The sequence below is a fragment of the Calypte anna genome, chromosome W (assembly GCF_003957555.1).
Source record: "Calypte anna isolate BGI_N300 chromosome W, bCalAnn1_v1.p, whole genome shotgun sequence".
In the NCBI taxonomy this organism is placed as follows: domain Eukaryota; kingdom Metazoa; phylum Chordata; class Aves; order Apodiformes; family Trochilidae; genus Calypte; species Calypte anna.
In genome coordinates, this window is record NC_044276.1 from 24,958,347 (window position 1) to 25,013,754 (window position 55,408).

At 45.6% G+C, this 55,408-nt stretch overlaps 2 protein-coding genes across 3 annotated transcripts; both read right to left on the reverse strand.

Annotated features, from left to right (window-relative positions):
* Window positions 1–2,406: 2,406 nt before the first annotated feature.
* Window positions 2,407–7,572, reverse strand: ELAC1 (elaC ribonuclease Z 1). Of its 2 annotated transcripts, XM_030468315.1 has the most exons (5): window positions 7,390–7,572; window positions 7,209–7,271; window positions 6,059–6,237; window positions 4,243–4,713; window positions 2,407–3,396 (listed from the first exon to the last, which is right to left on the reverse strand). In XM_030468315.1, exons 3-5 carry the CDS (start codon window positions 6,213–6,215, stop codon window positions 2,918–2,920), a joined length of 1,107 nt encoding a protein of 368 aa, XP_030324175.1. In that variant the 5' UTR covers window positions 6,216–6,237; window positions 7,209–7,271; window positions 7,390–7,572; the 3' UTR covers window positions 2,407–2,917. The 2 variants fall into 2 exon arrangements, with proteins under 2 accessions (XP_030324175.1, XP_008488600.2); XM_008490378.2 differs by lacking the exons at window positions 7,209–7,271; window positions 7,390–7,572 and adding an exon at window positions 7,317–7,375.
* A 3,592-nt stretch (window positions 7,573–11,164) lies between these two features.
* Window positions 11,165–46,494, reverse strand: ME2 (malic enzyme 2). The gene is made up of 16 exons (XM_030468309.1): window positions 46,326–46,494; window positions 38,899–39,030; window positions 29,121–29,254; window positions 27,614–27,763; window positions 26,051–26,126; window positions 24,234–24,395; window positions 23,540–23,643; window positions 23,117–23,226; window positions 22,924–23,021; window positions 22,114–22,227; window positions 21,915–22,029; window positions 20,170–20,312; window positions 15,367–15,469; window positions 14,694–14,764; window positions 13,898–13,996; window positions 11,165–13,251 (listed from the first exon to the last, which is right to left on the reverse strand). Exons 2-16 carry the CDS (start codon window positions 39,004–39,006, stop codon window positions 13,102–13,104), a joined length of 1,737 nt encoding a protein of 578 aa, XP_030324169.1. The 5' UTR covers window positions 39,007–39,030; window positions 46,326–46,494; the 3' UTR covers window positions 11,165–13,101.
* Window positions 46,495–55,408: the final 8,914 nt, after the last annotated feature.

A 55,408-nucleotide genomic window follows, 5' to 3' on the forward strand; every position in this document is an offset into this window, starting at 1 on the left:
TGGGACAGGCCACCAGCTGTCACCATCACTCTCCAGTGTCCCAAGCTCAGCTCAGTGCCCAGGAGCCTCCCTGCATGGTGGCTGCTGGGGACACGTGGTGAATCTTGAGGAAAAGATGACCTGGAGATGAAAGAGATTGTGGTGCTTCACCAGGGAAATGCTGAGCTTCTTGCTGCCTCATATTAATCCAACAAAAACAGCTCCAACAAGAATTATTCTTGGGAAGGGACTTCACCAGCCATTAAGTCAGACTTTAAAAGGCTGCAGGGTGTCCAGAAAAAAAGGAAATTTTCCAACCACCTCAACTCCTTTAACTCCATTTTTCAAGTATTGAATGCTGGTATGTGCAGCATCCATTTCAGCTGTTGTGTTTTAGCATCTGTCCCCCTTCCCCTTCTCCAAAATGTTCATTTCATCACATTTCTGCAGCTCGTTCTACTTCAAGATCCTGATCAATATGTTTTTATTATTAATAAAAAATACATTAAGCTGTTGGAGTCACTTTGTGCCAAACCACCCACATCAGTGAGACCTGCAGCAGCCCCACCACCTTGCCAGAAATGAGATTCCTAGAATCAAGCCACCCATGGTAAATAATTAATCACCTTTTCCTTATAAATGAACATAATTCAGGAGGAGGAAATGATTTTAAAAGTCTGTTTAAAAAAAATCAAAATGCTCCCAAATGAAGATCATGTTTCTCCTGCTTTGACAGACACAAAATCCCATCATGGACCACAGGGAATGGTTGATACCAAGAGCAGAACCACCTCTAGCATCAGGCACAATGTGACCAGAATCTCGCCACCTCTGTGAAGGATAACAAAAAGTCCTTCTACAGATACATCAGCAGCAAAAGAAGGGGCAAGAAAAACATCCATTCTTTACTGGACATGGGTGGGAATATAGTTGTCAAAGATGAAGAAAAGGCTGAGGTATTTAACACCTTCTTTACCTTAGTTTTCAACAGAAAGACAGGTTACCCTGAGGACAGATGGCTTCTGGAGCTTATAGAAGGTGACAAGAATCTAAACAGCCCCCCTGTAATCCTGAAGGACACAGTCAGTGACCTACTGAGATGCTTGGATCCCCACAAGTCTATGGGACCGGATGGGATCCACCCAAGGGTGATGAGGGAGCTGGCAGAAGAGCTCGCCAAGCCTCTCTCTGTCATCTACCAACAGTCCTGGCTCACTGGGGACATCCCAGATGATTGGAAGTTGGGAAATGTCACGCCAATCCACAAAAAGGGCTGGAAGGAGGACCCGGGAAACTCCAGGCCCGTCAGCCTGACCTCAGTGCCTGGCAGGGTCATGGAACAGCTCATCCTGGGGGCAATCCCACAGCACCTGCAGGATGGGCAAGGGATCAGACCCAGCCAGCACGGGGTTAGGAAGGGCAGGTCCTGTCTGACCAACCTGAGCTCCTTTTATCATCGGGTGACTGTCTGGGGGATGAGGGGAAAGCTGTGGATGTGGTCTGCCTGGACTTCAGCAAGGCCTTTGACACCGTCTCCCATCGGATTCTCCTGGAAAAGCTGTCAGGCCATGGATCAGCCAGGAGCATTCTGTGCTGGGTTAGGACTCTGTGCTCGAGTCTCTTCACCAGCCTGGTTGCCCTCCTTTGGACCTGCTCCAGGACCTCGATATCCTTCCTAAACTGAGGGGCCCAGAACTGGACACAGGACTCAAGCTGTGGCCTCCCCAGGGCTGAGCACAGGGGCAGAATCCCTTCCCTGGACCTGCTGGCCACGCTCTTCCTCAGCCAGCCCAGGATGCCATTGGCCTTCTTGGCCACCTGGCCACACTGCTGCCTCCTCTTCAGCTTCCTGGCAAGCCAGACTCCCAGCTCCCTTGCTGCAACCACTCCCTGCCCAGCCTGGAGCTCCCCAGGGGCTTCTTGTGGCCAAAGTGCAGGACCTGGCCCTTGGAATCTTCAACCTCATCCCCTTGGGATCAGCCCAACTCTCCAGTCTCTCCAGGTCCCTCTGCAGAGCCCTCCTGCCTTCCAGCTGATCCACACTTCCCCCCAGCTTAGTGTCAGCTGGGAATTTGCTGAGGATGGACTCAATCCCCTCCTCTAAATCCTCCCTCAAGATATTAAACAGCACTGGGCCCAACACTCATCCCTGGGGGACACCACTAGTGACCGGCCGCCATTTTGATGCAGCCCCGTTCAGCACCAAAAGATGGCCAAGAACATATTCCCAAAACTTTCCTGCTGTGGGGAACAGGGATGCAAATTCAGGGCTCCCACTGGAAAGCTTTAAATGAATCAAATTAAGAGAAGATTCACTTTTGAAAGAAAGCCTAAACTATTTTTATTTATGACTTCATAAGCAAAAGGAGAATAATAGGAACTCCTCAGCTTGATCAGAGCAACACCCCCAGCCACAAACACTTGGCAGAGCTAGAAATAACTTTATTAGTTGCAGTGTAATGGTCCTCTTACATAGCAATCAGATAACAGTTAGAAAACCCTGTGTATAAGCTGGAAATAGATGTTTTTCAAAAGCTTGCATCTGGCAAGGTACCTCAGAACCTGGTGCACAACCCAAGATTTGCCCCACAAACCTTCCTGAGGGCTGCATTAAGGCAGAAGATCCAGTGCTCTGCTCTAGGAATCCAGGAATGGATTGCAGTGGGAATCCAGGAAGCAGAGGAAAAACCCCTGGGCCAGCTGGTTGGCTTCTGGGGAGGTTGGGTGTCCGAAACCACCACTGAAGAATTGATTCCAACTTTCAGAGGTCTGAGTATCCTTTCTTCTTGCTTTGCTGACTGTACCTGCTACTCTCTCTGGTTTGCAACAATTCCCTGCCTGCCAAAGAGGAGAACTGAGTGGATCCCCAAAACCCCACCATTATTTTTCCCTGCTCTCCAACACCCTCCTCCTTTTTCTGTCTTCACACAAGCACTTGCTAAGGCTGCTGCTTTTCTTTCTTCATGGGGATCTCCATGGTCATGAAATCCTCAGCCAGCACAACCTCTTGAGCACCCAACACTGCCTCTGCCTGTCTCTTCAGCTGGGTGATGTCCAGATCCCCCTCCCCTCTCTGTGCAGCTGGTTTGTACCTTTGGCAGAAATGAGTCAGAACCAGTTGCTTCACTTCACACAACCTTGCAAAACCTGAGGCCATTCTGGGAGTGCTGTGTCCATGTTCTCTGGCCTTCTCCTCTTGGGAATCATCCAAGGTGGCTTCATGTATCAGGACATCTGCTCTCCAGCAAAGCTTTAGAGCTGCATCTCCAACCACCCCTGAACAATCCCCCAAAATGCAGATTTTTCTCCCAGGTATTGGGTCTTCCAAGACATCTGAAGGAGAAACTGTGACTCCATTTTCTAGAACAACTGCAGTTCCATTTTTCAGCTTCCCATATAAAGGACCTGGTTGAAGTCCTGATAAATAAAAGCCAAAGACCCCATAAGTATTATGATGCTAGGTTAAAAAACAAACAACAAACCCAAACCTCAACATAAGCAGCAATTGCTGTTTCACATCCTTCATACAAATAAAGAGCTTGCAATGATAGCAGGAAGTGTGTTGGAAGAAAATCTATATTCTTCAGATTAAAGTCAGGCACATCCACTGGGCCTACATTTCCCCCAAAAGCCACACCATGCTTTTTAAACTTCAAAATCTGAGTTTTTTGGCTCTTCCCAGGATGAGAATGCTCTGCCCCAGTGTCATACACCAACTCAATGCTGCAGTGGGATGAAGTATTAAAATGTCTTCCCTAAAGTCACATTTAAAAGTCATCTACAAGTTTAAAGTCATTCACAAGGAGTCCCAAGCCAAGGGGCAATGGGCACAAGTTGCTCCTGGGAGGTTTTGATTCACAAGAGGAAGATTTTTTTTCCCCATGAGGACAGTCAGACATTGGAATGGTCTCCCAAGAGAAGTGGTGGATTCCCCCACTTGGGAAAGTTTGAAGTCTCAGCTCAATGAGGTGCTGAGACATCTCACATAAATAATAATATTATGGACCAGATGGTCCTTGAGGTCTATTCCAGCCTGAGATTCTATGATTTTAGGAAAAGGAGACTCAAATTCAAATGGATTGCAGAGAGAAACAGCAGCTCTAATTTGCTGAACACCTAGAAGGGTGGTGCTGAGATCTCAGCTGCTTGTGAACCCCAATTTGTTACGTTTGCCAAGCACCAGAGTCACAGCTCAGCTTGAACCCATGCATTTAGACATTAAAAAAAAATTAAAAAGAGGAAAAAAGAAGTCAAAATAGTTACCAAGGTCTTTCAGTTTCTGTACATTGAGTTTACCAGGCCTGGGCTTCTCTTCCACCACAAAGCCAAAGGAAGGAATTCTGTGAAACAGGCGGAAACCTTTCACAACCAGCTGCTCATCCTCAACCAGCAGGTAAGAGTTCTCTGCTGGATCCAGGTGGAGAATTCTCCTTTGTGCTCCTTGGGGAGATCCCTCATCTCTTTCCAAGTCAGAAAACTCTTTAAATTCCTCAGCAGGGCATTGGTCTCGTGTAGGTACCAGCTCGTGAACGCAGTAGGGAAAGAGGAGTTGGGAGTGGGAGAGCTCCATGCTCCTCCAGATGAAATTCCCCAGTCCCAAGGGGCCATAAATCTCAATTTTTGGTGGTTTGGTTGGGTCAGGGTTGCTTTGGAGGCTGAGGGTACACAGCAGGCCAGGGAGGCCAAAAAAGTGGTCACCGTGCAGATGTGTTATGAAAATCTTGGTAATTCTGCCTATTGATTAGAAAGCCAGGAAAAGGAAAACAAAGCAGAACAAGACAAATAAATGAACACCCAAACAACTGGGAAATCAAAAGCAGAGAATAAAGGAGGAGGGAAATTCAACTCAAAACAGTGTTTAAGGAATAAATCCCAAACCACAAAGCATTATTATTTTTCCACCGTAGTGATAGGTTTGCTCACAGGGATTATTTTGGCTTAAATCATCAAGAAAAGCCTGAAAGAGAGGGAAGTTTTAGGTGCTGCTAAGCAAAACATGCTACAAGGATGAAACTGAATTGACTGGTGGTGTCTGCCACATTAAAATGCAAAGAAGTGCTGGAAAGTGCTTGTGCTTTCATACATGGAAACTGTAAACTAATAAGAAAAATAAAATTCATGTTGCTCCTTGGTTTGGATCTAGAACATGAAATGAACATAATTATTAAAACAAAAAGCACCCAGTTTTGATTTCAAGGCTTTTTAAAAGAACCCCACAGCTCCTGACTAGTTTGTTCTGAATGGATAAAAAGCTGAACTAAAAAGATCTGGTCTTTTTTTTTTTTTTTTTTGCATCTCAGTTTGTCTCACTCCAGCTCTCACTCAGCCCTGCCCTTGCTGGATTTAAAAAGCCCAGAATTTTCTCTCACTACAGACAGATGGACTTTAACCAGGCTGCCTCAGTCTCCTAGCTCAGTGAACTGAGTCCTCAGATCCTTGTGGGAGAGCATTTTCTCCAGCATCTGTTAGTCCAAATAGGAAACACAGAATCTCTTTGTTTTGACTGAAGAACAGTTTAGTAAAAATCACTAAATTTCATCTGATCATTTGGTGATTAAATCCCCCAAGAGTTTCAGGTTTATGGAGGAGCAGGAGGTTGGCTTTCTGTTTATAATTCCATCTTTGCAACTTGAGACTCAGCAGCAGATTGCAAAAGCACAGCAACTGAAGGCAAACCTGGTTTCTCCTTTATTTGCCAAAATATTACCCCTGATACACACAACTTTACATGAAAACAAAAGCACATTATTTATTGGCAGGGAGACTCACAGCAGGTACTGTCTGAGAAGAGCTTTCTTCAGGCAAACACAACCCCCCCCCAGCTGAAAATGCTGGTTTGTGGTGCCTGTTTGAAATCCCAAAGCCCAAGAAATCAAACCTGGAGAGTTTGGTTCCCAAATGCAATTCTTTTCTCAAAGGGCAACCAAGGATTACTGCTCAGCAGGTTCAGCAGCTGCCACCCTCAGACACTCGCGGCTGTTTAGCGTGTATTCAAATACCACCAGGACAAGGGATTTGGTTTAGATCTCATGAAACCTCTCCCCTTTCCCTCTCCACAACACCTCCCAGCAGCACAAACCTGCTCTGAGGTGGCTCCTCGTGAGCTGGGTCTGGGTTCCCTCTCCACAGTCAAAGAGCCAGCACTCCCCTTCCCTGCGGAGCACCAGCGCCGAGGCTCCTCTGCTTGGAGAGGGATAGGCTGAGCCTGTGCCAAGGAAAGTGATGTCCATTGACATCTTAAATATGTTGCTGGCCCACCTGAAAGAGAGATTTTTCAGCTGTTGAACTTCTCTATGTATGGGAAACAGAGTTTTTTGCTTGAAGGCAGCCTGTGTGCTTCAGCGTGAAGTCAAGTGTCCCTTCTCTTAAAAAAAATACCAATAAAAACCTCCCAGAGTAGGATATGACTTTCAGACAATCTAATATATATATTTATTTCCTTTTGAAGCCACTGGAAGGCTGCAAACATACAGCCCAAATGTTAAGATCTTTGTTTTCATTTCCTACAGAAACAGGCCTATTCAGCTGGAGATGTTCTCATCTTTAAACCCACTTCAATTTTCTTCTTCCCTTGATTTAAACTTTAAAATTTCCTACATGTTTTTTTGTCTCTAAAAGCCTTTTCAGGATGACTAACACCAAACAGCCACTGCTGACACTTGAAGCACCATTCCTGGCCATCAGGAGCAGAATTTGCTTCCCTCTAAACAACTTCAGAGAGCTGCAAGAGGCAGAAGTGACTGGATTTAAAACCAGTGAATCATTAAGGTTGGAAAGCACTTTAAGATCATCAACCCAACACCAGCAGGCAACTAAACTCAAGTGCTACATCCACAGATTTGGGACAGCAGCCAAGTTTCTTTGACTTTGTGATAGCATCCTTGAAAGTGACTGATGTTTGCTGCCTTCTGGTGCCTGGTGACAAATTAAACACCAGCAAACCTTCAGGAGGCCTGGAAGCTGTGTGACAGAGGAGGGGACACTTATAGCAGCAGAAGGAACTATACCACCAGCTGCCATACCTTAACTGTTCATGGACCAAACATATCCAGACAAGGAGCCTGGACAGCCTGCAGGAGCAGGACAATTTTTGGGAAGCTGGTGAGGTGCAGGACAACCTTTGGGAAGCTGGTGAGGAGCAGAACTCCGACCTGCACCCCTCGGATGCTGTCCCACCCTAGGGTTTGGGTGCTTCCTCCAGCCTCAGTCTTCCCAGACTTGGTTCCTACCTCGTTTTCAGCTGGATTCCCCCCTCCTGTCACTACTCCAGGTGATTCAACAGCTTCAGATACCTTTTGAGAGAGAAAAAAAAAGAAAAAAAAAAGAAAAAAAGTTACCATTTTTCTCTGTTGTGCTTGTGGAGGAGCCAACAGAGCTCTCCTGAGGTAAGCAGCCCGGGCGCAAGATCACCTCAGGCAGAGGGGTGGGGGGGAGGATCGGTGCCCATCACGCCCCCCAAAAAAGCAGAAATAAACATTTCTCTCTCCCTTATCCTCAGCCTACAAGCAAATTAACCACCCCCTGCCTTTGTGCCGGGGCACAGAAGGGGCTGTGGGGCGGTCCGGAGCCTTCCCGCCGCGGGCAGGGGATGGCGGAGCTGTCAGGAAACGCGCAACGCGCAGGCTCGGACCAGACACAACCTCCGCCTCCTTTTCCTCCTCCGCCTCTGCCTTCTCCCCTTCCTCCTCCCCCGGGAAGCGGTGCCGGTACCCCGGCCCAGTTCCCTGCCCGATGGGAAGGGCGGTTCCGATAGCTGTGGGGCAGCCCCAAGAGGGCTCCGTCCGCTATAGGAAGGCAGAAGCCGCCGTCAGCTCCCGGTGTTTTGTCGCTGGGACAGGAGATCCCCAAGGCTCTTCCTAAAGAATCCCTGATAGGTTTGGGTTGGGACCTTAAAATCCATCCAGTCCCATGGGCAGGGACACCTCCCACCCGCCCAGGTTGCTCCAAGCCCCATCCAACCTTCATCTTTAAGGGATGGGGCAGCCACAGCTTTTCTGGGCACCCTGGTGCTCAGCACCCTCACCCCAAAGAATTTCTGCTTAATATCTCCTCTCAATCCCCCCTTTTCCAGTTTAAAGCCATCACCCTACCTCCTATCACTCCATCCCCTTATAAAAAGTCCCTCTCCAGGGACTTCATTTAAAAATGCTGCCAAGCAGCCAGGTATGCTAGAAAATTAGCTTGGAGATGGAGTTGTAATTGCTTCACCTGCAGCCCAAGAGCTTGTTCAGTTTGCTGATCACCTGTAAGGGGCTAAAGGGAAACAGGGAAAAAACCATCAGTGGTTTAGGCAGCTCCAGATCAATTCCATATGATTTTTCCCCACCCCCCAAATACACAAAACCAAATGTAATTTAGGCAAAGGGAATGCATTTTACTAAGAAAATAGAAGACCAGAATACACATTTTCAATAGAGTTACAACATTATAAAGGAGGGAAAAAAACCCCAAACTAAACCAACCAACCCAATCAGTTCACATTTAAATACAATTTCAGCTTCAGCTGAGCAAAGACCCTCCCAGGGAAAGTCAACCTCAGGCAGCTGAGGGTAGAACTGTTCTCACTCCAGTAGACCTATGTTTGTGTAAGGTAGATATGTTTAAGTTCCAAATCAACACAGATGATGGTGACATCTTGATAAATTGGCCATCTTATTATGTCTGTGTAGACCTAAAAGGATTTTTAGTCCCATTTGCATTAGAATCACTTCAAGAATAGGTAAGTCCAAGTCAAATCCACTCGGAGAGCTGAGTTCAACCCAGAGCCCACTTCGTGTGCAGGGAATAAAAATGAAGGGCACAGGGTTCCTGCAGATGCTGGAAGCTTTTCCCATGGGTTGTAGCCATGGTTCACCATGCCACCAGGTACCAGATTCCCCATGTTCACCTCACTGTTAGGACATTCCTCTGGAGAAGGGAGGAACAAGCTGCATCCTCAGGCAGTGCTGCGACTCAGGAAGCAGAAATCTGAAGTCTGCTGAATTTTCCTCCTCATGGTTCACCCAGAACATCTGCAGAACATTCCAATCCCACAGTCAGGTGTATTTTGGGAGTAGGTAGGTAGGTCAAGGTAGATCCACACAGAATTAGATGGCCCTTTGCAAACTGAAATAGTTGGCTCAAATTCAGCTGTCGAGTGGGCGCAATTAGAGCTTTGCTCTAAATTTTCTCCTTGCTCCAGTATCCAGTGTAACACCCAGCCCTGCCTCTTAGGTATGGCTGTTATGAAACAGGACAGCAGTACACATCATCTTCAAGAGTCCAAAAAAATGACAGTGGTTTTCTTAAACTGAGGAACAGCACTTAGAGCTGAGACAGGACTCCAAACTGTACAGTCGGATCTGAGAGTCTTGTACTTCAGGAGTAACCACTAAGTAGGGCTGCTAGTGAAAAACTAAAAGGTGTTATCATTTATCTTTACAGCAATTACCACAGGAGTGTGACAAAGGGTTACTTTACCCCCTTCCACATTTTTTTATGGAAAAAAAAACCCAAACAGTACAGAGGAACAGACCCTACCACAGGAAACCTGTTCAACACCCATCTGCGTGGGAAGTGGCACTGTGGTTTAGGCTTGGAAACCAAACACCAGCTCATGAAACATCACTGTTCACAAACAGAACCAAAACCTGACACCAGGAGTCACATTTTGGGGTTTTGACTCTATCAGATACAGCATTTTAATAGTCTCCCCTCTACATGTCAAGTGTGGCATGAGCATAAAAACCTTTGTGACATCTTTGAACAAGGATAAAAATATTTAATTAAAAAAAACCCCAAAACTGTGCTCCCTTTGCTACCTTTCTTCTCCTTTCCTTTACAGTGCTACATGAGGCTCAGTCCTGCTCGTTTTAAGGAACCAAATCTTGGACAAAGCATGGAAAAAGTCTGACTGACCTCAGCAGGAGCTTCTGATCCTTTCAGAAGTATTCTGTAAATCCAGGATTGTATCCTTCCAGAAGAGACACTAAAGACAGACTTGGAGGGCAAAAGTCACCAGGGCTGTGTGAAGAGCTAGAATATTATTCATCCTTTAGGTGATATATTGTTTTTAAAAGTTTGATTTACACTACATAGCATTAGAAAATGCAATCTGCTGACAACTTTTTCCCTTTGCATACTGTGTAAGAGAATTTTCTGTATAGAAGAAGATTGGTAAATGCTTTTGAATAAGCCAGCAAATAGAAAAAAAAAAATCCAGTTAAGCAGAATAAGAAACAGGCTGCTGTGGTTCCTTAAGTAATATTAACAGTTGTAATCATTCAAAGATGAAACAGATCTGAAGAATACAGAAACCTGAAGATGTATTTAAAATAAATCTTTGATTTAAAAAACACAGGGAGACTGAAATGCAGTTAACACTCTGGGAGCTGGCATGTTACCTGGTGCTAGAGGAAAACAAGAGCTACACATTAAAGGTAAAATTCTACAAGCTAGACATGATCCACAGAACCCAATTAAACCAAGTCCACAGGTGAAGTCTTAACTGGTACCACTGAGCTGCTGTAACTGGGATGGGTTAGAGACAAACTGAGTCCTTTTCTACTCTAGAGCTCTGACAAATCTGCAGCCAGGGAAGGGCTGGATTAGAACTGCAGCCTCAGAGTTCAAGATTTGGGTTTTTCCTCACCTGGGCACTGGGATTTTTCCAGGAAATCCTGCACAGGAGCTTCCTTGAGGCACCAAAGCCCTCTCCTCCCTAAAACATGACTCCTGCTGAGTGCAGGTAATGCTCTTTTCCAAGTGCCAGGTTTTCCTGAGTGCTACTGATGCCCTCATTGCCTAAAATAATAATCAACAGATGGATGCAGAACTTTATTTTGTAAGATGGAGTCGTTATTTAAGGAGTCATTGCCCTGCCTCTCTGATCATTCTCAGCCAGGACACAAGATCAGTGCACATGGGGTATTTTTATTACTCATCTGCCTAATTAGCAGAAGGGAAGGAGTGTGAATTCCCAAGAAACTTGAATCCAATGCTGCAGGAACCCCACTGGCACACTGCAACAGGCTTCAGCTGGAGTTGAATTTTTCAGAAGGTAAAAAGAATTGGTACACTAAATAAATAATTTCTCAGGAAGATCACAAATTTAAATACAATAAAAACAGGCAAAAAACATAGCAAAAATAGATGAAAAAAAAAAAAAAAACATTCTTTGTAAAAACATCTCATGTGTGTCTTGGTCTTTTTTTTTTTTTTTTTTCTACATATACTTACACATACAAGTTCCAAACCACATATGTCACCCAACTTGGAACTCAGCATTTTGAGTCCTACCAGACAGCACTTTACCACAGTTTGAACATGCAGCCTATTCCCCACATCACTATTTTCTGTGTTTAAATAATCAGTCTTCTTTCCTCACACAGGTAAAGCCTTCCCAAAGTTGATTCATCTTTTTCTCTAATACAGAAACCTAATTTTTAAATCAAATATTAGGCAGTAAGTGACACAGAACATGCCTAAGGAGGTAGAGAGACTATTTTGCCTGTTGTATTTTGGGCTTATTCTTCATTTTCCAATATAAATGAGGATAGGAACTGAGGTGCTTGTCAGGGATAAATCCTGAGCAAGCTTTATTTCATCTCTTTGGATTCTGGCTTCAAGTTTGCTAATATAGCCCTTTTACAATCTATTCTCATCCTTTTTCACCCTGCTGCAGCAATTACCTTTATTTCTGTTCCTGCCACATCATTCTCACCACAGAGATGAGATGCAGAGAAGCCTTAAACAGCCTCATGTCCCTGCCTGCTCACCCAAAGTCTGAGCTTAGGGGACTCAAACCTTCTGTGAATGAAAGGAAATGCACATCATGGTGTCTGTAGCAAATGTGCATTGCAAGGAAAAAAAAATCAACTTGCATTTTTTGTTTTCACAAAGAAAACCCCCCCAAGAAATTAAACCTGTAAACAGAGTGAGGAAAATGAAGTGATCACCTTCAAGCTTGTGATCCTTCAAGCCCTGTGTTCACTGGGCACCAAGTGAACTGGATGGATTGGGCTGAGAGCACAAGAAACTCTGTCAAACCTCTAAAAATGTGCCTGTCCATAGCTGTCTTTAACACTCTCTGTTCCAGCTGCCTGGGAGGGTTTGTTCAAGGTGGCACATGAGCCCACTGAGGAGTTTCCTTGTCAGCTGTGTCACAAAAACATCACACCCAAGCCTCTTTTTTTATAAGAAGGGTATGCAAGGGAGAAAATTGAAGCTTAGGAGCCTTGAAAAAAAATTAACAAATGAAACAAAACCCCTTTGGTACATCACTTTGGAGCCTTTGCAGATAATCTTGTAAAATCTTCAAAAGATTTCCATAGATTATTTCAAATCCTGCCTTTAGGTGATAGAATTTATTCTCCAACAGCCTCCCTTTGTTTTTAAAAGCTATTAAGTGATTAATCTTCTTTTCAGGCTTCCTAAGGATAACTTTAACTAGTTAACTGCTTCCTTTTTTTATTTTTTTTTTTTATAAGACCACTCAGTGACATAAATGTGAGATGCTGCAGATCCCACAGCTCCACCCCACACTGCTCCTCAGACCAAACTGAGGGAAACAGAGCAGCCAGTGCCACCAGGAAGCCTGGACATTGGCATCTTGAAACACCAGACAAAACAGAAAGCCCACTAGAGTGTTAAATAGGTTTTAAACTGCCTTCTTTTTTGTGTTCTTTGGGTTGTGGGTTGGTTGTTTTTTTTTGGACAAAAGCTCTCTGGTGATGTCACCCTGTGAGAACATCAGGGCAATTAGAAGACTGATTATTAAAAGCAGAAATAAATCATTCTGGAAATCAGCAGTGATGAGAGAGCTGTAGTTCATCAAACGCACAGAGCTAAAAGATCATTAATGGAATTCTTCAGCAGCTCTAAGCTAGAAGTGCAATGGCATTATTTAAAGTCATCTTGGAGAGCTCTCTCATTCCTGTGATCCAGAGAGTTTAGCAGGTACTTGGGAGAAAGGGAGGAGAAATCCATGGCAAGTGAAAAAACAGGGGAAAAAAAAAAAAAAAGAGACAACAAAACGAGCGAAAAATAAATTACAGGACTCAAAGATGATGATTTAAATTGGTCTGGAAAAGGGATCCCTGCAGAGTAGAAGGTACTGCCTGAGGAGTGTGATCTTCTGAGGCATCAGTGGACCTTAGATTCAGGCCAGTCATAGACATCTGGCATGAAGGATTCATACTCATAGGACCAAACCTTTGATTGGATGTACCGGTTCTTGTCGGCGGGCTCAGGGTAGTGGAAAGCCATGTTGTTGGCATACAAAAATTCCATAACCTGGGAAAAAATTCCAGAACCAGGCAGGTTTGTGCCTGTTACCACATTCACACAATACCCAACGCTCCCCCTAAGCTATATTTAGGACACAGAGGTAAAGACAAACACCAAAATCCTCATTGTTACAGCTCCCGAATGCTTCATGAAAACTGAGGTTGAGAAATCAAAGAAGGAAGAGTTTGAAGCATCCAACAAACCCAAGATATTTCTAAGTGTTTCCAGTGAAAGGCACAAGGAACTGGGTATTTGATACCATACTGTGCAGTTCAGCAGGTCGATCACAGAATGGTTTGGGCTGGAAGGGACCTTAAAGATCACCTAGGTCCAACCCCCTCTATGTGCAGGGTCACCTCCCACCAAGACCAGGGTGGTCCAAGCCCCAGCTGACTCCTTGTTAAAGCACCTTTCAAACACTCACAAGGTCCTGTGGATGGAGCTCTTATCTCTCATCAGAGAGAAAAGCCTGAGCAAAGATTAGAAGCCAGAAATTCTTTTGGTTCTTCTCAGATACTTCCTACATGGCCCCAGACATCCTCCCCCTTTGTATACAGTGAAACTAAAATGACTTATCACTTTTTCAAGGGGTAGGAGGACCAGTTGAAACATTTTGCACAGAGGACAATGTAAACTTATGCTTCATACTCACCTTGACAGCAATATAAATAGAAACTTCCCTGATATTGGACAGTGGAGGATAAAGTCTTCCTTGTGCAAGTTCCTCATCGGTCAACTGTTCTGCCAGTGCCTGAGTTAGAAAAACAAACAAGTTCTATTTACTGCAGCCAGAAGGAGATCAATAACATGCTAAAACACCTGAGAGGAAACAAGTTCCAGTGTTCTTACACCTGCCAAAGCACTAGAGTAAGGCAGTCAAATCCCAAAATCCTCTGCAATCTGTGCCCATGCCAGCAAATTGCTTGCAAGCATTCAGCAAAATAAGATCCTATTTTTTTTGGAGGCTGAACTCTTTCTAATCATGGAAGTTCCAGAAGCACAACATCCCTGCAGGACTGCCTGTGTCTTTGGCCAGTTTATTCAGTGGTTACTTGGATGTGGGAAGTGCTCCTGCTCCAGAGGGGAAAGGCAGGAGAGGATGGGAGCCTGGGGACCACGTGCAACCCTGACCACACCACGAGCTATGGAAGTCAGAGTGGGGCAGAAGGAGGAGAGGCCTGCCTGCTGTCAGATCTATGAGCTGGGAGGCAGCTTACACCTGGATAAATTTCCTATTTGGGTGTTTAGTTTCTGGATGAAAAAAATAAATTAAATTGCAGTGCACGCTGGTATTTTTCACACTTTTGTTTGATCAAAATACAGGGTTTTTTCCATTGGGAAATGATAAAACCAACAGAAAACAAAGAGAAGAACCACAGAGAGTTAAGAAATTGCCCATCATGTCAACCCCCATCAGAAGCCACAGCCTACTCTGCTTCCACACTTACCTTAGCAGCCTCTAGGAAAACCTTATCACTAATATGTCGAACACTGCTGAGGATCACAGCCAGAGCCACTCCTACAATAAAATCATTGCCAATTAGGGCCACATCATTTTAAAATCTGCTGCTGAGAAGCTGCCAATCAACCCAGAACAAGATTTATTTTTTTTTAATCTCCCCACAGCACTCTACACACATTCATGTAACTGTTACCATGTGTGCTCATCGTGGCTTTTGACAAGGGGGTTGGAGCTTTTCAGCTCAGGGAGGAAAGGGAGAGAAAGGGGAAAGCAGCGAAATATCCCTACTGCTTCTTTTGTATGCTCACTTGCAAAGATATAGCTTCAAGAGGAGCATGCTGACATTTATTTTCTCCTTCCCCCCCAAAACAAGCAGAAGAATCCTTAATGCAGCAGCTTTCAAAGCCTTTAATAACACCCTTTTGTTTTCTTAGGAATATCCAGCTGGGTGAGCTCACTGCATGCACACACCTAAGCTCCATCCTCAACTGATTTTCTTGCATTCTTCCTTTTGGTTGAATTCTCAGCTTTTAAATGCTGGTGTCACCTCTTCATTCTGCTTCACTAACTCTGCCTTGTATAAGCCAGGGAACCCCCCAAAAAAAGGGGGCAAAAAGCCTAGGTTTAAAAGATTAAAAGATGACAATTTGATTTGTTACCTGGAAATATGTAAGCATTGTTTCCTTGGCCTGGTTTGAAGGTTCTTCCATCTGACAGAGTCACCAGCTCAAAGGGACTGCCACTGGCAAACAAGCAACGGCCCTGTTAAAAAGAGGAAAAATCCCAATCAGTCCCATGGAATGATAAGGTCAGAATGAAATACTGGGAAACCAGGGTGCTAGGGAGACCTGAGAGCACCTTCCAGTGCCCAAACGGGCTCCAGGAAAGCTGGGGAGGGACTTGGGACAAGGGCAGGGAGTGACAGAATAAGAGGGAATGGTTACAAACCAAAAGAGGGGAGATTAAGATGAGATTTTAGGAGGAAATTCTTTGTTGTGAGGGTGCTGAGCCCCTGTGCCAGGTTTCCCAGAGAAGCTGTGGCTGCCCCATCCCTGGCAGTGTCTCAGGAAAGGTTGGATGGGGCTTGGAGCAACCTGGGCTGGTGGGAGGTGTCCCTGCCCATGGATAAAAGTTGGAATGAGATGATCTTTAAGGTCCTTTCCAACCCAAACCAGTCTGTGTTTCTATAGGGTCCCACAGAGGCTTTAAACTGGAAGAGGGAAGGTTTAAGCAAGTTATTAGGAAGAAGTTGACAGTGACCTCCCTGCCACCTTGGACTTGTTTTCAGAAGAACCCCCAGCAGGTCTGAGCTCTGCAAAGCTGCAGCCTCAACCATGAGATGGACAAAGTGGGTTGGGAGGGAGACAGCCAGGCACCCCAACTCCATCCCAGTTAATCCCAGCTGAGCAGCAACCCCACTGGGAACATGAGTGGGCACAAGGTGCAGACAAGGGACAGGCTGGGGCTAAATACTATTTACATTTGACACAGAGGAGGGAACAAAAGAAAAAAAACAACAGTTTCTGCAGTCCATAAATGCAAGAGATTTGACCCACTCTGACCTTCCAGTAGGTCCAGTTTGGGTTCAGCCACAACATGCCAAAAAGTTGGTTTTTTACCTGCTTAGTGGCTCTAGTGTTAAGTCAAGTGCAAAAAGGCAAATGTCAAGAACCTCTTATTGACTTAACTCCTAAAATGACACCAACCAAACCCAGCAAGGCCTGAGAGGGACACAAGCACCACCTGTACATTTCTCCAGCTACAGAGCATGATGGTTCTGCAGCCAACACCTGTGCAGCTTTCAGGGGAGCACAACCTATTGATTTTATCATTTATCCTTCTTCAAGTCAGCAATGACTTCAAGCAGCTACTCAGACACAGCAAATAAAGTACTCGCTGTGGTAACCGTTAGTATAACCATAACCAGCTCTCAAAAACCATGGCCAGGAGCCACCACTGTGGGGACTGAACAAAGGGAGACTGAAGCTGTCAGGCCATGGCTCAGCCAGGAGCACTCTGTGCTGGGTTAGGAACTGGCTGGAGGGCCGGGCCCAGAGAGTGGTGCTGAACGGGGCTGCATCAAAATGGCGGCCGGTCACTAGTGGTGTCCCCCAGGGATGAGTGTTGGGCCCAGTGCTGTTTAATATCTTGAGGGAGGATTTAGAGGAGGGGATTGAGTCCATCCTCAGCAAATTCCCAGCTGACACTAAGCTGGGGGGAAGTGTGGATCAGCTGGAAGGCAGGAGGGCTCTGCAGAGGGACCTGGAGAGACTGGAGAGTTGGGCTGATCCCAAGGGGATGAGGTTTAACACGGCCAAGTGCCGGGTCCTGCACTTTGGCCACAAGAAGCCCCTGGGGAGCTCCAGGCTGGGCAGGGAGTGGTTGCAGCAAGGGAGCTGGGAGTCTGGCTTGCCAGGAAGCTGAAGAGGAGGCAGCAGTGTGGCCAGGTAGCCAAGAAGGCCAATGGCATCCTGGGCTGGCTGAGGAAGAGCGTGGCCAGCAGGTCCAGGGAAGGGATTCTGCCCCTGTGCTCAGCCCTGGGGAGGCCACAGCTTGAGTCCTGTGTCCAGTTCTGGGACCCTCAGGAAGTCCCTCATCAAGGAGCTTGAGGTGCTGGAGCAGGTGCAGAGAAGAGCAAGGAGGCTGGGAAGGGATCCAGCAGAATTCCTGGGAGGAAGGAAGGGCTGAGGGAGCTGGGGGTGTTGAGGCTGGAGAAGAGGAGGCTCAGGGGAGACCTCATCACTCTCTCCAAGTCCCTGAAAGGAGGTTGGAGCCAGGGGGGGGTTAGGCTCTTTTCCCAGGCAACTCTCAGCAAGACAAGAGGGCACAAAGGGTCTCAAGTTGTGCCAGGGGAGGTTTAGGTTGGAGATGAGAAAGAATTTCTTTCTGGAGAGGGTGATCAGACCTTGGAATGGGCTGCCCAGGGAAGTAGTGGATTCTCTGTGTCTGGAGCTATTTCAAAAGAGCCTGGATGTGGCACTCAGTGCCATGGGCTGGGAACCACGGGGGGAGTGGATCAAGGGTTGGACTTGATGAGCTCTGAGGTCCCTTCCAACCTAGCCCATTCTATGATTCTGTGATTCTATGATTTGTTTCCTGCTGGGTGGGAGGGTGAAGGAGGGACTGCTCTATCATTCTTGTATTGCTGAGGGCTCTGAGAAGAGTGATGAAGGCAGTTTGCTCTTTTTTCCTTGGAAAATGATTTTAATCGACACAAAATCTGAAAAAAAATGCAGAGTTTGGAGGGTGAAATGCACCCTCCATGTGAAAAAACCCTTTAAGTAAAAACCCCTTGATTTTCTTTTGAGTTACAGGTTTAATAACATGACTTTAAAATCCTTAATGCCCCCCAGGATGAGAAAAAATTACCAAAGAAGCTGAAGACTGTGTTTAAGGTGTACTCATGCCAACAGCTATTTTGTGTAGGGACCAAAGCCCATGGATGCATGGAAGGAGAGGACCAAATAACAATAAAAAGGAAAGCCCAGAAAATCCCACACAATACACAAGCACTACAGCTTTTCCAAGTGCCATCTAGTGGAAAAAATACCTAAGGGCAGTCAGAGAGGATTTTCTAAGCAACTATCCTTATGTTGAAGAGGGAAATATTAAATGTTTTGAAGGGGAAGCAGTGGATAAACTGGGGATGTTTCAGAGAACTACTCTGAGACCAAGCATGAGATACTGAGAAAAGTCTAAAGAGCCAGAAACATTACTAAAATTTACTAATGGACTGGAAAAAAAAAAGATTTCTGTTCATCTACTGACCAAGAAGATTTAATTGTCCAAATAACCCATATCTATAGATAGTAACTTATGGAAAATCATGAATAAGAGGATATATCCATCCAATAAAGAGAAAAAAAAACCCCAAAAATTCTCTCACTGTTTGGCACAAACCTTTTAAAGAGGTTTTGCTCAGGAATACTTCAGTGAAGACATGCACCAAACCCCAATCTAACCAGCACTGCATCTTCTGCAACAACTGCCCTGAGGTCCATGGCACTCAGTACACAGCCATGGAAAACTCTTCCATGAAAATATTTATTGCTCTCTTGATATTCTGTAGAAAGTGCAAGGAAAAATTATGCTGAATCTCCTTTTAGCAGTGCTGATGATCTCCTTTAGCCACCAGAGATGCTGGTTTGTTTGTGCCAGCTAAAAGCTTGGCTGTGTAACTAATTTGTGTTTATAGAAATCCAAGATACTGGAATTTTATATATTGAAACACTCCCCAACTCACTGCTCTGGCTAATGCAGAGTATCCAGGAGATATTAAACCATCTTCACTCTCATCTACTGGTAAAAGAAAAGGTCCAGATCTTGTCCAGAGGCTCTGTGAGGCTTACTATGGACCTGAACATTTCTGCAGCAGGAATTCTCTCCAAGCTGATGGGCTCAGTAACAGGGAAGAAAACCTGGGTGCCTACTGGAGAAGAAATTTTACCCTCCACAGCTGGAAACCAACCCCACTGAGGTCATGTGGGAGTTAGCAGGAGTTTGTAGTACTGCCTCAAGAAAGGAGGAGAGATCTCCACCCACTCCTTTTCAGTCACTGGATTTGGGACTGTATTTAGGAAAAAAGGAAAAGAAAATAAAACTAAAGACAAGTGTTTTGATGAGCTCCACCCCTGCAGTCCGCAGGAGAGGCCACAGGGAGCTGGAGGAAAGGCATCACCAGCCAGCTCAGCCTGCCTGGTGCTCCCTCAGCCTCACCTCCTTCCCTTCAGGCTCTCCTCAAAAATGATAATTTTTTTTTATATAAAAAGTTGTGCAGAAAGATAAAAGATTTGGATGAGCTGGGGAGAGTGTTTTAAAAAGAAAACACCACCCCAAAACCTCAAAAGTGTAATGGCTTGGAGGTAAGAGGGCAGAATGAGGTGTTTTTATCCTCATCTCAAGGTTTGGGGGGCCCAGTCCCCCAGGCACAGGCACTGTGACAAGGGACATGAGGACAAAGAGCCACCACCCTCTGCTGCACTTGAGAGGTGACTGTCACTGAGGTGACCTGCAGAGACTGGGAAATGACAGAGTGCAAAGCAGAATTCCTTGACTGGCACAAGGACTTTGCTCAGCCATTAACTTTGTGAAGGTTGCACTTAAAGGTTTGGAGGTTAACATGTTTCTTTAGAACCCAAAATCATTTAAAAAGCCTGGTGGGGAACAAGTCAGTTGATTAAAACTGTAAAACAACACCTCATGGTCATTCTCTTAAACAGTAGTAACAAGATTTAGGCTGCTTTCAGCTTTGCAAAATGCTTAAAAACCAAGCTTTTTTTTTTTTTCCCCAAATCTCCATTTCCTTCTGCCAGAAGACAAGAAAAATCTGTGTTATTATGTCAGTAAGTCCAAATATTAATAAAATAATTAGAGTGCTGGCCTTCTCACAGTAAATAGCTCCTTTTAAGATGGTTCTATGATCATTCTTTCACCAAGTAGCAACATCTTTAAAGGTTTCATACCTCTGTTAATGTGTATGCTTCCTCTGCTGTGCATTCAGCTTTGACTGTGGGGTTACTTAGTGCAAATATGATGGGTCTCTCATTGATAGAGGCCATTGCTTTGATCACATCCTGAGAAAAGAGCCTCCCAGCTCCTGCAACTCCTGGAGTGAGCAGAAACACAGAAAAAACAGTGCTTGGGCAGATGACAGAGACTGCAGATGAAGTTCATGGAATCCCTGAAGTCTACCACTCTGAGCAAAGCTTTTCCAGCAGCAGGAGGTGGAAACCAGGCACTGGCTGCTAAACATTTCTCATTCACATCTAATTTATCTGCCCCAAAATCCTATTTTACATCACTTTTTTGTGTTTGTTATATTGATCTGTGTAAAGAACATTTATTACTGTCCTGGATATGCAAGTGGGAAGTCCAGGTTCTCCACCAATGATGTGTGAACAATAAACAGACCCTTGATATTGGTATTTCTAACCATACCCAGGCAGAAATCCATAAAAAATGCTGTGCATTTCTACACTGGCTACAAACTTCAGGGTGGCTCCTCAGCCAAAACACTTGTCCAAATAAATCCTGGGCAAAAGAAACTGCAGGGTTGTATCAGGAAATACCTGGAATCCCATCTCTGTAGACAGTATGTCAGTGACTTAATAGGTATTGGTGACCTGCAGGATGAAGGAGCTCCTGCTGCTGGAAAGGTCTGGTGAATGGGGAAAGGAAGGTCAGAAAAAAAAGTTTACTCCATTTAGGCAATTGCTGTAAAGCAGAAAACAGGGTATTTGTGACTGCTCTTTCCCTTTCTGCTGGAAAGTGTTGTATTTTTGTCTTCATGACAGTTTGGGATCATTGTCCAGGTTGGATGGGCCTTGGAACAACCTGGGCTGGTGGGAGGTGTCCCTGCCCATGGAAAAGGGTTGGAATTAGATCATCTTCCAGATCCCTTCCAACCCAAACCATGATTCTGGGATTCCATCAGTTGTTTGTGAGGGAGCTGCCAGCATCTTGAGGGGAGGTGGAACCCCTCAGGCATGGTTTTGGGGACAGGAAAACCACTCTCCCAGCTCTCCCTGGCCACCTTTGTGCTTTCTTTGAAGATGCCAACTGGGAAAGAGAAGAGGAGAGGGTAAATTTAGTCCCACTTCTCACCCAGCACCCCATTTTATCACAGAAATGTCTTTACTCACTTCAAGTGGTGCAAAAGTCATATGGGAGGTGCTTTCATTTAATTAGGAAATAAGGAGCATTGGGTTTTAATTGCCTCTCTGTTTTCCAGAGCCAACCAAGGGTTGAAGCAACCTGGGCTGGTGGGAGGTGTCCTTGCCCATGGAAAAGGGTTGGGAATGGATGAGCTTTAAGGTCCCTTCCAACCCAAACCATTCCATGGTTGTGGCCATGAGAGTTTTCTCTTGGAGTTTTGTGGCTCAGTTTTCTCTTGGAGTTTTGTGGCTCAGAGTTTTCTGTTGGAGTTTTGAGGCTCAGAGTTTTCTCTTGGAGTTTTGAGGCTCAGAGTTTTCTAAGAAAGGTCCAACACCAGGTGGACAAGGACTGGAAGAAGCAGTTAGCAAAGACACCAAGATCCAACCTGCAGCCCAGCACATCCCCAAGCAGCAAACAGACTTCAGATTTTCATCTTATTCACACCAGCAGGAGGCACTTCACTGGCACCAACCTTCTGGAGGCCACATTAGGAAATTAAATGTAGCAAATAACCAAAGGGTGGAAACACAGGAAGAAAAATAACCTTTCTTACCAATGATAGCTGAAGGCTGAAGTATATTCACTGCCTCCACAAAGGTCTTTGGTACCTTGTCTGGAGCCTTATGAGTAAATGGTTCTTGATTGGAATCCACCTTTTGCTCTCGACCCTGTGGATAAAAAGTGAATTATTTTGGGGGGAGGACACAAAGTATTGGCTACTGTGGTAGTTCAAAGCATTGTGAATCCCTTACCTGAACCAGCAAGCCAAATTTGTCAAACATCCATATTCTCCTGTAAGCTTCTTCAGCAGAAACACCACTTTCCATCATAGCCATAACAATGAGGTTTGCAATGCCCAGGGCAGCCTTGGGGGATGAAAGGATTTGGGGTTTTTAACAAGTCATAAAAAAGGGTCTGTCATCACAACAGCCACCCTTTATTCAAGATTCCCCACACAAATCAGTCAGGAAGTCAGTTCTGAAACTGTGTCCCTTCTCTTGGCTCCTTGCACATGCTGCTACATCTGGCAGGAGAAGTGAGAGAGGGAAGCACAGAGCAGATATCTCAGTGCTCAGGCAACATCAACCAATTATTGCAATCTGGACTTTCCCTTGCTGGAGAAATTGGCAGCTAATTAAGTTTATTTTGTCAGCACCAGAGAAGCAATTTTGCTGATCCACTAAGAAGCAGAGTGCTGGTCCTGCTGCTGCTGCCCCAGTGACTGTTTTCTGCTGCCAACAGGCACTCATTTAACTGCACTTCTCTCCAATGCTGTAAAATCCACAGATGTCTCTCTCCCCTTCCTTATTAAAGCTTGATTTCATGAGAAATTCTCCTTCAATGACACCCTAGTGCTTATTTCAAGGCCATGGAAGCAAAGTGGAAAGCTTAAGTCCTTGCAAATGTTAAAACACCTCTCAAGTAATCATCTTAAAAGCAAGTTAATATCTGTTAATATATTCCAGCTGGCTTCTGTAAAAAGTTCTGCAACATTCAGAGAATGTGGCTCTCCTCAAGTCCTACAAAAAATTAAATGTTTTGTTCTCCTGCAAAGAACTCACCTCTCCTGCCCCTAGGAACAGCACTTTCTGCTCTGCAAGTGGTTTCCCAGTGGCTTTTTGTGCTGCCAGCAGTCCTGCCAAGGCCACTGATGCTGTCCCTGTAAAAAGCAGCACAGGTAGAGGTTGAGGCAAGTTGTTGTTTGGGTTTTTTTTTCTGCCTGAACATTTAGGGGATATAAAACAAAACGTCTACCTTGAATATCATCATTGAAAGTACAATATTTCTCTCTGTATTTTCTTAAGAAGCGAAAAGCATTGTGGTTTCCAAAGTCTTCAAACTGGATAAGTGTGTTCTGGCCATACCTACAGAAGATGGCAAATATTCCTATCACTAGACACAACAAAGAAAGAAAACCAGTTCAAAACAAATCCTGTATACAGTCAATTATCCATGGCAAGAAGATGTCCTCAGGGTTTTCACTGTTCATACCAGTTCCACCTCTGTTCTGGGAGCATTTCACAGCTGCCAGCATGTTCCAGGTCACAGTGAAAAACCACTAGAGAGCCAGAAATGCAGCCACATCACTTCTAGTCCTTTTTCCTCAAATGACTGCTTCAAGGACAGAGTGTTCTGGAGGGTTTTTTTTCTTTCCCTGGGGAATATTCAGTGTCCTACCTGTCTGTTATGGCTTCCATAAACTCATCAATGAGGTCATCATAGACCTGTGAACGATCCCTTTTTTGGTAGAGGCCCATATAAAATGGATCTTTTAAAAGTGTCTGCAAAAAAAATAATAATAAAGGAATAAATCAAAGACAGCAGCAGGATGAATCACTTCCTCAATAGTGAGTTCACAGTCACACATTTCACACCAGATATCCTGCACTGACAGAGCCACTGCCCCCAAGCTCTATCAGTGCTCAGGAATTTCAGCTGGCCACTCAGGGTGCTTTTAAAATGGAACAAATCAATACTGTAAACAAGAAACTGCTTTAATAAATCTGATTCCCATTCCCAGCTTCTTAAAATCAAGTCAATCTGTCTTTTTTTTTTCTTCTTTTTAGTGTCCCAGCATTGAAACTACTCCCAAATGAGCCATTTCACTGGCTTTTTTTCCATCATAGAATCATAGAATCCTTGGGGTTGGAAGGGACCTCGAAAGATCATCTAGTCCAACCCCCCCTGCCAGAGCAGGGCCACTGATATGTATCCATCCAGTGAATTCCAAATTATTGACCCTTAAATAAAATTTCCTTTAAACAGAAGTGCTCAAATCAAAATCTACTCTTATGGTACCAAATACTTTTAAATAAATATTTTTCATAGGGGTATTTTCACAGGGAGATGTATTTCATCCAGTCAGACTCACTGTGTTATCAGTCCCAACATCGATGCAGACAGGCAAACATTTGTCTGGATGGATTCCTGCACAGGCTGTATACAAACACAGTTTTCCAACTGGAATTCCCATCCCATACACACCCAGGTCTCCAAGACCCAATATTCTTTCCCCATCAGTGACAACAACAGCCTGAAAACAAAAGCAGAGTTAAAAATGTCACTAAAATTGAACAAGTTTAGAGCAATACCATTTGTGGGGGGTTTTTTTCCAAGCAAAAATCAAGTAGCTTTGCTGAATCCACAAAGGAATAGATTCCAAGGATTATTTTTTGCTTCATCTTAGAATCTGCTGTGTTCCTTTTGCTCTGCTGAAAATCCCCTGCCCAAATCCCTGAAAACCAATTGGGAAGGATCCAAGCTGCCATGTGAAGCAGCAGCTTGACACTTGGGTTTAGAATTTCCCTTTGCAAATCCCAACCTAAAATGTTTGGATAATTATCATTCCCCTCATCTCCCTTTGTGCTTCTTGACTCAGCTGGGTCAAATAAAGGCTTTAATTTCAAAATCTGGGCTTTCCAGCTACTATTTTTTGCCCTCATCTGATCACACCTCCTTCTGCTTTGGGACAAAATAAGATTAAGAGGTGCATTTCCCCAAAATGTGGAATAATGAAGTAAAATAAGCAGTTTACAAGGTTATCTCATCACTACAGTTTACTCGAGCCATAAAACCTCCTGGTTTGGATAAAAACACTTGGTAATATATATCTTAAAGATATTTATAATCTTCTTTAGCTACATTTTGCCATCACTGCCAATTAACTGCCAATCATAGAATCATAGAATCATAGAGTGGGCTGGGTTGGAAGAGAGCTCAGAGCTCATCAAGTCCAACCCTTGATCCACTCCCCCCATGGTTCCCAGCCCATGGCACTGAGTGCCACATCCAGGCTCTTTTGAAAGATCTCCAGGCACGGAGAATCCACTACTTCCCTGGGCAGCCCATTCCAAGGTCTGATCACCCTCTCCAGAAAGAAATTCTTTCTCATCTCCAACCTAAACCTCCCCTGGCACAACTTGAGACCCTTTGTGCCCTCTTGTCTTGCTGAGAGTTGCCTGGGAAAAGAGCCCAACCCCCCCTGGCTCCAACCTCCTTTCAGGGACTTGGAGAGAGTGATGAGGTCTCCCCTGAGCCTCCTCTTCTCCAGCCTCAACACCCCCAGCTCCCTTAGCCATTCCTTCCTCACAGGAATTCTGCTGGATCCCTTCCCAGCCTCCTTGCTCTTCTCTGCACCTGCTCCAGCACCTCAAGCTCCTTCCTGAACGGCCCAGAACTGGACACAGGACTCAAGCTGTGGCCTCCCCAGGGCTGAGCACAGGGGCAGAATCCCTTCCCTGGACCTGCTGGCCACGCTCTTCCTCAGCCAGCCCAGGATGCCATTGGCCTTCTTGGCCACCTGGCCACACTGCTGCCTCCTCTTCAGCTTCCTGGCAAGCCAGACTCCCAGCTCCCTTGCTGCAACCACTCCCTGCCCAGCCTGGAGCTCCCCATGGGCTTCTTGTGGCCAAAGTGCAGGACCCGGCCCTTGGAATCTTCAACCTCATCCCCTTGGGATCAGCCCAACTCTCCAGTCTCTCCAGGTCCCTCTGCAGAGCCCTCCTGCCTTCCAGCTGATCCACACTTCCCCCCAGCTTAGTGTCATCTGGGAATTTTCTGATGATGGACTCAATCCCCAATGATGCCTTACTGAGCATTTACATTTACACCACTTATTAAAAATCTTAAGAAGCTCAACTGAGATTAAAAAACAACCAGGAAAAATAAAATTACACCCAGTGGTAGTACCTTGACGTCATTCTCTGGCCAGTTGTTCACTATTGACCTTATGTGGCCTCTGTCTGAGATAGAAATAAATAATCCTCTGGAAAAACAAAATAAACAAAGGAGAAAGATCTTATAGGCAGCAATGAAAATTTACACATTGCTTTGCAAAATAACATGTTAAAAAGCACAGTTGAAAGTGCTGCAGTCACTGACATAATTAATGACAACCTGAGAGCATCTTAGGTTGGAAGGGACCTCAGGGAGCTGAGACTTCAAGCTCTCCAAAGTGGGGAAATTTCTAACACACAAGTTTATTTGGCTACTTGACACTAAAACAAAAAGCAGGAAAGAAAAGTTTTCATGCTGCTACTACAGAAATTCATGTCTAACACTCCTCTAGGTCACAACATCTCTGATGTCAGGATCAGACATGGCAGGATTCACACTCTCCTGTGAGGATGTGAGAACATGGTCCTCAGCTTGGCTTTACCTTTGGGAATTTCTGCTCCCAACATTACACAAGGAGAGGGAAAAGAAAGGAAAGACAGGGACTGAGCATATTGTCTTCTCCAAGGGTAGGAAGAGAGCAGTGCCACTGAGTGTTCCTCTGTGGGAACATGGGAGGTGAAGTTCTTGGATTTTTCCTGCTCCAGAGCTGACTGTGGTTAGGAAAAAAGGGAATATGAAAGGCTCAGCAGAGGTGGGGACAGAAATTCCCAACCCTTTGGAAAATGCTGGTTCTGGGAGAAAAAGGGGCACAGCCTGAGTTCCAGCTGTTTCTTGTACAGACAACTTCCAGAGGACAGCTTTAAACTGGTCTGTAACACACTCAGAGGTGTGGAAAAGGAATATTCACATCCCCTACACCAGATCAGGAGCCAAACCATGAGCTCCTCACTGGCTTTATTCCAGCAGCCACACTAAATCCCAAAAAAAGGATGAGCACAGCACTAACTTCAAGCACTAAAGAACTCAGACAAGAAGGCTGGAGAAATAAGGCTTTGAATTGCAGTGAGTAGCATGGAAATGAGCTGAAATGCCTTCCCCAACACTGAGCTAATAACCTGAGCAGTTTTTTGGAAGCTTCTGCTTGGACCCAAAGCAGATCCCAGCTAATAAAACTTGTGCCAGAACAACTGGAAGGTGCATGGGTTGCACAGGGGAATGTATCTCATGAAGCCACCTGAAGTGACTTCTTGGACAGATCTCCAAAAATCCCTTTTTATCCACACTTTCTTTCTCATGCTGTGTCCTGGTACAGACTCACAGAGGTGATTCTGAGAGCTGGAGAAAGCCACAGCATCTCCTCTGAATTAAAGAGCTGGGTGGCATCTCAGGAGAGCTGGAAATGGGGCTGAAGCTCTGCATTTGTGGTGTTTGTGACACAAACCCACTTCTGTTTTCATGGGTTATGTTTTCCAGTGTAAACTGGCTCTTGAGATATTAATTAATGAACTTTTACTGCCCTAAACTGGCACAAGTCTCATGTAGCTGAATCCAAATGAAAATAAACTATTCCCAAACCTAAGGAAAGTAAAAAAAAGATTATAGTAGCAGCAATATATGTATGTCTAGTGTTCTTACTTTGGTCTCCTGAAGATGTGCCCATACTGGGAGCAGGCAAGGCCTACTGTTGGTGTGTATACAATTGGCATTAACCTCTCAATATCATCTTGTAATACCCTGTAGAAAAGCTTTTCATTTCTCTCTTGGATTCCCATTATGTAGATGTACCTGAAATTAAAGAAAAAAACAAACAAACAAACCCCAAAACCACTTATTGTTTCATATTTATGCTTATTTAAAATGGGCTAAATGTCAAAGCAAAAAACATGTTGTACCTCTTTCATCAAATTCCTGCTTCCACTCAAATCAGGCTTTGAGCTTCCAAAAAACTTGGAAAAAAGAGCAGCACAAAAAAGCTGACATAAACCCTATGACAGACCCTACAAATGAATGCCCCAACATGCCTGTCAAGAAAAGGTAACCCATGGATTTATTCCAGGATGCAGCTGGGAATCTCATAACTGTTCACAGCCAAAAGTTATCAGAGAAAGAATTTGTCATCCTAAAAAGCAACACCCTGACTGGAAGGTCTTGTTAATCCTGCCACTAGCACAGCTGTCAAACAAATTAACTCCTCACAAAGAGTTCATTTTGAAGGGCTTACTGAGGTGTGTAAATGAACCCTGCATTTCTGCACATTTACCTGCCAAATATATCAATATATCAACTCATACTCAGTCTTGCTGAGCCATCAACATCATGATTTAGCAATCTGTCTTAGGCTGCAGCACCCAAGCACTTTGCCAAGCCAGATGAGATGAGTGGTTCAGCTCAGCAAGTGACAGGATGTGTATTTAAAAGTCAGCTTTCAGTTTTCCTGGGAGCCAAAGGGTTTTGATGTGGTTCAGTAAGCCTCAAACCCTTCCAGAGCTCCTTTAGGAGCTGATGTATTTCCACAGACAGTATATTTCTTCTGAAAAGAATAACAGGAAGCTAAAAACATGCCATTCTAAAACAAAGAAACAAATCAAAAGCCTTCACATGTTTTTTTTTTCACCAAACCAGTGGGCTAGAGAAAAAAATCAGATTAATAGAAAAACATTACACAGTTCTAAGACTCAAAATTCTAACCCTGTCATTCCTTTCTTATATCTAACTGGATATAAGCACTGCTTTGCATACCTAAAAACCAAACTCTCCATTTCTCTTAGTTCTTATGTATTTTTCTAGCATGCACAGCTCCTCTCTCCTCCCCTTCTGTGCTCTAAAAACCTGCCCCCAAGTCCTACATGCTACAGGAACACACATTATGTACCACAAAGTTTTGCAGCTTGGCTGCTGCCTAAATTCCTGCAGGTTCTTTTTTGTTACCTTGTGACTATAGAATATAAAGAGAAAAAAAAAAAAAGCTCCACAACCTTATATAGCCACATGATTGATGCAAGTTTTCTGTGCCAAAGTAAAAATAACCTCCAGCAACTGAGAAACTCAACAGAGGCATCAAAAACTTCTTTGGTTATCCCCACACAATTATTTTACAGCAATTTCCATTTCTTTGACTGGCAAAGACCAGAGGAGTGCTTACTTTTCCAAGGGGTCTGTCATTTTTGACAAGTTCTTGTGGAAACGTAAGGCTTGAATGTCTTGAGTCTCAATTTTAGGAGGCAGAAGTCCTTGCAACCCAAGCATTTGTCTCTCATGTAATGTAAAGGCCATACCCTGGGAAAAAAAAAAAAAAAAAGAGGTGAGAAATAATTAGCAGTTCTTCCTCTAGCATCTCTGAGATATTTTCCATTTGCCACTTGTGTTGTCTACCCCTTGCATCCTTTCCTCCTGGTGCCAGAGTAGGGGTTTTCCACATCCTTTGGAGGAAATCCCTTTTCCACAGCTAAGTTTTCCTTTTCAGATTCCATTTCCTCCTCTTGGAAACTGGAGAACAAGCTCTGAAAATCCCACTGCAGGCAGGTTAAATTTAAAAGTAAAATAACAGCTGCTTCTTGAATTGTTTCAGAGGAACATTTTGATCAGCCAGTCTGGTCCCCCCCATGTATTCCAGGGAGATTTCATAGAATCATAGAATGGGCTGGGTTGGAAGGAACCTCAGAGATCATCGAGTCCAACCCTTGAACCACCATTGCGGTTGCTAGACCATGGCACTGAGTGCCACATCCAGGCTCTTTTTAAACATCTCCAGACACGGAGAATCCACTACTTCCCTGGGCAGCCCATTCCAAGGTCTGATCACCCTCTCCAGAAAGAAATTCTTTCTCATCTCCAACCTAAACCTCCCCTGGCACAACTTGAGACCCTTTGTGCCCTCTTGTCTTGCTGACAGTTGCCTGGGAAAAGAGCCCAACCCCCCCTGGCTCCAACCTCCTTTCAGGGAGTTGCAGAGAGTGATGAGGTCTCCCCTGAGCCTCCTCTTCTCCAGCCTCAACACCCCCAGCTCCCTCAGCCCTTCCTTCCTCACAGGAATTCTGCTGGATCCCTTCCCAGCCTCCTTGCTCTTCTCTGCACCTGCTCCAGCACCTCAAGCTCCTTGATGAGGGACTTCCTGAGGGTCCCAGAACTGGACACAGGACTCAAGCTGTGGCCTCCCCAGGGCTGAGCACAGGGGCAGAATCCCTTCCCTGGACCTGCTGGCCACGCTCTTCCTCAGCCAGCCCAGGATGCCATTGGCCTTCTTGGCCACCTGGCCACACTGCTTGCCTCCTCTTCAGCTTCCTGGCAAGCCAGACTCCCAGCTCCCTTGCTGCAACCACTCCCTGCCCAGCCTGGAGCTCCCCATGGGCTTCTTGTGGCCAAAGTGCAGGACCCGGCCCTTGGAATCTTCAACCTCATCCCCTTGGGATCAGCCCAACTCTCCAGTCTCTCCAGGTCCTCTGCAGAGCCCTCCTGCCTTCCAGCTGATCCACACTTCCCCCCAGCTTAGTGGTCAGCTGGGAATTTGCTGAGGATGGACTCAATCCCCTCCTCTAAATCCTCCCTCAAGATATTAAACAGCACTGGGCCCAACACTGATCCCTGGGGGACACCACTAGTGACCGGCCGCCATTTTGATGCAGCCCCGTTCAGCACCACTCTCTGGGCCCGGCCCTCCAGCCAGTTCCTAACCCAGCACAGAGTGCTCCTGGCTGAGCCATGGCCTGACAGCTTTTCCAGGAGAATCCTATGGGAGATGGTGTCAAAGGCCTTGCTGAAGTCCAGGCAGACCACATCCACAGCTTTCCCCTAAGGATTTATCTGGATTGTTTTATTTGCTGATTTTTCCTACATGCTTTAAGGTAACTCAGACAGTTCCCAAAGTTTCTCAACTCCCCCACTGCTTCTTTGGAGATCACAATTCAACCCAAATCCTTCCTTGGGGTTAGAACTAAAATATTTGTCTCCAGCTGGAGTTGCTTACCACCAAAAAGCCTCATTTGTAACAGATTTTTCAGAAATTTCAACTGCAAAACCAGAGGGTTTCCATTCTTCCCTGTTTCAAGGTGGATGAAAAATTTAATAGATTGGCTTTTTAGGTACTAATTTGTATTATTTAATAAAAATGTTCACTAAAAGTGGCTTTCCACACAGCACATCCTGCACTGAGCAGCTCCATGGGGCAGTTAACTCCTAGGTGCAGCATCACTGACCCAAGGTGGGATTCACAGCCAAGCTGGCCCAAAGTCCTGACCCCATTTCCCACACCAAGTGACCCCACTTTACATTTGCCACTTCCAGAAGAACCAGGATCAACTTCCCTGACTTCAGCTGATCACCCTGGGTCAGGGCAGGGAATGATTAAATCAACTCTTTGAGAAGGCAGGAGCTGAAAACCCAAGGAAGCCTTTGCTGTACATCAATCTGCAAGGCAAAAAAAAATAAAAATAAAAATAAAAGCACTTGGAAGGAAAAGGTCTGGTAGTTGTAGGCACAAGGAACACCAGTTCTGCTCACAAACAATACTCCCTTTGTTTACTAAAGCAGCCAGATTAAAAAACAAGAGCCCTTTCTCTCAAATTTCCTCACACTTACTGCCAACATAAAAAAAAAAACAAACACCTAAAAGTTTGTCATTACATTGCTAATTCCTCAAACAACCAGAAAAATCACAGGGTAAAAAAAAACCCCCAGTATTTTTTCCACTTTAGACTGAAAATACACAAGTTCAGATTATCTATTTTTCACCTCTCTTTATGTTTGAAAAGAGTTTCACTGATATTGGTAGAAAACATGGCCAGTAACAAAAAAATCTCTAGTTTTAGAGGCTATATTTCATGGAAAACATCAGATTTGAATCATTATCATCAATAAAACTACTCCATAGGAAAAAAACTTATTTTAAAATAAGAATAAATTTAATACACTTCTCCTCTTTGCTTAAATCACACTTCATATCAGTTTTCTGAGCAAATTTTAAGCACTCCATCAGCTTCTCTATACTAACTCTACACAAGGTTCTCAATTAATAAATGATCTCAATTAATATTTGAAGAGTTAAAAAGCATTATATATATATAAAAAAACCCACAGTGCTTTGAAAGAAAAACTGAAAATACCTTTTTTGCGTAAAACTCAAGTATTTAATCCTAAATTAGATTGATGCTTCACATTTCTGACACCCATCTAGGAAATTCAACACTGAATTTATATCCTATCCATGAGCCATTTTTAAACCATTTTTTCCCCTTTCCTGCTCTAACTCTTATTCTTAAGCATGCCAGAAAGGAAATTTAAGATGACAGCTTATTCCTGGACTTTTTACCCTTGCTGCTGACCTTTTGCTGGGTGTCAGAGCCACTTGGTAATTTCTTTTTTTTGGAAAAGTGAGTTGAATAATCTGAAATTTCCACTGAAATTTCCCTTTTCCTCCTAAATTTGTTCCCATCAGCAGTCAATGCCTTTTCTAAACAACCTTTTCCTCAACACAAACTGCTGGATTTAGGATTTAGTGATTTAGGAGAGGAAACCCAGCCCAGCTGGTAAAATTCCTCTAAGATTTTGACTGTGATTTTAAGCACTACAAAAAAGATGCTAAAAAATTTGTGATAATAAAAAGGAAAAAAAAATAATTTAGTCTCTTCAGAAGATAAATAAACCCTGGTTAGTGAAGCCACTAGTTTAAGGCATTTTAAAGGCCAGAATTCCTTCAGTGCTACCATACTGACATTTTACTCTGAAATATTTCAAAGGCAAAACCTACAGAAACCCCCAAATTCCTGAAAAATAAAGTCTACCTAATTTCTAATTTCCACTTCTAGCATGGCACTGGGATGTGGCTTTTCCTTAATTCCCTTAAACAGGGAAACCAGTGACTTTAACCTACCTGAGTCCTTAAATAAAAGCAAAGGAGCCCTGAGGATTAAACACAACAGTTTATTCAGTTTATTCATATTTTTTCCACTCTATAGGTAAAAAGTTTAGCTGTTTTCAATGTTTCTGACATTAAACAGTGGTTTTTAAAATGGTATTAAGGACTTCCAGCTGTTTATTTACCTGCCTACCAGATCTTACCACATTAAAAGATGCTTTAATTTCTCCCAGGCTTAATTAAGGAATCTGAATGCCATCAGCCTCCATCCTGAGATTCAATCCTTGTTCCAGCAAGAACAGAACTAGCACTCTGAAAACACCAGAACCCTTCCAACATTTGCTATATTCCTACTTATTATCTTTATCAGCTGCCTTTTGGGTTGGGTTATGGGGCTGTGGCTTGTTCCCTGCACCTTGGCAAGATGGATGTTTTTCCTTAAAATATTATTTTAAGAGTTGCAGTACTAATTTTATGAGCTCCAGTTCAATCAGACAGAACCAGCCACCAGTTCCCAGTCCATCAGGAGGAAACCAGCAGCACTGGGACTGATGCTCTCAAAGGCACCTTAAAGGCAAAATTCCCTCTGGTTTCCACTGGGATTAAATGCCTCAATAATTTAATGATTTGAACTTGAGTCCCAGGCATCTCTTTTTGGTTTCCTCTGCCCCCCAGTGCTAGGTGTCCTTTCTCAGGGTGTTATCCTCTGACTTTCACTTAGATTAGTTCCCTTAATCCTCTTTACAGCTCAGATAAAAACCAGGTGTCCTTTCAAAGACATTACAGACAAACCCAGGAGCTCATCTAGGAGAAAACCCAGCACACTCCTAAGACCACCAGTGAATTAATTAATAAGCAGGGACAAATTTATCTCAACAAAAGGGGGAAAAAAATAAAAAAAGGCAAATAAAATGAAGTGTTGACACTTTTCTGTGCCTTTAATCCACAAACTACCTGGCACTGGGACATCACTCCAGCCCTAATTGGGTTCTACACAAACCAGTGGTGCTATAAATACCAGCAAAAAAAAAAAAATTCTGTTTTTTTACTTTGCATGAAGGTGAATGAGAGACCTGAATCCTGCAAGCATGTTTGTTTTTTTTTTTAAGCACCACTAAATATTACTGAGAGGTTTTTAAGCAGAGATGTCTTAGTGGTGATCAATTTTACCTCAATTTCATACCTTTATTCTCCCAGAAAATCCAATTTCATACCTTTATTCTCCCAGAAACAGCACAGTAGATCCTGGAAGGTACAACTGACACAACATCTACTCCCTGCTGAAGTGGGAAATGACCCAGACCTTTCCCAAGGTTATTAAACCTCTGGAAAAATAGCCTGATTTAATCAACTGGGTTTCACCTAACTTCTAATAATTGTTACAGCACATTGAGCAGCAGATTCTAGGCTTTGAAGCAGCATTATAAGCATTTTTTAAAATCAAACAGATCTGTGGGCTGCTTAACTCTGTTGCCTTCTGCTGAATCAGAGTTCACTCTTGCATATCTCTTGCAAATGAATAAACTTCACTCATATGAATTCTTCATCCACAGATTCCAAGTTTCCCTGTGTTTAGGAGAGAAATGTGGAATATGGAAGCCTCCTTTGATTTCTTTCCTTTTGAAAATCCAATTTCATACCTTTACTCTCCCAGAAAATCCAATTTCATACCTTTATTCTCCCAGAAACAGCACAGTAGATCCTGGAAGGTACAACTGACACAACATCTACTCCCTGCTGAAGTGGGAAATGACCCAGACCTTTCCCAAGGTTATTAAACCTTGGAAGAGCTTGGAATCAGAGCCACCAGCTCCTGCACCACCTCTGGATGTGTGGAATCAGATGAAAACCCTTTTGGCTGCTGAACCAGCCTCACCTCACCCCCAGCAGCTCCCCTGTGACATTTCCCTGCAGCAAATGGGGAAAAGTCAGAAGCAGAAAAGCTTTAGAGGGTCATCCAGGCTCTCTGGGGTTTATTTCCATGCACCAATGATCATAACAGAGCAAAATAATGCCTGAAATGGCTCTGAAATGGTTCATCTACACCATCCAGCAACACTGAACACTCAGAGATGTTTCATTTTCTGATGCCATTGCTTTTGCTCTCCCTTAATGGCATTAATCCCACAGCAAAACAAAAAGAAACCAAGAAGTGGAAAAACAAGACAAGTTTCTTCCTTTCTTTCCCCTCTGTCCCAGCAGCTCCTGAGTCCTGAGCAGAACAGTTCATCCAAGTTAAATGAGGTGCAATATCACCTGCCCCTTTTTCTGACAGACAATAAAAGCTGGTTACAGATTAAACAGCTCCATCTTTCCACCTTCAATTCCCTTTTCAAACACACAGATCCCAAAGAAGCTGACAAAAGCTGCAGAACTACAGCCATGCAGCCTTCAGCCAACAACCCAAACCAGTTGGGCAGGACACAAAACTCCTGCTGGGATTTTGGGGCATGTTGAAGGAAAATTCAGCAGCTTCTATCACTCTCCTGCCTTCTGTGATCCTTCTTCATGACCCATCAGCAACTGCTGGGGATATTTCAAGGGCTGCATTTCTTACTCAGAGGACAATTAGCAGGACATCTGCACCCCCTGTTTATTCCCAGTTTCCCCAGAATTCTGTGTATTCTCCACCCTGGCTGCTCAACCCACCTGACACAACCTAAAAAGTATTAAAATAAAAGAAATCAAAGGGCAGTGGAAGGAGAAATGGAGCACCTGCTTTTACACCTTCAAGTTCATATAATCTTCACACTCTCTGGTCCTATTTTGTCCATCAAGCTTCAACTTTTGGTTGGTTTCTTTTTTATTTTTCATTTGTTTTTCACCCTGAATTGGAAACACCTTGTTGGGATATTTGCCAGAAGCCAGGGAGGTGCTGGGAATCTTGGCTAAAGAAACTGATTCTTTAAACAAAGGTAATCTAGCAGAGTTTCTGGAAGTATTATGAAAATAAATTGGGTCCAAAAAGAGGGGAATGAATACAGATGATTAAAGGTATAGCTAAATATAATATATGAGAAGATAACCACTCAGTATGGAAGGTGGACAGTGAGACAGCTCCTCAGGAATCAGTCTGGGATTAAACTGTGACACTGCCACTGAATTATTTTTAAAAATTTATCAATATTCCCAGGCATACACACTCAGACATATGTGTGCATCTATGTCTGTGTTTAATCCCATGTCTGGATGCCACTTCCCAAAGAAAAAAAAAACCTGAGAGGCATTGTTAGTACAGGAGAATGATATTAAAGAATGAAATAACCAAGTAATATTGAGGAACAGAGTAATAGAAAAGAGGTAATGGAATGAACTGTCTAAAATACTGTCACACACTTGGAGAAAAACAAGAATAGTTGAAAAATCACCAAGCAAAAGTGTGACAGGTTATTCAGAATCACAAAATTTGCTGCAAGCACCCAGGAAATAAACATAGGAATAATGTCACAGGTCACATATTTCCAGGGAAGGCAAAGACACAGTGACACCAGGCCACATGGCCAACATCACCAAGGTGAGAAATGAGCTGCTCATCCATCAGCTGTTCTGTGCTGCAGGAGAAATCCTGGCCCTTGAGGGAGACCCCCAAGCATCATCCCAACAAAAATAACAAACCAGCTGCAAATGCTAAACAAATGAGATTGGCACAGCAGTTTTTCTGAGCACCCAACCAGCTTAAAATGGGCACAGCAGGGATCCCCAGCAGCATAAAAGGTCCTGAAGCCAATTTACTGCAATTTGAAACCAAACATCCTGCAAGTCTGTAACTGTACACAGATGCCAATGATGCAGTTACAGCCTGTGCTGCTTTGGGAATTACTGTTACAGCTCATGACCTTTTCTGAGCCACCCTGACAAGAAACACTTAAAAGCTGCTTTTCCAACATAAACCCCCCCAAACCAGCTGAGGGAGGTGCAGGGTTCACCAGTAGAAGACAAGTTAAGGATAGGAAAGAAAATAAAATTAAAAAATAAATAAATAGGAAGAGAAAAAGCTGCTGGGATGGCAAAGGGCATGAGCAGATTAATGAGGACAAGGGGAAGGGGTGGGTTACTGTCAGTGATGCATCTTGCAGGGCTTATTTTAGGGCCCAGAGATATTAAAGGAGATCAAGTGTTCTGTGGGGCTGTAGAAAAGAAACAGCAGCAGCTAAACCAAGAGTGGTAAAAGGACAATCTCAACAAGAGATAAAACCATTTATCTCTGCCTCTATGTCTGAGATATATATCTGCACACCAGGTACTCTGGGGAAGAGAAGCACAAAGGGTAAAGTACTTTGCATATTTAGTCAATAATTTATTTTCTTCTCTATTTCCTAAAGGCATTTCTGCCTCCAGTATTGAGCTGGATCATTTCACCAGCTTACAGATCCAGACAAACCTTATCAGCCTTAAGGACACGCTGGGATAACAGAGCAGAATAAATGTGCAAAGTTATTTTTCCCTCCTGCAAGCATCATTTCTTGGGGATATTACTTTTTTTTTTAAATCAACTGTTATTAACAAGTAGCTCTCTGCTTTTCCCTCCTCCTGAAGAAAAACAACAAGCCATAAAAACACCACATTGTGCTCAGACCAGCAGAGAATTCCAACCTTCAAAAAAAAAAAAACAACAACCCCCCAAAACCCAAACTAAAGAGATATTACCACTGGAAAAAAAACACAATAAGAAGCTATTGTTTTTGTTTCTGAACACTGTTGCATAATCAGCACTTGGAAGAGCTGGCAGGGCTTGAAATCATTTCTGCTGGCACATTCTAGTGCAGAAAAGTCTTGAGATAATCTGCCCTTGACAAAATCACACCCACCTATTCTTTCCTCCTTCCCCACCATGGCAATCCTCATCTTATTTTTTACCATCTCTTAATTTTTCCAGTTCTCAGGAAGAGCTGCAGCTTGCAGTTCCAAGCTGAATATCCTCCCCACTTATTTTAAACCCGTGGGCCAACTTTTAATTCTGACCCAAAAAAATAAAAAAGGGGGACAAAGAAAAGGAAAAAAAAAAAGATTTTTTTGCTGTGCAGAGGGACAAGCTGAGAGAAAGGCTCAGGGCTACATGGCTGGCTTGCCAGCTGGCCAGTTTATAGCAGCAAATGCTGCTGTGTCTAGGAGGTGGCAGGGGACACAAGGAGGAGCTAAGGATACAGAGAGAGAGGAGTCAGGGCCATGGGAAGAGAAGGAAATTTTGAGGGAAAAGGAAATACAAGGTAATAGAGGAGGGGGAAGGGGCAAGGAGAAAAGCTAGACATGAAAAATACAGGATAAAACTATGAAGTCCAGCATTCATAGCTCCATTGCTCCTAAAAATCCTGCCAGAAGCAGTGAGGTTTGTCACCTTTCTTGGCCACTTCAGACACCTGGGGTCAGCTATCAAAAACCTTCATCTCATCTCTGATTAGTTTTAGCTTACACATGAATTGTTTCAATGTTCCTGAAGGCTGTGGGAGGAAAAACAGACTGGGGATGGGGAGGTAGAAAACAGGGTAAAAACAAAAAGGAAAATTGTTGTGGAGGGAAAAAAAAAGCCACTTTCCTAGGAGAAGTTTCTTCTGGATGGCATTAAGATAATGTCTCTACTTTCCAGCTAGCTCCACTTGGGATATTTTTAGATGTTCTCTGCCTGACTGTCTGCACAGGGATGTTTCTTACTGATATGGCTTGGTCCCAATTCAGAATCCCACAGGAAAAAGCCAGGACTAGGACAGAGAGGCTAACACTTCCTAGCTCCACCAAGACTCAACTTGGAATTAACTTTTGCAAACTTTAAAACCCTTTATCTGCTAGAATACAACTCAGCTTGCTTGCTTGGCACAAGGAAGCAGCAGCACTGGTTGTGTAAAGCCCAGCAAAGCAGGCTGCCAGCAGCAGAAGGTGTTCTTGGAAGTCCTTGTATTTTAAGATGCCCATGGAGTAAACTGGAAATGATCACCGACTCCTCCATCCTCTGTACCCTCTGGGGTTTTTCTTTTTTGGCTGCTGCCCAATCCACCCCCTAGCATGGTTTCACCCTGGAAGAAGGTCGACTGGGTGCTTAGCAGATGTAGATATTTGAAAATGCCAGGCTACCAACCTTATTTGTTCTGGGGTTTAACATCAGGGGTTTGCCTTTTTCTTTGGTGTGCGCGCTGCGACGCGCGGCCACGCAGGGAACGGCGGCGACTCGGAGTCGGGAGAACATTTTGGGCTTCTTTTGTCCTGTAACCTGGGAAAAAGGTAAGAAAACCATTCAGATACAGAGGTGGTGAAACTCCTCTTCCTATTTGTAGGCTATCTGTTGGCCTGTAAGCCTGTATTTGTATCTGTTGGGAGAGAAAAAATGACATGCTGGGTAAGCTCTAACGCAGTGATAATAAACCCAAAGTCGCCCCGCAGCAGCAAGGTGGGAGAATAAGAAGGATGAGAGCACCTGAATGGAGAGAAAATAAAAAGATATTAAAAATGTGAGCTAGGACTACACCAGGGGCTGCACTCACTGGGTTTTGTCTTATAGCAGCACCATAAACTCAGAGCAGAATTGCCATTAGCAAATATTAACCTTCCCTGGTGACTCCTGCAACTGGCACCAGAGCAAACAGCAGGGAGGACAAAAATGACTTGGGCTACTGCAGCAAGAAGGCTTAAGCTGAGGTTTGGGGTTTTTTTTTTATTCCATTAGCCTTCTGAGAATGAAATCTTGTAGCCTGGAGGGCAGTAAGGAAAGAAGCTGTCTGTTAACAGATTAAAAGCAGATTAGAAGAAAACACAGAATTAAAACGGTCATAAAAAAGAAAAAAAAAAAAAGACTGCGTTGAGGATTCCATGCTTAGATTTTAAATCCTTGAATAACTCAGGACCACCAGGGAATGTGTCCTGGCCCAGCTGGATGTTCCCATCCAAGCCATACATGAGGACAGTCAAGCAGGATTGAGACTTTTTTTTTTTTGAGGAATAAAATGATGCATGGTTTGGATTTTTCCTTTCGATTAAGGAACAAAACTTCATGATCTTAACTATAGCTTGCATACTTTAAGAGGACCTTCCCCTAATCAAATTTACACATAATCAACTTTTCAGATGGCAAACTGATCTTCCAAGTTCCAACCTGTGAAAAGAACATGCAAACATTTCATATTTTCAGCATTTTTCTGAGTTCCTCTTCTAAAGGACAGAGCCATTCAGCTGGAACCTTTGCTTCTCATCCTTTATTTATTTGTTGAGGCCTTGCAATTGGAAAAAGTTCCACTCAAAACCCTCCTGTTTAGTTGTTTTGTGGTAAAGAACATAAATTTACTGTGTGGGGACAGGAGGAACTGGAAGCCTTGCCAGCACTACAAACAAATGTTGCTTTTAACATGCTAATTCCTCCCTAAACCAGCTTGGGGTGGACTAAACACAGCTGCTGGGCCAGAACTCTGAAAAATCAGGATCAGATAAGCAAAATTCCATTTGTCCTGCAAAACAACCAGCTTTTAGGAATGGCAAATTCAGCCTGAAGTGGTTTTAATTCCCCCTCCTCCTTGGCCCACTGAGTCCATCTCCTCCTCATGGATCTGTGGCCACAGAGAACCTCAGACTGGATGAGGTTGACTCCAACCTGTCCTGAGCAAAAAAACCCTTCAGCCAGGAATTAAAAAGCAGGTTAAACACCACCACACCTTCTCTAATTAAATCTGAAATTACTTCCTTGTATTGGTTCCTAAATGAGCATTTAGGAACCCAACAAGATTGTGGTCCAGATTTCTCTGAACTTGATCAGTTAATTCATCAATAACACAGAGAAAAAAAACAAAGAACTTTTCAGGGGTTTAAACCTTACAAATTCTGTAAGGTTGGGAATATTTGCTCCCTGAGGTGCCACACCAAGACCCAAACTCTGATGCGGGAGGTATCTCAGCTGCATAAAGCAAGTGGGAGAACCAACCTTCATTTTCCTCCCAATCCCTCTGTTCAGACCCAAGGGTTATGATCCTCTTAATTTATACCCAGCCTAAAACCTGACAGGTTATTCAGCCCTGGGCTCTCCTTCCCTTGCTCTTCTAATTGCCTGCATATCTCCAACTCCTTTTCTCTCCTTTAAACATGTTCTGCCAAGAAACTTTACCCTGGCTTATCCTGAAACCACCAAACAAGCATCCTTTCCCCATGCCCTCTCCACACTCCTCTGTAGGAATGCCAAGGGTTGTGCTCTGCATGGCCTCCACCCTCTCCTCCTGCCCACCAACCTGGCAAGAACCAGCCACAGTCCATCTGCACAGGTCCTTCTGCTTTAAAAGTCCTAATTCCTCTTCAAGAATACATCCACAGGACATTCCAGGCAAGATAACACCAGATAATAAAAATATTTTGGATGCAACGTGGTCTAACAGACAATAAAGAAGCCACACAGCCCCTTCTCCTCATGGGAAAGAAAGGACCGTGAAGCTTCATGCCTGGTGGCTCCTGTTTGCCAGCTCTGGTTTTAGGGTTTTAGGCAGCTTCTGGTTTTAGGTCCTCAAACCCATACCTGGGTTCAAGGAGATGAAAAGGTTGGGTCATGTTGCAAGGAGAGGTTTGGAAGGTCCCCCAAACCCAGACCTGGGTCCAAGATGAAATACTTGGGTCATGCTACAAGGAGAGGTTGGTCTCCCAAACCCATACCTGGGTTCAAGAAGATGGAAGTGTTGGGTCATATTGCAAGGAGAGGTTTGGAAGGTCCCCCAAACCCATACTTAGATTCAAGGAGGTAAAAAGGTTGGGTCCTGCTGCAAGGACAGGCTTGGAAAGTCCCCCAAACCCATACCTGGGTTCAAGGAGATAAAAAGGTTGGGTCCTGCTGCAAGGAGAGGTTTGGAAGGTCCCCAAACCCATACGTGGGGTTCAAGAAAATTAAAAGGTTGGGTCCTGCTGCAAGGAGATGTTTGGTCTCCCAAACCCCTACCTGGGTTCAAGAAGATGGAAGTGCTGGGTCATGTTGCAAGGTGAGGTTTGGAAGGTCCCTAAACCCCTACCTGGGTTCAAGAAGATTAAAAGGTTGGGTACTGCTGCAAGGACAGGTTTGGAAAGTCCCCCAAACCCATACCTGGGTTCAAGGAGATAAAAGGGTTGGGTCATGTTGCAAGGAGAGGTTTGGAAGGTCCCCCAAACCCACACTTAGGTTCAAGGAGATGAAAAGGTTGGGTCCTGCTGCAAGGATGTGTTTGGAAGGTCCCTAAACCCCTACATGGGTTCAAGAAGATGAAAAGGTTGGGTACTGCTCAAGGACAGGTTTGGAAAGACCCCCCAAACCCAGACCTGGGTTCAAGATGAAATATTTGGGTCCTGCTGCAAGGAGAGGTTTGGAAGGTCCCTAAACCTATATCTGGGTCCAAGAAGATGAAAAGGTTGGGTCATGCTGCAAGGATGTGTTTGGAAGGTCCCTAAACCCCTACATGGGTTCAAGAAGATGAAAAGGTTGGGTACTGCTCAAGGACAGGTTTGGAAAGACCCCCCAAACCCAGACCTGGGTTCAAGATGAAATATTTGGGTCCTGCTGCAAGGAGAGGTTTGGTCTCCCAAACCCAGACCTGGGTTCAAGGAGATGGAAGTGTTGGGTCATGTTGCAAGGTGAGGTTTGGAAGGTCCCCCAAACCCATACTTAGATTCAAGGAGGTGAAAAGGTTGGGTCCTGCTGCAAGGACAGGTTTGGAAAGTCCCCCAAACCCATACCTGGGTTCAAGGAGATAAAAGGGTTGGGTCATGTTGCAAGGAGAGGTTTGGAAGGTCCCCAAACCCAGACCTGGGTCCAAGATGAAATATTTGGGTCATGCTACAAGGAGAGGTTGGTCTCCCAAACCCATACCTGGGTTCAAGGAGTTAAAAGGGTTGGGTCATGTTGCAAGGTGAGGTTTGGAAGGTCCCCAAACCCATATGTGGGGTTCAAGAAAATTAAAAGGTTGGATCCTGCTGCAAGGAGATGTTTGGTCTCCCAAACCAATAAATGGGTTCAAGAAGATGAAAAGGTTGGGTCCTGCTGCAAGGAGAGGTTTGGAAGGTCCCTAAACCTATATCTGGGTTCAAGAAGATGAAAAGGTTGGGTCATGCTGCAAGGAGAGGTTTGGAAGGTTCCCCAGATGCAAACCTGGATTCAAGGAGATAAGAGACTTGGGTCCTGCTGCTTCATGGGAAGGTTTTTAACTGGTTTATGATGGGTTTTGTAGAAGATGTCAGGCTTGAGATGGTGGCACTTCAACCATAAGAAAAAGGAGAGATGATGGTGCCAGTGGAGGTTGCTAGAGAAGGGGGGAAAATGTCATCTGAGGGGAAGATGGGGGGGTTCAGTGCTGTGAAAGCAGAGACAGAGCTGAGGTTGTGCAATGTCCTGTGAGGAGGAAACAGAGCAAAAGCAGAGGAATTGAAAGAGGAATAAAATTCCTGCTGAAGCACGTGCCAGTATAACCAGAACAAGGGTGTCTTTTCTCCATCCAGTCCTTGCCAGGGGTAAGGACTAAAACCAAGACTGTGGAGCACCACCAGACTGGATCTGATCCACCTAGTAATTCTGAAGTTATTCCTCAAGATTTGCTGGATCCCATCTGAAGAGAACTAAAATCTTCCCCATCTGAGGTGAGAGCTTCTGCTGTGCCTTATCAGGAGGCATCAGGCCAGGTCAAACTCATTCCCAGTGCTACAGGAGTGGCCTTATCTAGGAGCAAATGTTTGGCTGCTGCAATTATGGATTTGTTAAATTACAGAAGCTCCTTTTAAGGGGAAGGCTCATCATACTTTTAAAAGGCACAATTACATTGCTCAGAGAGTCAGGAAGCTCAGTGTCAATTAAAGCTTCAATTACTGCACAGGTTGTCTTGATTATACCTTAATACCAAAGAGCAGCTCTCAGTGCTCAGCAACTTGCACCTGATGACTTTGCAATCTTGCTTTCAGCTTCAAGGCCATCAACAGACTTCAATTATTCCTGAAATCCTCTAAAAAAGATTTCCAGTCTTTCTTTCAGGCACAGAAGACCAACACCTCTAAAAGGTCAACAAACATTTGCTCTCATGTAGCCAGCACAGCAAATTATCCTCTGAGGCTGCACTATCACCATTGCCCTCTATTTTTTTTTCTTCTTTTTAAAGAAAATAAATTAATCAGACAAGCCTGGTCTAGCCAAGCATGACACAAACCAGGCCCCCACTAGCTGGCTTCATCACTTCACTGATGATAAAGCAGTCTAAAATTATTACATTAGGCAAATGCCAACTATAAAGGTGTCTCCCAGTGAGACTTTTACTGAAAGCCAACTCCTTTCTTTCCCTCTTTCTCCTCAGGAAACCAGTTCAACCAGGGGAAAAGTTAAGATGTGAAGTAGTTCAGCAGAGTAAGAAGTTCAAGGCTTGAAGCACCCAGCAAATGGTGAGTTGAAATAAGAGTAATTTCAGAACTCCTCTGTAAAAAAAAGATGTATTTTCTGAATTACCTGAACTTAATATTATTAGGAAAACTTCTCACAGTACAACTGTGAGGACTAAATAGTTTGGTGGGGGAGTTTTGGCTCATAAAAGCTCTGACTACACAACATCAAAGAGATTTTTTTTATTTATACATTAATAGATCTGAGCTAAACATTTTCCTTAAGCATCAGACAGTCCATTAGCTTGTTTCTGGGAAGCTGCTGTGCAGTACAGCAGCAGTATTTTGGGTCTATTCAAGGCAAATTCCCATTTTTATGTTTTCCCTGTCTTATTGCTCTGTGTGGGACAGAAGCTTTATCCTGCAGGCTCCTCAGAAAGACTGCAAAAATAAACAGAGAGCAACTGTTGTTTTATTCTGGAGAGCTGCTGCACAGCTGCATTTGAGCTGTTTTCTTCAGTTCAAAAATAGAATTTAGGGGGGGGCTAAAAGCTGAGAGAGAAAGAAGGATGTCCCAAAAATCAGCTGCACATTTACAAAGGGGAATTCTTCCTGGGAAAACAGCAGCAAGCACGGAGAAAACAAGCAACTGGCTGATTGAGATTTACCTCTCATGGAGATTATGCAAAGTGGAAACCTGTCAACCACTTACCAACAAGACTCCTTAAAAAAAAATATATATATTAATAAATCCACCCTTAAATCTCAGAACAAGCTGAAAAACTCTCCATACAAACAACCAGCTACCACAATACCAGCAAAGTGCTCCTTCTGCTGCTGCCAGCACTCAGGCAAGCACACCCTGACAGCTTCTGTCTCCTTCCTTTGCAGGAGAGCAAAGCTTCAAATCCTGCCTGCACTCACACTGCTGACTCAGAACTTTACTGCAAGGAACCATCAGAAGTTTTGTCCTGGCTTTGTAACATTTTCTTTTTAAAATAGAGGCATCTGATAGAGCAACACCTTAGACACTGCTGGCTGCACGCACACATGGATCACTTGCAGGGTTCATATTAATATTTCCATGTTTATTACATATATAAATAAAGTATATATATAAAGTGTATTTATATATGTAGTGTGTATATATACGTATATAAAGTGTATATATGTGTATATAAAGTGTATATATATATAAAGTGTACATATAAAGTTTCTCCTTGCTGTTCACTCAACTTCCTGGAACTGAGAACACTGACCCCAAATAATTAACATCTTGCTTGGCTGCCAGATGATCCGTTTGGGTTTGTTGTTGGTTTTCTTTCCTTAATCAGCTCTCCACCATCCCTGTACCTTTCTCCAAGTCCTGCCAAGCCACCAGCACACCCATCTCTCCCAACCCAGCGTCCCCCACACCCCACTGAAGGTTTGGGGGGAGGCTGGCACCCCTCACGGCCACTTCTTCCCAATCAACAAAACCCCGAGCCTGCCTTCCCAAACTTTCGACTCTCTCCGCTATTTTAGGGCAGAAGTTGAGGGCGGGTGCTGAGGGGGCTGTGGGACCGCGGCCCCCCCAGAAGAGAAGGGGGATGAAGCAGAGAGGGGGGGGGGTGTTTTCAAGGTGTTTGTCCCGCCTTTTGACAGCTGCTCAACACACCCAAGCTTAAATCCTGTTTCCTCCGAAGCCAAGCAGCCACCTTGGGTATTTTCCACCTGCTGCCAGGCCCAGGGAACCGGGCGGTGGCCTCCATCCCACCCCCACCCCCCCCAGCCCTACACACCCCGGGATGGGGGGGGGTTCCCCGCAGCAGGCCGAGCCCCCGGGGCCTGCCAAGAAACCGGGCCCGAGCTGCTGGTGTTTTTGGGGCGAGTGGAGTTCATCCCCCCACCTCTCCCTCCATCTCCCTTTTCCCCCTCCCGGGAGGGCTTTTTGCCCCCTGAGGGCGGGAGGGGCTGACCCCAAACCCGGGCCCTCCCGGCCCCGAGGCCGCTGCCCGCCGCACAGCGGGGTGAGGGGCTGGGACAGGGCACCGAGAGCCGGGTTCCTCAGCCTGGCATAACACGCAGGGCCGAAGGGTTTCAAAGAAGGGAGGGGGGGAGGGAGGAGGCATTGGAGGAAGAAAGGGTCGAGGCTCTGGAGAAAACGCCCCCAAAGATACGGGTTTGTCGAGAGAGGCGTTTCGTACGCCATTGCAATTGTAAAATTGTTACCAGAATGGGATCTACCTCCTCCTGCGGCTGCTGCCCGCTGGGTGATGCTGGCCGAGGACCTGTTTCTATTGTGCGACAGCAGCTCCCATCCGCCGGAGCTCCGTCCGCCTCACAACCCGCCACTGACTGGAGCCGACACGGAGGCACCAGGGAGGGACACCCCGGAGGGCGGGACGTTCCCTGTGACTGACACCCCCACCAGCCAATGACAAGGAAGCTTCCGCGCCGGCCGGCAGCAGCTCTCGGCCAATCAGCTTTGTTCTCCGCGGCTCCCCGCCGTGACAGCGGGGAAGGAGCGCCGGGTCTGTTGTATGCTAATTAGGGTAGGAGCGACAGCCAATCAGCAGGGAGGGGCGGGGCGATTGGGAGCAGCGAGCCGGGAAAGGGGCGGGGCCAGGGGTTGTGTGAGAGGGCGGGAAGGGAGCGAGTGGGGAGAGGAGAGAGTAATGGGGGGACTGTGAGGGGACTGTGAGGGGAGAGGGATGGGGACAGTGCGGGACTGAGGGGAGAGGCAGGGACAGGAGGGGACAGTGAGGAGAGTGCGGGGACATTGAGGGACTTTGAGGGGACAGGGAGGGGAGAGTGAGGGGAGAATGAGGGTACAGTGAGGGGACTGTGAGAGGAGAGGGAGAAGACAGTGAGGGAAGAGTGAGGGGGGACAGTGATGGGACAGTGATGGGGACAGTGAGGGGAGAGGGATGGGGACAGTGAGGGGACAGTGCAGCACTGAGGGGAGAGGCAGGGACAGGAGGGGCAGTGAGGAGAGTGAGGGGACATTGAGGGACGTTGAGGGGACAGGGAGGGGAGAGTGATGGGGGCACATTGAGGGGAGAATGAGGGGACTGTGAGGGGAGAGGGAGGGGAGAATGAAGGAACAGTGGGGACTGTGAGAGGAGAGGGAGGGGACAGTGAGGGAAGAGTGAGGAGGGACAGTGAGGGGACAGTGATGGGAGAGGGAGAGGAGAGCGAGGGGACAGGGAGGGGAGAGGGAGGGAACACTGAGGGGACTGTAAGGGATGAGTGAAGGGACTGTGAGGGGACATTGGGGAACTGTGAGGGGACATTGAAGGGGGACATTGAGGGGACTAAGGGGAGAGGGAGGGGACATTGAGGGGGGGACAGTGAGGGGAGAGAGAGGGGACACTGAGGGAAGAGTGAGGGAACACTGAGGGGAGAGGGAGGGGACAGTGAGTGGACTAAGGGGAGAGTGAGGGGAGAATGAAGGAACAGTGAGGGGACTGTGAGAGGAGAGTGATGGGGACAGGGAGGGGACAATGATGGGGAGAAATGAGGGGAGAGGGAGAGGAGAGCGAGGGGACATTGAGGGGACAGGGAGGGGAGAGGGAAGGAACACTGAGGGGACTGTAAGGGATGAGTGAAGGGACTGTGAGGGGACATTGGGGAACTGTGAGGGGACATTGAAGGGGGTCATTGAGGGGACCGTAAGGGGACAGTGAGGGGAGAGAGAGAGGGGACACTGAGGGAAGAGTGAGGGAACACTGAGGGGAGAGGGAGGGGACAGTGAATGAAGGGACTGTGAGGAGACAGGTTGTGACTGGCTGAGGGGAAAAGGAGAGTGAGGGGATGGGGACAGTGAGGGTCTGGATGGGCTGTGAGAGCACACATACAGTGAGGGGACAGGGGCTGTGAGGGGATGGGGACAGTGAGGAGTTGGAGACAAGGAGGAGATGAGGACAGTGAAGAGATGGGGCTGTGAGGGGACGGGGACAGTGGTGCTGAGGATGTCAGGGGCCACATCTCCTGTGGGGTGGCACACTGGGGAGGAGAGGAAGGGACAAGCAGGTGGCAGAGCCCTGGTGTCTGGGTGTAGTTACCTGAAGCAAGATGGATGCTGCTTCCCAAGGGCCCAGGAGCAGTAACACCTCTGAGGAGTTCAGCCCCGTCCTGTGTGATGCCACACAGAGCCTGGAGGGCTGGAACCTGCAATGTGCCTATCACTGGTGGGATTAAAACACCAGGCTGGGCAGGAGGTGGTGAGGCAGCTAATGCTGCAGGTCAGGACTAAGACTGTCAGGTCCAGAAAAAAAAAATTAAAAATCATGGTCTGGAAAAGCATCAATTTCATGATAACGTCTTAATGCTGCTCTTGCCTTGAAGTGCTAACTCTCCCCCAGCCAGGCTGCACACTGCTTGGAAAGGGAAGGTACAAGGGTATGAATTGTGGCTGCTCTGCTCAGCTTTGCCCATCTCCAGCCCAGCCCCTGAGAGGTTTCCCAGTGCTGTGAATTCCCCCTGCTGGCACTTCAGCCCATCTCACACCTTGAGTCCTGTGTCCAGTTCTGGGCCCCTCAGGAAGTTGAGGAAGGAGCTTGAGGTGCTGGAGCAGGTGCAGAGAAGAGCAAGGAGGCTGGGAAGGGATCCAGCAGAATTCCTGGGAGGAAGGAAGGGCTGAGGGAGCTGGGGGTGTTGAGGCTGGAGAAGAGGAGGCTCAGGGGAGACCTCATCACTCTCTCCAAGTCCCTGAAAGGAGGTTGGAGCCAGGGGGGGTTGGGCTCTTTTCCCAGGCAACTCTCAGCAAGACAAGAGGGCACAAAGGGTCTCAAGTTGTGCCAGGGGAGGTTTAGGTTGGAGATGAGAAAGAATTTCTTTCTGGAGAGGGTGATCAGACCTTGGAATGGGCTGCCCAGGGAAGTAGTGGATTCTCCGTGTCTGGAGATCTTTCAAAAGAGCCTGGATGTGGCACTCAGTGCCATGGGCTGGGAACCACGGGGGGAGTGGATCAAGGGTTGGACTTGATGAGCTCTGAGCTCCCTTCCAACCCAGCCCATTCTATTATTCTGTGAATCAAAATGTGCAGTAAGCCTGTCAGGAGGAGAGCCTCCAACAGAACCCAGAACTGAGAATGCTGTGGAAATTACCAGCAGTTGAGCTTCTTCCTCCTTCAGCTTCTTCTCCTCCTCCTGCCGAGCACTGAGCTCTGCCATTTGGGCACTGAGACCATTCAGGACTTCTTGGTTCTGCTCTGCCAGTTTCTTCCCCTCCATCTCTCCTCTCCTTTCCTTAGCCAACCTGTCAGCTTCCCAAAGCTCAGCAAACATCTGCTCCTCCTTCTCTTGTTGGGGGAGTGGATCAAGGGTTGGACTTGATGATCTCTGAGGTCCCTTCCAACCCAGCCCGTTCTATGATTCTATGATTCTCAATGGGGAGATGTCCCCATCAGCCCCGTGCACCTCACAAGGAGCAGAGTTGCTCTATGAACTGTAACAATAAAGATAGGAACTCACTTCCTAAAATCCTCCCCTTTTCTTATGATTTTGGAGGTCAGCTCAGGTATTAAGATAAAAATTATGCTGAGGGTGCCCAGAGAGGTGGGAGATGCCCCATCCCTGGAACCATTCCAGGTCAGGTTGGATGGGGCTCTGAGCAACCTGATCCAGTTGGAGATGTCCCTGGGACTGGACTGGATGGACTTGAAAGGTCCCTTCCCACCCAGAGCACTGGATGATGCAGATCCAGCCTCTACCCCACCAAACCTTCTCCAAGCAGCAGGTTGTTGTGGGCAGGAGGTTTCTTCACCTCCACAACCACCAAAAAACTGGGAGATTCAGGGTGAATCCATCTGCCTGCCTGTGCTGTAGAAGAGGCTGCACTTCCTCCTCTTCCTCCTCCTCTTCCTCCTCCTCTTCCTCCTTGTCCTCCTCTTCCTCCTCTTCCTCCTCTTCTTCCTCCCCTTCCTCCTCCTCCTCCTCTTCTTCCTCTTCCTCTTCCTCTTCCTCTTCCTCTTCCTCTTCCTCTTCCTCTTCCTCTTCTTCTTCTTCCTCCTCCTCCTCTTCCTCTTCCTCTCCCTCTCCCTCTCCCTCCTCCTCCTCCTCCTCCTCTTCCTTGTTTGCTTCCTCCTCCTCCTCCTCTTCTTCCTCCTCTTCCTCCTCTTCCTCCTCTTCTTCCTCTTCTTCCTCTTCCTCCTCCTCCTACTTCCTCTTCTTCCTCCTCTTACTCCTCCTCTTCCTCTTCCTCCTCCTCCTCCTCCTCCTCTTCTTTCTCTTCCTCTTCCTCCTTCTCCTCCTCCTTCTTCTCTTCCTCCTCCTCTTCCTCCTCCTCTAGCTCCTCCTCCTCCTCCTCTTTCTCCTCTTCCTCCTCCTCCCCAGGGCTCTTATCACCCTATTTAGTGCTCAACACCCAAGAGTTTCTTCTGGCACAGGCGATGTTGTTGCTTTGCTGTTGCCAAGAGAGCAACTGGGAGCCCTTGGCGTTCCTCAGCTCCCCAGATCCCTCTGCCAGGGCTCTGCTCTCCCTCCTGCCTGCAGAGCAGCCTTCAGCAGCCTCACAGCTGACTCCCTGCAGGGCATGAATCCAGTCAGATATTTTCCCCAGAGCTCGACTTGATGTTCTTACACCACAAATTTGAAGCACACCCCCCCAAAAAAAATTATAAACCACTTTTCTATTCTCCTCACCTACATCCAGTGCTCTTTTTCCTTCCCTCCATATTCCTGCCCCAACACCTACACTGTCCCTGCCATAAATACACTTTTTTTTCCAGCACCTATTTTAGTTTTCAGCTCCAGAATTCTGACAGCATGGACTGGCAGGCAAGCCAGCACTTGGGAAGAAATTCCCCCCCCCCCCCCCCCCCCAATTAATTAATTATGTTAAAGAGGGCTGAGGGTTAATTACATGGTTAGATTAATTCCCCCATAGAGGCATGACCCTAATGTCTCATCTCCTTTAACTCATGAGGCTGTAGCAGGAACTGGGCAGTAATGATTGTGATCTGTGATGATTGTGGTTTGTGGTGAAAAACAGTGGGGTTTATTACACTAATTCCACTAAAAGCTATTACAGCACCCACCCTGTTGAAGTGTTTTACACCACCCCAAGCAACTCCTTAGTTGTCTGATGGGAAATCAGAACATTTTTGATGGGAAATCAGAACATTTTTGATGGGAAATCAGAAGGACACAGGACCTGAACTCAGGCTCAGGAGAAAAAAAAAATCTGTCTTTAATATTAACTACATGAAATTTCTAATTAACCAATTAATTTTCCTCCCCCTTGACCTGTGTCACCGGCTCAGCACCAACATCAACTCCCGGCTTTGGGGCTGTTCTTCGAAGCATGAAGCACAGCAAGAAGGGAAGGGACGGACTGCCCTCTGCTGGTCCCTCAGGGTATAACAAGTTGAGATCGTCTTGGACAGAAAAAAAAGAAAAAAAAAGATAAAAAGCACTCGCTGAGAGTTTGGAAGCCCTAAAATCCCACTGGATCTCTTTTGGAAGGGACAGGGGTGTTACTCAGACACCTCAGGGGAGAGTCGAAGCCCAGCAGGAAGGGTTTGGTGCCATTGCCTCTGGGTTTAAAATCTTGAAATCAGCACCCAGCTCTTTTCTGTCTCTCTTCCAGCTGAGAAGAGACAGAATCACAGAATAATAGAATGGGCTGGGTTGGAAGGGAGCTCAGAGCTCATCAAGTCCAACCCTTGATCCACTCCCCCCGTGGTTCCCAGCCCATGGCACTCAGTGCCACATCCAGGCTCTTTGGAAAGATCTCCAGACACGGAGAATCCACTACTTCCCTGGGCAGCCCATTCCAAGGTCTGATCACCCTCTCCAGAAAGAAATTCTTTCTCATCTCCAACCTAAACCTCCCCTGGCACAACTTGAGACCCTTTGTGCCCTCTTGTCTTGCTGAGAGTTGCCTGGGAAAAGAGCCCATCCCCCCCCCCTGGCTCCAACCTCCTTTCAGGGAGTTGGAGAGAGTGATGAGGTCTCCCCTGAGCCTCCTCTTCTCCAGCCTCAACACCCCCAGCTCCCTCAGCCCTTCCTTCCTCACAGGAATTCTGCTGGATCCCTTCCCAGCCTCCTTGCTCTTCTCTGCACCTGCTCCAGCACCTCAAGCTCCTTCCTGAACTTCCTGAGGGGCCCAGAACTGGACACAGGACTCAAGCTGTGGCCTCCCCAGGGCTGAGCACAGGGGCAGAATCACTCACACCATCTACCTCATTAATGATGACCACATTCCCTTTTTCCTCTTTGGCAAGTCACCAACACATGGAAATTTATTGAAAAACCTTGCACTGGAGGGATTCTTCAAACACCTGCAAGAAGAAGCAGTTTGGAGAAGTCACCATGTTGGGTGAAGAGGTCTAAATCCTCCCCATAGCACTCAAATGGATCACAGCAACCAAAGAGAAGCTCAGGGGAAAGCCACCCAGCACAAAACAACCCCAGAATTAAATATTCATGTTTTATATCCACTAATTCAGGTGGTTGCAGAAGAAACCTGGATGTGAGTGCTGGAATAAATGTTGGAAGCCTCAGAAGAAGCAAATAATAATGAGGAGCCACCAAGCAGGGAAGGCTCAGGGCCTTCAAAGTTTATTGTTGCAGATGAGAACCAAATCTGGCTGAGCACACTCAGATAACAAATCAGAGCCCCCCCCAACTCATCTCCCCCTTTCCCAGCACGTGAAATTTGGGAACAACATTAAATAACAGCTCATGAACCCAGATGGAAAAACCCCAGAGCAGGGGCAACAAGCTCCTGTGAAGTTTGGCTTCTTGTGAAGTTAATTTTAGACCCAAGCTCCCCCTCTCCTCCTTAGATGCCATTCATATAGCAAAACTCTTCCTTTCATGGCACAAAGAGTCCCATCCACCTCTGGTGAGGACGTTTGGGCTGAACACAACAAATGGGTTCTGGTTTCAGAGGACACAGTGCCTGATGTTGGCCAGAGTGGGTTTGGTGGCTGCTGATTTCCTGTCTCAGCGTGTGGTACCCAATGGCTGAAGCTGTCAGAAGAGAGTCTGAGTCAGCCCTCACCTTGCTGATCTGATCCTGCAGGTTTAAACTCTGTCCCCTCATCTTACCCTGAAGATTTAAACTCTGTCCCCTTCCCAAACATCAGATCTGATCCTGAAGATTTAAACTGTCCCCTTCTCATTGCTGATCTGATCCTGAAGATTTAAACTCTGTCCCCCTCCCAAACATCAGATCTGATCCTGCAGGTTTAAACTCTGTCCCCTTCCCAAAAATCAGATATGATCCTCAAGATTTAAACTCTGTCCCCTTCTCATTGCTGATCTGATCCTGCAGGTTTAAACTCTGTCCCCTCATCTTACCCTGAAGATTTAAACTCTGTCCCCCTCCCAAATATCAGATCTGATCCTCAAGATTTAAACTCTGTCTCCTCATCTTACCCTGCAGGGTTAAACTCTGTCCCCCTCCCATTGCTGATCTGATCCTGCAGGTTTAAACTCTGTCCCCCTCCCAAACATTTGATCTGATCCTGCAGGTCTAAACTTTGTCCCCTCATCTTACCCTGAAGATTTAAACTCTGTCCCCCTCCCAAACATCAGATCTGATCCTGCAGGTTTAAACTCTGTCCCCTTCCCATTGCTGATCTGATCCTGAAGATTTAAACTCTGTCCCCTTCTCATTGCTGATCTGATCCTCAAGATTTAAACTCTGTCCCCCTCCCCCATGGCTGATCTGATCCTGCAGGTTTAAACTCTGTCCTCTTCCCAAAAATCTGATCTGATCCTGAAGATTTAAACTCTGTCCCCTTTCCATTGCTGATCTGATCCTGCAGGTTTAAACTCTATCCCCTCCTCTTACCCTGCAGGGTTAAACTCTGTCCCCTTCCCATTGCTGATCTGATCCTCAAGATTTAAACTCCGTCCCCCTCCCAAACATCTGATCTGATCCTGCAGGTTTAAACTCTGTCCCCTTCCCAAACATCTGATCTGATCCTCAAGATTTAAACTCTGTCCCCCTCCTAAACACCAGATCTGCAGCTGTGTTTGTGCACCTCCTGGTGGGTGTCCTCTGCTCCTTCCAAGGTGCCCCCACAGAGCTGTGGCTGCTGCCACCTCCTCCTCTCTGAACACACTCACTCAGGCACCCACAATCCTGCACCCAGACTTTGCTGGCCATAGAGTGCAGCTGAGCAGGACCATGGGTGCTGAGTTGTTGGCTGCTGGGGACAGATTCAGACCTGCTCCACATTCCTTCAGCATCTCAATTTCTGCCACCAGGAGTAAAAGTGCTGAGCTTTAGTTGAGGTATATCAAGAATCTGTGACAAGCTGGAAACCAACTCTCTGGTTTTCTTCCTTGTTTCTCCTTTCCATTGGTGGGGGGATGTCCAGACACTGGAAGCAAAGACCCAAGCCTGATCACTTGGCCTTCCAGAAGTCTTCTCCAATGGCTCCCAGATGCCTCCTCAGATGCCTTTGCCTTCCAGATGCTTTCTCCTCCCCTGCCCCAGGACTTCCACCCCATCCCATCCATGCAGCCATCAACCTTCAGATCTCTGCTGCTGCTCAGCTGGAGTGCCAGCATTTTAATCAGCTTAAGGAGAGCTCTTCACAATACAAACAAGTCTGGGAGCTTGTGTCTTGCACAAGTTCTCCTACAGCTAAACCTGGACCTGATCCCACCAAGACCAGAAAGCAGGGTTAATACAGTAAATGCTGCTGTCAGTCATCACCCAAGGCTCAGTTTCAGAACATGTAGTAGATTGCTTGTTAAAAGGCTTGAAATAACTGGTAGAGGAAGAGTTAAATATGGACCTTGGAGTTACTAAGTACAACTCTTTTACAACTGGAAGTAGTGCTTGGAGAGCAGAGCAACACAACAGCAAGGAAAGCAGAGATTGGCTTTTATGGCACTATTTACAAGTTTCTCATTTTAAAAAAAACTGCCAGGTTTGATTAAATATAAGTATAGAACATTTCTCCCATATACAAACTCTCGTTAGCTGATTAATTAGTAAGGTGCTCAGTGGATGAAAACAGGAGTTACAGTAGATCAGTTGTGTTTATGTCTATTTACAACCCACACCAGCACCTTCCAAAGAAGCTGGAAGCAAAGTGGCCAGTTCCAGATCTAATGCCACAAGAACTCTTTTGTTTCCTTCACAACATCTTTGTCAGATGGTAAAAGTGTTGGAATTCCTTTTTTTTATTATTTTTTAAATTAGCAAAGCTGCCCTTGCTGAGTCTGTGTGGCTGGTGGTGCCAGGCAGTGTCACAAGGGAGACACCCTGGTTTTAGCTCTTGCCTCCTGTCCAGCCTTGACCACCAGAAACTTTGGGCAGCTGCCCAAGAGAGGACTTGCAGCTGC

Excerpts from the sequence above, each read along its gene's own strand:
- ELAC1 (XM_030468315.1), bottom strand. The coding sequence starts at position 6,215 with ATGTCAATGGACATCACTTTCCTTGGCACAGGCTCAGCCTATCCCTCT. Across the intron at positions 4,714-6,058 it reads GAGGAGCCACCTCAGAGCAG|GCAGAATTACCAAGATTTTC; the intron begins GTTTGTGCTGCT and ends TCTAATCAATAG. Across the intron at positions 3,397-4,242 it reads ACAGAAACTGAAAGACCTTG|GACTTCAACCAGGTCCTTTA; the intron begins GTAACTATTTTG and ends TTTATTTATCAG.
- ME2 (XM_030468309.1), bottom strand. The coding sequence starts at position 39,006 with ATGTTCTCCCGACTCCGAGTCGCCGCCGTTCCCTGCGTGGCCGCGCGT. Across the intron at positions 27,764-29,120 it reads ATGACAGACCCCTTGGAAAA|GTACATCTACATAATGGGAA; the intron begins GTAAGCACTCCT and ends CTTTAATTTCAG. Across the intron at positions 15,470-20,169 it reads AAGCATACACATTAACAGAG|GGCCGTTGCTTGTTTGCCAG; the intron begins GTATGAAACCTT and ends TCTTTTTAACAG.